Source organism: Hippopotamus amphibius, chromosome 17 (genome assembly GCF_030028045.1).
Source record: "Hippopotamus amphibius kiboko isolate mHipAmp2 chromosome 17, mHipAmp2.hap2, whole genome shotgun sequence".
Classification (NCBI taxonomy): Eukaryota; Metazoa; Chordata; class Mammalia; order Artiodactyla; family Hippopotamidae; genus Hippopotamus; species Hippopotamus amphibius.
In genome coordinates, this window is record NC_080202.1 from 35,501,123 (window position 1) to 35,561,002 (window position 59,880).

Below are 59,880 nucleotides of genomic sequence, written 5' to 3' on the forward strand. Positions count from 1 at the left end.
GTGTCGTTTAGCCGCAGTCTCCTCCTGGCACGGCAGTTCTGAGCAACCTCCTTAAGCCCGGGGAGGATGAGGTCGCTGGTTTGATGGAGGACATGACATCAGTTATTTCTTCATGTCTCTGTTTATTTCCATGCAGCCAGGTGCCAGGCTTGTCGTCAGCTACTCTTTGCAGAGGCTAAACAGCCTCCCTAAATAGAAAGTGTGTTTCCTCCACAGGCTGCCTCATCCCTTTCCAGGGACAGCCACCCTCCCAAAGCCTGGGGCTGCAGCAGTCTGTCTGCATCTGGCTCACCCTCTTCAGGTCTGGCTCCCTCCTCCTAGTCCGTGCTAACTCTTCTGTCTTACCTCCACATACACACCTGGCCCTGGCCCCTGTCATCTGCATTGCCCCGCTCCTTATATCTGGCCATCCCCCACACACACCTGCCTCACTCTCCACATCTGTCTCATTCCCCTTAAAACCTGCCTGCCCCCTTAAACGACACATCACACCACTCCCCTTCTTACTATAAACTTGTTCAGCTAACACACGGTAGGAATCTCACATACTTCTTGGCCCTGAAGTCAGGCCACAGCTGGACACTTCCCAGGATGAACTGACTTCAGCTTCAGGAATGATGCTCAGGCTCTGGTCACCGCCTCCAGGCTCAAATTGCTCTTCCTCCCTTCTGGGGAAGGACACAAGGGAAATGTTTTGGAGGCCATATAGAATAGGAGTTAGGAGCAAGCGGTCTTTAGAGTAAAACATTGGTTTGCATCTCAGCATTGCCCTGTCCTAGGCCATCCCTCTCCTCTTCAGGGTGGGACAGTGCTGGTCTCACAGGGTTGTTGTCACCCTCTGTCTCACCCTGTTTTGCTATTCTTAAAATCCTTATCCCGACTTCTGTGTGGTCTGTCTGCCCCTACTAAAGCATATGGTCCAAGGGAGCAGCAGCCTTGCCTGGCAGATTCAGCAATGTATCCCAGTTCCTGGAGTGGTGTCTGGTACATGTAGGCCATCATAAGAAGATGAGGTTGGGGAAACCTGGAGAAACATCAATGGGTTCATGGTAGCGGCCTTCCAATACCTGTGGGTCAGGGAGAAAGCCTGGTTCCTTCAGGGAAGCAGCTCTCAAAGCACTGTGTAAACCACAGTGATACATTCCTGGAAGGTTTGCAGCACAACTTGTCTATGAATCAGAGCTCCCTCCTGGTGTGGGAGTCTCAGTGCAAAGCCTGAGACCATCTGCCTGGGCTGCTATTAAGGGCATGTCTGAGATGGATGGACATCGAGTTCCGGGGCTCTGGGCCGAGGCTCTCTGCCAAAGGGAAGATTCTTGACCCGAGCCCCCGTCCTTTCTCCGTGTCCTGGTCAGGAGATGGCTGCTTGCTGAGGGCAGTTTCCGGGCCCAGGGAACTGGCTCATCTTGGGGCGTTCTTCCTCTAGATTGTGGGGGTACCTGCAGAATTGCCCATTCCACCAGTGGGCTTTCTGTGGGTTTTCTTTTTACATTCTTGATAGTGTCCTTTGATGCACAAAATTTTTTAATTTTGATGAAATCCAATTTATGTATTTTTTTTGGTTGTTTTAGTTATGTGTCCTAACTTCTTGAAAGTTTACAACAACCATGTGAGGTAGAGCACCCCCATTTTATAGATGAGGAAATTGAGGTAGAGAAAGGTGAAGCACCTTGCCCAAGATTAAGCAGCTAACAGGCAGCAGAGCTGAACACAAGCACGCCTGCTCCAGGACCCCGGGCAGGAATCATTCATTGCTCCTGCACTCAATCTCAATTTAAGGAGTAGCGTCCTTAAATGGTCCTTGGAACTTCAGACCTTGTTCAAGATTAGGATAGCCTATAGCCAGAACATGGAAGCAACCTAAATGCCCATCAACAAACGAATGGGTAAAGAAGATGTGGCATATATATACAATGGAATATTACTCAGCTATAAAAAGCGATGAGATGGAGCTATATGTAATGAGGTGGATAGACCTACAGTCTGTCATACAGAGTGAAGTAAGTCAGAAAGAGAAAGACAAATATTGTATGCTAACTCACATATACGGAATCTAAAAATGGTACTGATGAACTCAGTGACAAGAACAAGGACGCAGATGCAGAGAATGGACTGGAGAACTTGAGGTTTGGGAGGGGGCAGGGGGTGAAGGGGAAGCTGAGACGAAGCGAGAGAGTAGCACAGACATATATATACTACCAACTGTAAAACAGATAGCCAGTGGGAAGTTGCTGTATAACAAAGGGAGTTCAACTCGAGGATGGAAGATGCCTTAGAGGACTGGGACGGGGAGGGTGGGGGGGACTCGAGGGAGGGTGGGGGGGGGAGTCAAGGGAGGGAGGGAATACGGGGATATCTGTTTTTATAAACAGATGATTGAACTTGGTGTACCCCCAAAAAATAATAAATAAATAATAAATAATAAATAAATAAATAATAAATAAAATTAAATTAAAAAAAAAAAGATTAGGATAGCCTGCCTGACAGTTTTCATAGCTCATCTTTTATTGTTCATGCATTAATCTGAAGGCTCAGTGCAAGGAGGCGGGGGGGATACTGGGGGGGGGGGGTTGCATTTCCTTGGCAGCTTCCCCAGTGATATAAATCAGCCTCCGTGAGCCGAGGCCCTGCCTACCTTGTCCCCCATGGGGGCTGCCAAGGCCTCAGACAGGGAATCTGGCCTCTCACTTTGGTCCCAATCAAAATAAGAAAAGTCAGCCAAGAAAATGAGGCCTGTGTGAGTTGGTCAGGTTCAAGGGCAGGGGGAAGCCCCAGGCTGAGTCAGGGACAGCAGGAACGGAGGTCTTGGGGAGGATAAGGAGCAATGGGCACCGGGAGAGACCTCCCCCAGAGGCGGGCGCAAGGGCAAGGCACACTCTGGTGGGAGTGTTTCCCAGGTGTCAGGGTCTGGGAGGCAGACTGGGGCAGCCCCACGTGCATAGGTCGGCCACCTGAGGAATGGGGCCATTCCTGTCTGACCTGCTGGGGGAGGGCAAGGAGCACCGGTCTGAGGAGTCACCTAGTGAGGGACCTTCCTTCTACTGTGGGTGCCACTGCCTGGAGGCTGTCAGTTTGCCCTGTGGCCCACACCCGCCCCTGAAAGGTAGCAAGTTCTACACTGGGCCAGGGAGGAATTTTCCAGAAGCCTAGGGCTACCTACTGACAAGTTTCAGCATCACAAAAAATGACAGGTCTCTCTCTGTCTTGCCAGGAACCAGGAATTCTTGCTTGGAACCTCCTTCCTTAGGGCTAGCACACCCAGGGAACTGTAAATCACAATGAAAACACTAATAGTAATAACTACCACATTTGTCAGATGTGCGTTTTGTGCCAGGAACTGTACTAGGTTCTTTCCAACCATCCATCCATCATCGCCAACCCTATTAAAACCCTGAGCAAGGCATGGTCCCTGCTTTCAGAGGTAAGGATATGGAGACACACAGAGTGAGTGACTTAACTAAGGCCACCAGCTAGTAATGATACTGGCCCCTCACAGAGGCATTGCTGTGGCAGCCCCTCAGGTCATACCCCAGGAGCCTGACTACCACCTAACCCCACCCTCACCCTTGAGGAAGTAGGAAGAAGGGACTGCTGCTCAGGCTGGATGTGAAATGGGGCTTGTGACCCAAGAGGAAGAGGCAGGGCCAACTGGTTTCGACAGACACAGTGGCCAAGGGCTGCTACCTTCTCTCACTCACGACTCAGAGAGCCCAGCACAGGAAGCAGCTCCGACACTGGCTGGTCCAGAGCTTCTGAAATACATCTGAGCATCAGGCTCCCTGGAGAGCGTTTAAAAATACAGATCCCTGGATACAGAGATTTGGACTCTATATAGATCTTAGGGGGCCCAGAATGCGCATTTCATGGAGCCTCTGGTATTTCTGATGCAGAGCCAGGTATGAGAACCTGGGGCTGGTCCAACCCCTCAGTAAACAGGCAAGAAAACCCAGTTTTCCCTCAGTTGAGGTAAGTCCTACGGGCAGGAAGCAGCAGAGTGGAGATTTGGTTCTAGGTGGACACAGCCATCAACATTAGACTGCCTCTCCTGGGAGGAAAAAGACAACTTGAAAGCTGACCATATTTCTGGAGCCTGGAACTGACAGAAAAAGTCACAGGGCAAAAGATGGGCTCAATATATAAATATTTGAAATTTCTAGAAAACTCACTTCCAAAAAAGTAAAAATCTATGAAAAATAAAAAGGATAGACTACGAAGCAATACGTGCAGTGAATAAGACAAAGAGTTAATATAATTATTTATCTATGTAAACAGTTCATTTAACTTGATCAGGAAATCATCAAGGCTAAATAAGCAATTGGCTAAATAAATATGCACAGAACACAACAGTTAGTAAACAGATATTTAATGGAGAATGTTTGATCTGGTTGGTAAACTTTAAAATGTAAATTGAAACAAGTTACCATTAACACATTTACTATTTTTTTTTTGATTTTTTTTTCAATTAATTTATTGTCTGCACTGGGTCTTCATTGCTGCATGCAGGCTTTCTCTAGTTGTGGCAAGTGGACAACTCTTCATTGTGGTGCGCAGGCTTCTCATTGTGGTGGCTTCTCGTTGCGGAGCATGGGCTCTAGGCGCACGGACTTCAGTAGTTGTGGCACATAGGCTCAATAGTTGTGGTTCACAAGCTCTAGAGCACAGGCTCAGTAGTTGTGGTGCATGGGCTTAGTTGCTCCGTGGTATGTGGGATCTTCCCGGACCAGGGCTCGAACCTATGTGCCCTGCATTGACACGTGGATTCTTAAGCACTGTGCCACCAGGGAAGTCCCTAGACTATTTTTTAAACCATATTTTTATAAATGTACATATATATGTAAATTCATAGAAATGGATTGGGGGACTTTCTTGGTGACCTGTGGTTAAGACTGTGCGTTCCCAATACAGAGGGCATGGGTTCCATCCCTGGTCCAGGAACTAAGATCCTGCATGCCACACTGCATGGCCAAAAAAACAAAACAGAAAAGGATTGGGAAGGAGTTGTTTTCTGATTGCCTCGCAATATCTATTCTCACCCTTTATTAACGAAGCCCCTCTATTATGGGGAATGGTGAGGAAGCAGCAACATGCTTATTACCTGGAATGAAGACGTGATGGCTGGAGCTCCAGGGACCATATTAGACCATGTGGAGATCTTAGGGATGGATGCTATGAAATGAGGATACAGAGCCTAGAGCTAGAAGCTTGGGTTCTTCATGACCAATGACCATGGATCCACTATGCTAGCCCTGAAATGCTTTCTCCAGACTTTTATGTGGAATAAAAATAAATTCATTTATTTGTTTAAGCTTATGCTACTTTGATTTTCTGTCACGTGCATCTGAACCTAAACTTAACTGATACACACATCAAACCTATGTGGAAGTGTAAAGGGGACTATGCTATGGTATTGCTTATACTTATTATTATTATTACTTTTTACATTAAGAATGTATTCATGTATTATTGACATAAGCATGTTTTGGAGCCTCAGTGAACTCAGCTTGAGTGTGAGCCCCATCACCTCCTAGCTATGTGACCTGGGGCAGTCAGCTTCTCTGAGCCTGTCTGCTCATCTGTAAACTGGGCATGACAGTAACAGGACTTATCCTATTGGGCTGTTGTGGAGTTTAAATGAATTAATGCAGATTAAATTCTTGGCACCATGCCTGGTGTACAGCTATTACTGTACTACATCATGCTGTCATATAGGCACTGGTGATGGCAGAACCAATTAGAAAAATCCAGGACATGTTGTTGACTAAAAAAAACCAGGTTGCAAAACTGGCACATGAGTATGATCCCTTTTGTGAAAAAGTATTTTTATTTCTACATAGATATGCACATCTATGCATCAAGAGATGTCTGGAGGGATGCTTGACCAAACGTTCTAGTGGTAATTCCTGGAGAGTAGAAGTTTTGCTTTCTTCTATATGGTTGAAAAAGAGCATTATCTTTTTCAGCAGGAAAAATTTTTTAAAAAAGGAAAAGCCCCTTGGAAAACAATAAAACAACTCACACCAAGAATCATTAAAGCATCCATACCTGTTGGCCCAACTATCTCACTCTTGGGAATTGACCTGAGGAAATAATTCAAATGAAGGGAGAAGCTATATCCATAAAAACATGCACTACAGCATGATTTATAATAGAGAAAAACGGGGAACCACTTAAGTGACTTACACTAGGGTAATACTTATTAAATTATTCACTCATTGGAACATTGTGCAGCAATTAAAATGAGAAAGATGATGACCATTTAACAAGATGGAAAAATGCTTATGACTGACTGAGAAGAAAAAGGAGCAGAATGCAAAACTAACTCTGTGTCAGGAGCACAACAGGGCAGAAGTGTTGCGTGCAACTTGGATGAGGACTGGAAGGGAACACAAACAGTTGAATTTCTTGGGGTCAACTGATTGTAGATTTTTTTTTCTTTTTCACTTAGAATTCTGTCTAATGTTTCTATAATGTTCTTTGTATAATTTCAAAAATTGGCTTTAAAAATCCCCTCAGGGAAAGGAAGGGAAAGCAGGAAGAGGAAGAGGCGGGGAGGAGATGTGGATTCTCCCAGAAGCAGGTCTGGATGAGAAGAGTTCAGAGGCAATCTGAACACGCGGGCACAGTCCCAGCCGGGTCTTCTACATGGGTGGCCCCAGAAGCTGTGTCCCCTCTGTTCTCTGACTCGAGAGTGATCAGGTGGACCAAAATAGTTGCCTAAGTTAGGGAGACAGCACGTTAGCTGATAGTAAAGCGAGGGTTAAAAGCGCTCTCCAGGTTGGAGTCATTTGGAAAAACTGATCATGCTTGCTGTGGATGGCCAGCGAGCTGGCAAGGGCATGACCTGCCAGGCCTCCTGCAGGGCGGTTTGGCACTGTGTGTATCCAAACAAAGGACGCATGTCTCCTGAGAACAGCAACCCTAAGGAAATGATCAAGCCAGTGCATAGAAATATTTACGAGACGTTCATCACAGAGCTTATAAAAATAAAAAATTAAACCTCTGTTTCACCAAAAGGGAACTGGTAAACTAAATTCTGGGATGACCATGAAATGTTACACTATGAAGCTACACTAGAAAAATAGGATATAGATACAAATTTGACATGAAAACACGCCCACCACGTCTGAGGTAGAACAAGAAGACTCCAAAGCAAGATGCATATGACCCTCTTTCTGTAAGTCTGTTCACCTAAAGACACTCATTTGCATGTAAGAATGTCTGGTAGGATACACACCAAGATCTAAAAGTAGTTAATCTTTGAATGGTGGGATTACAAATTGGATCAAGCAGTTTAGTCTCAATTATATTGCTGCAGTAACAAACAACCCCAAATCTACTGGTTTACAGCAGCGAGTGTTACCATCCCACTCCCGCTCCTATCTGTGGTGGTCGGCCGCTCCTCTGCCCTGCATCGTCTTCACTCTAGGAGCCAGGTGGACGGAACAGCCTCTGTTTGAACACTTCAGGTCTCTGTGGAGGAGGGAGGAGATGGTGGACCACCCACTGGCTCTTACAATCTGTGCTGCGCAAGTCTCATGGCCCTTCCCAGGTTCAATGAGGCAGGGCTATATAATGGTAAATATTTTGAACAATAAAACAAGTTAGCACATAAGTTATTTCATCCTTGTCTTAGTCCATTTGGGCTGCTGTAACAAAAATACCATAGCCTGGGTTGCTTAAACAACATTTATTTCTCACAGTTCTGAAGGCTGGGAAGTTCAAGATCAAGGTGCCAGGAGATTTGGTGTCTGGTGAGGGCCCAATTCCTGGTTCACAGCCGTCCGTCTTCCCTCTGTGTCCTCACAGGGTAGAAAGGGCCAGGGAGTTCTCTGAGGTCTCTTTCATAAGTGCATTAATCCCATTCATGAGAGCTCCATCCTCATCACCTAACCACCTCCCAAAGCGCCACCTCTGGATACCATCCTCCCCAGGGATGACGTTTCCACATATGAATTCTGGGGGGAACACGAACATTCAGTGTATAGCAAACCTATTACTTAAAGTCCTTTCTTTGCAGAATGCCATTTTTTCCCAGGAAGCGGATGGTCTCATGGAGATGGGACATGTGGGTTCTCCAGGAGGAAAAATACAGACACTGAGGCCAAGCACCAGGCAGAGATGGTGGCTTCAAGCCTGAGGCAGAGGGTCCAGAGAGAGATCAGGATTTTGCCTAATTTAAGAGACAGGCCAGGACATGCTAGATGGCACAGTGGTTAAGAATCTGCCTGCCAACGCAGGGGACATGGGTTCGAGCTCTGCTCTGGGAAGATTCCACATGCCACGGAGCAACTAAGCCCATGAGCCACACTATTGAGCCCGTGTGTCACAACTATTGAAGCCCATGCGCCTAGAGCCCATGCTCCACAACAAGAGAAGCCACTACAATGAGCAGCCCGTGCACTACAATGAAGAATAGCCCCCACTCTCAGCAACTAGAGAAAGCCCGTGTGCAGCAACAAAGACCCAACACTGCCAATAAATAAGTTAAATTAATTAATTAAAAAAAAAGGCCAATCAACCTGATCCACAGTAAGAATAAAACAACATGAGAGAAAGTTCTAGATGTCCAGAAGTGTTATGCCAGGTCTGCTACATACTACTTATATGACTTGAGTCAAGTTGGAGGGCCTCTTCGAATGTCCCCATATGTAAAATGCAAATTAAAATAGCTGTCCTGCTTACTTTACTTAGTTGGAGATGGGGGAGGAGCTGGGTGGAGATGAGGGGGTGGGTGGAGATGGTGCTCAGTTGTCAGCCCTAAGATTGTTAGCACTCTATGTGGGGAAGGTTTGGTCCTTCGAGCTGTAACCACACACTCACACACATAACATTCCCCGAACTCCTCTCATCACCTCATCATCAGAGTAGCTTGTTCACCACTCTAATTTGTGTTTGTGTGCTTTTCAACAGGTCAGGTGAAAAGATGACAGCAGTAGTCTCCATATGGAAGAGGAGAACCCCTTTGAAGGATAAGCCCAGGAAGCACTGGACACAGAGGGAAGGACCTCCCTCCAGCTGTCATGTCTGGAATTAGCCTCATTCCCCTTTTTCCTCCTGATCCCAGCCTCTCAGGATGGAAGGCAGATGACAGGGCTTCTCAAACTGGCCTGATCATTAGAGCCACTTAGGAAACACTTAAAAACTAGATTCCTGGGCTCCACCTTCCAGAGTCTCTGATTCACCTGGTGAGGGTGGGAGGCTGAGTCACAGAAGGTGATCTGTGCCATCCTCCTCTGGCTCCCATCCAGCCCCTCTGCACAGCCCTCGTGCGGTGCCTCAGCAGGGAGGGCCCAGGCATCTCAGGTGGCACGAGCCCTGGCAGCTGGTAGAAACCTGAGTGGGCCCAGGTTATCTGATGGTGCACCTGCTCTGGCCCCGTGCTCACATCTTGAATATCAAGATTGGGGAAGGCTCAAGAGAGGCTCCCAGGCAGCACAGGTCACCCTGCAAGCTGCGCTGGAGCTAAAGGAGATAGTAATGAAAAAGTATTTCCCCTTTCCTGCTCCCAGCCCCTCAAAACCAAATGTACTGCAGGCTGCCACAGCCCATCTACACACCTTTACTGATAACCCTGGAGTTCATCTCTGCACACATCTATCAACATGGTGGGGAGTTCCTCAAGGGTTGGGACAGGTCTTATTCCTCTCTGCGTGCTGCTCAGTGCCTGGCACACTATTAGTGCTTGCTGAATATTTCATGAATGAAGGAGGGAGTAACACTTACCACGTTACCACAGGTCAAAGAAGGACTGATATTCACACCCACCAGACACACGAGACATGCATGTGCTCACCTCTGAGGGGTGGGTGGATCCCCATCCTTAGTTACCCAGCTAGAGGCTGAGCTTAGCATGTCCTGATTTGCAAGGGTACTAAATTACCTTTGGCATCAGGGTACCCTTTGATAAGTTATGGACCCTCTTCACAGGAATATGCCTCCCTCCCCAGCGCCACCCCCACCCTGCACAGAATTTCTAGGTTATGGGTATCAGCCCTTAAAAAAAGGGGAAAGCTCTTTTTTTTTAAATTAACTAATTAATTAATTTATTTATTTATTGGCTGTGTTGGGGCTTCTTTGCTGCATGTGGGCTTTCTCTAGTTGTGCCGAGTGGGGGCTACTCTTCGTTGCAGTGTGCGGGCTTCTCATTGTGGTGGCTTCTCTTGTTGCAGAGCACAGGCTCTAGGCACACAGACTTCAGTAGTTGTGGCATGTAGGCTCAAGAGTTGTGGCTCACCGGCTCTAGAGCTCAGGCTCAGCAGTTGTGGCGCACGGCCTTAGTTGCTCCACGGCATATGGGATCTTCTTGGCCCAGGGACTGAACCTATGCCCCCTGCACTGGCAGGTGGATTCTTAACCACTGTGCCACCAGGGAAGCCCAGAAAGCTCTTCTTTTATGGGTGCATGCCAGTTAATGAACATAGATGGAATGATAAAGTCAGAAATTAACATTCTGCAACCCCCAATCTAATCATTGATTTAGGCAAGGATCAATGATGACTGTGAGGAAGGAATCTCAGCCCTAGACTAAGGCTCAAGCCCCCAAATCAGGATCCCACATACCAGGAAAAAGCCCAAAGGATAGGACTGCAGTCAAGGCGGCCTCCAGATGGGCTTATTAGGTTATTTAAATAAAACCAGGTGACCATTTCTGCAGGTAAAAGGCCATGGGAGAATTACCAGGCCCTGATCTTTCCTGAATTCTCCCCTCCCCTTTCTCTCTTAGCTTCCCCACCTTCACTGTCTCAAGGGAAAGACTGCAGAGGGGAGGGGATGGGGCGGGGGCGGGGGTGGGGGTGGCGGCACTGAAAGATCTGTGAGGCTCCTGACACCCAAACATATCCTGGTTGCAGAAAGAGAAGAGGCAAGGCTGGCTCTGGTCTTTCCCACTGTTCTCAAAGGACAGCAGGCCGCTGTGCTGGACACACATGTCCTGTCCCGTACTGCAGGAGCAGGAAGCCTGAGAGCTCTATTTCTCAGAATCTTCTACCAGCCAGGATTTGTTTAGAGTCTACTGATGAGAGGCACCTACAGAAACCATTACTCCTTCCCTGGCAGTGGTGAGTGCCCTTGATGCCAGTCCCCAGACCAGAAATGTCCTTCCATCTGCCTCACCGTAGCCATTCCCCTGGGGATGCCAGGGCTGGGCAGTGACCAGAGCCAGGACAGCACCTGCCAGTGGAGATGTCTGCAGTGTCAGCCCAGCCCCCAAAGCCTACCTGGCAGTGTCCTGGGATTCAGGAAAATGTGGTTATCCTCCTGGCACAGGGGAAGGAGTTCTCTGCTGCCAGGCCTCTTGGAGCTGAGATAGAAGGGTTGGCAACATAGAGTCCAGCACAGCCAGCCCCTCCCAGGAACACCGAAGACCCCTGGAAAAACAAGAAGCCTGGCTGAGGCTGCCCCCTCTTACCAGTTTCAATCATCACCCTCCACCAGTGCCAAGGCCCTGGCACCCACAGGCTCCTCCTTGTCAGTCTCTCTCATCTCTCTCTGGTCTGTGGATTTGCAGTCAGGGTTCCCTGGGTCCCCAAACCAACCCCCCCAACACACCTGTGATCCAGCAGCAACAGGCCCTGCTCCAGCAGCTCCTGCGCCTCCTTGCCCGCGCCAAACAGGTCCCGCAGGGTCAGCTGGGGCTCAAACTGCTGCCAGTGCTGGGGAGACCAGAAGGGGCAGAGGTGCAGGGACCACAAGTGGGGAGCTGGTGGGGCTACTCTAGGCCACCTGTCTGGGAGTGTGATGAGCAGTGAGGGGTGGGTCCAGTCCAGCAGAGGGATCTCAGAAACTGTCATGCACACCAGGACCAGGCCAATGGACCAGCAGGGAGGTGGGCACCTTCACTCCTATTCCACATTCAGGCTAAACCCAGCTCCCAGCCAAGCCAGGTCTCTCTTTGCTCCTCCCCTCACCCTGTTCTGGTCGGAGTATGGGCAGCCCCAGCCAGGGCTCTATGGCTCTGACTTCTTCCAGGGCAGCTCTGAGCTTGACTGATCTTTATCTACTGCACTTCCTATCTGAGTTTTCAGCTCCGCTTAAGAAACATTTGAAAACTCTTAATCTGGTCTATTCCCTTAGATGGCTGAGAAAGTTGAAATTCAGAAGTGAAAGGATGTGTGCCTAACATTGCAGTAGATGGGGACTAAAGCCCGGATCTCTGCAGCCCTAGCGCAGGGTTCTCACCATTGCCCTATGCTGCCCATTGCTCCTGCCCATCAAGCCTTTGCTTGACCAAGGCCTTACCTCTAGCTGCCAGCCCCAGAGGAATGGGAGTGGGGTGTGTGTGTGTGTGTGTGTGTGTGTGTGTGTGTAGAAGACAGAGTGATACAGAGTGATTCTGCGAGGCCTGGGAGGAGGAAGCAGTGTGCCAGACCCTTGACCTCTTACCTGGTGAGTGATCCCCACGTCTGTGCGTAGCCCCATGGCCAAAACTTCCTCCAGCCTGAAAAAAAACCAATAAGGGATCTTGGAGAGGAGATTTGTGCTTCTCCCATTCTTCAAACCCTATGCTGGGATGTGTGCACAGGGGGTTTATGAGGATCACGCAGTATGGGGTGGGGTCGGGGAAGGGTAAGGCAGGAAACAAAGATGTGCAGGTGGGTGGTTCTTGGGGTACAGGGGAAGCCTGGGTGAAGAGCCCTCAGGTGCTCACAGCTCCAGCTCGCCCAGGGGGATGCGCCTCCGGGTGCCGTGACCAAACAGCATCACCTCCTTCATCCAGTTGTCAGGCTCCAGGGTCTGGATCCGAGCCTCTCGGGTGTGGCCCCCGGCCCCCTGGGGTACAAATCGCCCATGGGCCCCTGGCAACATCAACAACCACCTCCATTTAATAGCAGCTAACACTGTGTGCTTGCCAGATGTTAAATCAGTGGTTCTCAGAGTGTGGCCCCTGGACCAACGGCATCTCATATGCTAGAAATGTAAATTCTCAGACCCTGTCCAATTCCAGAAATTCTAGAATTTGGTTGGGGCCCAGTGGGTTTTAACAAGCAGTCCAGGTAATTCTGATGCACACTAAAGATCAAGAACCACAGTGCAAAGCACTATACCAAGCACCTCAAAAATACACACTTAGCTCTACAAAGTAGGTAGTATTTTTTGCCACACTTTACATATGAGGAAACAGAGGCTTGGAGAGGTTAATAAGTGGCCCAAGAGCACATGACCATGACATTGCTCTCCTGAGTCATACCATCTATGGTTCACAGGGGACTCACCAGGCCCAATGCCAAGGTACTGACCGCACTGCCAGTAAGTCCAATTGTGGGTACTAAGCGCCCCCTGTGGGAAGGGAGGGAATAGTCAGGTAAGAGGCACCTGGTTAGCACGTCCCACCATCTCAGGCCTCGGAAGCACCCTTCTCCCCAAAGGGCCACAACTGCCTGATCACGCCTCAGCCCGCCAATGCCCCACCTTCAGCCACAGGACTTACATTCCGGGCGAAGTTGGAGACCTCATACTGGCGGAAGCCAGCCTCCCGAAGAACTGCCCGTCCCTCCTGGTACATCTCAGCAGCAAGTTCGGGGTCAGGGGCAGGAAGGGCACCCTGCCGCACCTGGGTGAAGAGGGCGGTGCCCCGCTCCAGGGACAGCTGGTAAAGGGACACATGGTCATCACAGTGGCGCAGCAGTTCCCGCAGCTGCCCAAGCCACGGCCCCACCTGCTGTGCCGGCAGCCCCAGCAGCAGGTCCACAGAAACACGCCCCGGGAAGAGGCGCCGGGCCTCCGCCAGCGTCTGCAGAGCATCACTGGCAGAGTGTGCCCTCCCCAGCAGCTGGAGCTCAGTGTCATCTAGGGACTAAAGAGAGAGGGTCGGCTGTAAGCACGCAGGCCAGCTCAGAGGGAGACAGAAACACCTGACTTGACCTTACTGCAGACACAGATACAGGGGAAAACACAGGACATGGCAGGGAGCTGGAAGGTGGATCGTCAAGCCAATAGCAGGGGTACCATTCACTGAAGGGTCACTATGTGCAAAGCATTCCTACACAATGTCTAATTTATCCTTATAACCCTCCAACATTAGCTCCATCTTACAGATGACAAAACTGAGGTTCAGAGATGATAAGTAGTTTGCTCAAAGTCATACAATGGCAAAGTCAGACCTGGAATTTAGAACTGACTCCAAAGCTAACAGTCTTTTTTTATTTTACTTTTTATTTTGAAATATTTCAAATCTATAGAAAAGCTGCAAGAAAAGCTCAACAAACACCTGCATCCAGATTCATCAATTAACATTTTGCCACATTTGTTTTGTCTCTCTCTAAACATACACATGTATTATTATTATGTTGAATCATTTGAGGGTAAGTTACAGACCAGTGCTGGTCTAAAAGAACTATCTGTGATGATGGAAATGTTCTGTATTCTCATTGTCCAATATAGCAGATACTAACCACATGTGGCTATTTAAATTTTAAGTTAATTAAATTGAAATAATCACATTCTAAGTGCTTCCTAGCATGTGGTCAGTCAGTAGCTACTATATTGGTCAGTGCAGATACAGAACATTTTAGTACAATATGGTAGCCATTGGCCACAGGCTAGTGAGCACTTGCAATGTGGTTAATTAAATGTAGAAAACTTAAATATTGTACCACTGTACCCCTACGGACTTAACTGTGTATTTCCTAAGAACAAGCTTACACAACCACAATCTAATTATAGAGTTCGGGAAATATAACATTGATACAATCCCATGAGGTAATACACACTCTTATTCAAAGCTGGCCAACTGTTCCTAATGTCTACTGTAGTAATTTCCTCTCCCCACCCCACCCCAGGATTGTATCAGGGGTCACACATTGCATTCAGCTATCACTGTCTCTTTAGTTTCCTTTAGCTGAGATCCTCATCCTGCCTTTGTCTTTTACAACATTGACATTTTTGAAGAGTACAGGCTAGTTGTTTTTATTTTCTATTTTATTATTTATTTATTATTTATTTATTTATTTTGGCTGTGCCAGGTCTTAGTTGCAGCAATGTGGGATCTTTAGTTGTGGCGCACAGGCTCCTAGTTGCGGCAGGCATGCAGGATCTAGTTCCCTGACCAGGGATCAAACCTGGGCCACCTGCACTGGTTGTGCAGAGCCTTACCCACTGGACCACCAGGGAAGTCCCTAGGCTAGTTGCTTTTAAAAATGTCTCTTAGGGAATTCCCTGGCAGTTCAGTGATTAGGACTCTGTGCTTCCACTGCCAAGGGCCTGGGTTCAATCCCTGGTTGGAGAACTAAGATCCTGAAAGCTGCACAGCACGGCCGAAATGAATAAATAAATAAATAAATAAATAAATAAATAAATAAATAACAAACAAATAAATAAATATATAAATAAAAAGTCTCTTAATAAGTCCTAGAGATCTCCTGTACATCACGATGTTTATAGTTAGCAATATTGTACTGTAAACCAAAAAATTTTTAAGAGAGTAGATTGATCTCATGTTACCTGCTCTTACCATACACAAAGTCTCTTAATTTAGGTGTTCCTGATTCAAGATATGTCAGCATTTGGGGCCAGAATATCTCAGAAATGGTGTGTCCCTTTCAATATGCCCCATTAGGACAAGGCCCTGATCTCAAACTCGACGGTAAGTGGTACATGTATTTGAAGAGGGGAGGCAATACTGCCTATGGAAATATCAGGGGCCAACCTGAGAGGAACCTGTTTCTCTCCCCACTTAAAAACCTTCAATGATTACCACTAGGCAAAACCCCAAACTTCCTAGTATGGTGCTGAAGACTTCTGGGCCCTAGCTTGCAGCCTTTTCCCCAGCCTCTCCAGTCACAAGGAATGGCTCACAGATCCCCCCAAACATGAAAGCTCTTCCAAATCCTGTCTTTTTCTCCCACACCCTCCTCTTCCTCATTCAAACATCACGTCCTTCAGGAAGGTTTCTATGTGAAATGCCCTCAGGCTGTACTCTGAAAGCATTTTGTAGAGACCCCCTTTATAAGCAGACTTTATCATGCTGCAATGATCTGTCTACCTGTCTGCCTGCTCCTGTGTCTCCAATCCTGTAACAAATCTCTTTCAAGCATCTACCATGTGCCAGGTACTGTAGCAGTTGCTTGGAATAATGTGATGAACAAAAAGCATACATGATCCCCGCCTCAAAGGGTTTGTGGTCTACCACAGAAACTGACAAGTAGTTAAAAAAGTGTCACCATACACTTTTCAGTGCCTACAGGGCCCTGGCACCCAGAAAGAACTCAATAAATGTTTGCCCAATGAATGAAAGTGACCAGAGGAGAGACATCCTGGGTCCCCTAGGATGAGGTGGGTGAGCTGGGTTACCTGGAGGCCAATGGACAACCTGTTGACTCCTGCGGCCCCGAATGCTGCCAGCCTGGAGCTTGGGGCTGAAGTGGGGTTGGCCTCCAATGTGACTTCAGAGTCTGCAGGCAGGTGAGTTGCCTGAGCCACTGCCTCCAAGACAGCTGCCACAGTGTGGGGGCTGGCCAGACTGGGGGTACCCCCACCAAAGAACACAGACTTCACTCTAGGGAAAGAGAATGGAGAAGATGAGACGTGTGGGAGCCCTTTGGGATGCCTGCACGTGTCGTATCCACCGGCCACATATTCCCAAGACCCCACCTACAGCCCCCAGTACCCACCGCCGGACCCCGCTGAGCTGCAGCAGCGTCTGAGCCTCGGTCACCAGACAGCGCCTCATAGCAGCCTCGTCCACGCCGCGGGGGATGTACTTGTTGAAGCTGCAGTAACTGCAGCGCTTCTCGCAGTAGGGCCACTGGGGGGCAGGGTGTGTGTGAACAGGACGAGAGTTGACCCCGGGCTGCCCTGGCCACTTCCAGTCGCGCCCATCCCCATCCCGAGATCCGTCAACAGTGGCTACCACATCTAAGCCATGCAACTCCCCAAGGGGATTAGCACACCCACTTCAAATAGGAGGAAACGGAGGCTCAGGAGGGAAATCACTCGGTCAAGGTCAACGAGATGATGCGCACCAGAGACTTCAGGTCTCCGGACCAAGACACCCTCCTGCCAGGGAATGGCTGCCAGACCTGGTCTAGGGGCGCGGAAAGATGGCGCGTGGGCTCGCGGCGCGACAAGCGCCACGTGGGCTCCGGCCCTCCGCGCCTGCGACTCCGCCTCGCTCCCGACTCACGTGGACGTAGAGCGCTGCGTGCTGGCTCCCGGGCGCAGGAGCGCGGGGGCCTCCCTCGTCCTCCGCGAGGCGGCGCCTCGAGGCCATCGTGGCGGCCTTCACCCAGCCGAGGGCGCGGACTCCGGGGAGCGTCATGGCGCCCGCTGTGGCGGGGCGGCCCGGTGCGCGCGGCAGGACCCGAACCCGAGACGCACCCAGGGCAACGCCCCGGGTGTGCGCAGAGCCCGGACGCTGGGCCGCTCGGGCGGAAGGTGGGGGGCTGCGCGGCCGCGCCCTGTGTCTGAGCGCCGCCGGCAGGGTTCGGGGCCGCGGCGCCACCTGCTGGGCACCGGTGTGCTCCCCGCGGCTGCCCCGGCGTCCTGCCCCTGGCGGCGGCAGGGGTTGGCGGAGCCCGCTACCTTTCGGCACCCCGTCGAGGGCAAGCTGCTGGCGTTCAGTGGATTCCTTCACGCTTTATGTGCCTAGCTCAGCGTTGGGCGCTGGGGACATCCAGATGCATAAAGACCAGGGCGCGGTACAGGCACATGACACAGGAGGGAAACCAGCACGAGGCAACAGGCAACCGATTTTAATGCAGCACCTGCTGGATACCAGGCCGGTGTGCTCCGTGGTGCGAAGCGGGTCTGTTACAAGGGATGTGGAATCAGTGCGGCAGGACAGGGCACTTGGACTAAATGTTGCAAGAGCAGAAAATGCCAGGGGGATTGGGCTTGGCCAGGAGAGTAGGCTGTTGTCTCCTATGTCAGGCAGCCCCGGGCACCTGCTGTGAGAAGAGTCAGAGATGGTGTCTGTGGGACAGACAGGGTTCAGGTGAAGGGCTGGACGGGCAGGCACCTGAAGAACTGTCCCAGGAAGTGGAAGGATCATAGGCTTTGAAGTCAGGAGGCGGGGTTCCCTAATTCCAGCTGTCTGACCTTGGGCAAGACACCGAACTTCCTGAGTTTCGGTTTCATGGTTTGTGAAATGGAGCTAATGCCTACTTGATTGTGTCCTGGGGAATACTTCAACAGGAATTGTGTATGGTTGCACCTGTATGCACATAGTGCCTGGCACTCAGAGTACTCTACATTTATGTTCATTTTCTAAAAAGTAAAGAGGAGGCTGCTGCTGGCTGGGGGCAGACACACTGGGAGTTAAGGTTTGCAAGCAGAAGGAACTTTTCTGTCTCTGTGAACTGGAAATCGACGCACTCAGCTGTTTTTATTTCTAGGGTCAGACTACAGCCTGCTTTATACTGCTTTATCTGCTCTATCTGCCCATCGAGGAAGCCCCAGTTTCACTGATTAAGAAAAAAGTCAAAATTGGGTTGGTTGGGAGGGATGCGGGAGTAGGGGGATATAGGATGACAGCTGAAGGGTACGGAGATTCTTTTTAAAAGGTGATGAACATTTTTTAAATTGACTTTGGTGACGGGTGCACATATCTGTGAATATATTAAAAACCAATGAATGTAACACTTTAAATGGGTGAATCAGGTGGTATGTGAACTATAACTCAATAAAGCTGTTTTGTTTTTTAAGAATACTTCTTGCTACAGTAATCTGGCAACAGTGTGAAAAAGAAATGAGTATAGCCCTAACAAAAACTGTGTTGGTATCTCAAAGGGATGGAGCAAGGATTAAATGAAGTAGATAATGCACGCCAAAGTGCTTAGCACCATCGTTGACAAGGAATAGGAGTTCTGAAAGTGCTTTGGTCTCTTCCCTTCTCCATCCCGTAGCAGCTGCCAAGAGAAACGCCAGCAAGAGACCAGCCAAAGTAAACAGAGAAGCTCTTTATGCCAAATCACAAAGCTGACTAGGGGAATGTGGGGGAAGGGCAGGGAGGAAGGATCCTACCCCCCCGCCTTTATTCACAGGTTTAGATGTTGTTCCATCTGCTCTCGAAGTTTGAATTTCTGGATCTAGAGGAGAGAGAAAGGAGTGAGAACCAGGCATGGGCCTCTGCCAGCTAGGGTGACCAAGCCCAGCTGGTTTGCCTAGGACTGAGGAGTTTCTCAGGCTACAACCAGGAAAGTTTGGGGCAAACCAGAATGAGCCGACTGGTTGGTTACCCTACTGCCAGCCTCTCGACAGAATCCAGCCTATCACTCAGGGAGGCATAGGCAGGCCCCAGGCTCCACTGCCCCTCCCTGGTCCCTTACACACCTTTCCTGAGACGGTGAGGGGGTAGTTTGTGACAAACACGACGTATCGGGGAATCTTGAAGTGGGAGATCTGCAGACCAGAGGGAGATAAAGCATGAGGCTGGGCAGGGTCCCATGGTTGGGTGTAGGGGACAGTGGGCTGACAGGCTGGCAGCCAGAGGGTGTTGGAGAACCGAGCAACATCACGATGCCTGGGTGGGTTGAGGGTCCCACCTTCCCTTTGCAGAAAGCCTTGATCTCCTCTGCTGTGGTCTTCTCTCCTTTCTTGAGCCGAATGCAGGCACAGATTTCCTCCCCCATCCGGTCATCCTTCACTCCCACCACCTTCCAGAGACAGAGATAGATATCAGACATCCCCATCCTGTGTCCCCTGCTCTTGGGGTCTCACCTGGGCTCACCTAGGCTGGGTGCCTCACCTGCACTTCCTGCACCTGTGGGTGTGTGTGAAAGAAGTCCTCGAGCTCAGCGGGGTAGATATTCTCACCCCCACGGATGATCATATCCTTGGAGCGGCCCACGATCTTGCAGAACCCCCACTCGTCCATCATGGCAATGTCTCTGCAAGGAAAACACAGGAGCTGCCTCTCACCTCTGCCTCACCTGACTGGCTCACTCACTCATTCGGCAAACATTTACCTAGCACTGAGTATGCGTCTTGCGCTATTCTAGACTCTGGGGCACACAGCATGAACGAGACATTACTTGGATTGTATAGTCCAATGTAGGAGGCAGACAAAACCAAGTAAACTCATACCTATGGCATATTTTCTCTCTCTCTCTCTAAACATACCTATACATATGCTTTTCATGGCTGGATTCTTCTTACCATTCAGGTTTCAGCTCAAACGTTTCCACCTTAGAGAAGCCTTCTCTGATCACCCAATAAAGAGACGCTCCCCTTCCCACCACAGCCACTCTCTCTCCCGTGACCCTATTTTATTTTCTTTGTGGTGCTTGTGAATGTCTGAAATGATCTGGTCTGTATCTGTCTCTCTCCACCAAACATGCCGGAAGTAAGAGCAGGACCCTTCCCATTGTGCCTTCCACTGGACCCCCAGTGTCTAGAATAGTGCTGGCACGTGGCAGGTACATAATGAGAACTTGTTGAATTAAATGAATGACTCAATATTGGCTCAGGTTTTGCAGACACTACCCCAGGTGCTCTCATCTGTACTGCATTTGGTCCTTTTGGGAGCCCTGTTTGGAGACTATGATCATCCCCATTTTATACATTTTGGAAACTACGTCTCTGAGACGTAAAGGGGCCATCTTGACACACATGTTCTCCCTGCTATAGTTCAGTGTTCCCAGCTCAGCCTGAGGACCCCCAGCCTCCCCTCAGCAGCCCAAATCTCCGCCCTGCCCTGCCTTCTCACCCTGTCCGGTACCACTTGTCCTGTCCAATTGCTTCCTCGGTCTTCTGGGGCTCACCCCAGTACCCCAGCATGACGCAATACCCTCGGATGCACAGCTCTCCAGGTGTGTTCAGCTCTGCCAGTGTCCCCGTCTCCACATTCACGATCTGGGCCTAGGACCAGGAAACTTCAGGCTGGGTCCTCCCACCCTCTCACTTCAGGATGGGGGGCCCTCAGGAATGGGGGGAGCTTTGCCTTCCTTCCCCATAGTAATGAAGCCCCCTGGCTCTGCCCATCCCCAGGGGAGGGAGACAAAGGCTGGAGTAGATCCATCACCAGCCCAACATCTGAGCTGGGCATGAAAGAACAGTTCAGGCCCAGGCCAGGAGGTGCTGAGGAAACAGTAGACAGGAGCTGCTCAGAGAAGGCGGCCTGCTGGGGTGGGGGGAACTCAAGAATTATAAACTGTGCAGAAGAAAAGGAAATCTCCTCTTACTTCCCATTAAGCAGTAAATAAAGACGCCAAAGAGGGTGGCACAGTAGGGCCATGTGAACAGGAGAGGTGGCAGACAGGCAGAATCTGAAAGCCTAGTTGAGAAATAAGCCACAGCCAACGTGCAAGGAAAGCTCAGCCTGTGTGCCTCACGTCTGCATCTGTGAAATGGGGAGAACGACACTTGCCCCGTCTGCCTCACAGGTGGGCATCCCAGTGAGTGGCAGTGAGACTGACAGACACATGGGAGGGTGCTGATGTCACTGAACACTCACTTTGGGAGGAGGGCGGTTGACCCCAGGGGAAGCACACCGGCAGTGACCCCAAAGGGGCAAGGGCACAAGGCGGGAGGGGAAACTAGGTACTGGCTGGCACAAAGCATCAGTGTTAAAAAAAAAAAAAAAAAAGCATCAGTGTTAGAGGCTGGGAATTTGAGAGTGAAAGGTGCGTTGGATCAGCCTTCAAGGTGCAAGGGACCCCCAGAGGGAGAAGCTGCTTGGGAAACTGTTTACGCCAAGCAAAAAGAACTCTGCTGAAATGGGGGTGGGGAGGAGGGCAAGGCTATGGGAGAGAAAGAGCTGTGTAGGAAAAATCTCTGTGCTCTGGCTCCTCTTTGAGGCTGTTGTGGCTGCCCCAAAACAGACAGTGGGCTTGGCAAAAACACACCTCAGACAGGAAGGGAGGCTGCGGAGAAGTTCAACTGGCGGCTGGTCACTGTTCCAGCTCTTCCCTGCTCAGGCCTCAGCCCACAGAGAAAGCCCCAGGCCAGGCCCAGGAAGACCTTGCTGCTGGGGCGCTCTCAGCATCCTGAGGGAGCTGTTTGGATCTCTAATTGAAAGCAATAAACGTCCCAGGGGGTGTCTCCCAGGCAAGTGGTGCGAGGTGGGGTCTGAGGCCCACCTCTGTGTGAGGCATGACTCTGCCCACACTTTCCGCTTTCTGCTCCACAGTGTCCTCGGTGAAGTGCATGAAGGTCACGGGACTGTTCTCTGTGGTTCCATAAGCCACCTAGAGAGTCCAGAAAGGGTGTTTGGACCGGAGCCCAGGGACTGCAGAAGGATGGGAACGTTGCCCTGAGGGAAGGAATGGGGTGGGGGTGGGCGGGAGTGGAAAGCTGTTGAATGGTGGGAAAAGAGGCGTATTTGGTAGAGGTCAGGGGTCAGAGGCAGAGGCACTGGATACAGTGCAGACTGGCTCAACTAGCAGGGGCCCCAGGTCTGAAATAAAATTGAGAGCAAGGAAGCTATTCTCTTCCAGCCAGGCTCTCAGCCTCTGTGCTTTCCTGGTGCAGCCACATGCTTTAGCGTGTGGCTCCCGGCATTACCAATGTCCCAGGCTTCTCCACCCCATCCCCCAGCTGTTTTAGCACCCCCACCTGATGTCAGGCCACAACATCCTCTGCTGCTCCCTTCCAAGCTGAAGGGCCCACAGATTTGATGAGAAAGCCAGCTTGCCTTGGCCCAGCTGGGAGCTACACAGACACATCCCACCCACCCGCCCCTGACCTGCCCCACCCATCCGAAACCCGGGACAAGTGCCTAACCTTGGGGTAGGTGCCCCCCAAGTTCTGGAGAGTTTCCTGTAAGTTTATTTTCCTCAAAATAAAAACACAGCCAAAGCAAGGATTTAAAAAGCCAGCGGCACACACCCCACCCCCACCCCCCTTTCTAGTGGTTGGAACATCCTGAGCAACAGAAAACCAGCAGCCAGCCTCGGAGGAACATCACCAGGCAGTGGTCTGGGCCAACGATGACCCCCACCCAGAGGCGCCGGGGGAAAGGGGCTTAGGAGAGGGCAGGCCTCCACACCTGAGTGCTGGGTGAAGGAAGAGGGGCTGGCTACCCTCTGTTCTAGGTTCCTTCCAGCCAGCAAAGACACCAGAACTTTGTTCATCCTTCAACCCCACCCTACCCCCAATTTCCTCTGTGTTAGTGGGCATGACTCAGGCATAGCTGGGGTCTGGCGAGACCTGGGGTCTGACTCCTCCCCTCACCCCCCAACACAGACAAGAACCCCTACCAGTTAGCCCAGAGCTCGTACTGGGGCCAGAGCTATACTCTGCCTGCCCATCCTCCCTTTCCACAAAAATCTGGACACTGTGGCTGGCAAGTGGACACACACAGACCTGGTAGGCTGGGGCAGGGCTGCCCACAGGACTTACGGTTGGGACGCTCAAGCTGTCCACGGCTGGTCCCTTGTAGCCAGGACCCAGGCCCCTCACCCACCCTCACAGTCCTGGGGCCACTGCGCAGGTGTGGCTTCTGCCAAGTACACCTTGGCGCCACTCTGGCCACCACGCTGGGCGAAACCCCCCAAGGGGTCCTGACCGCGGGCGGTGGGGATGAGGAGATGGGAGCATTTTAGGGAGATTAAGGAGCGGGGAACATGGTGTGACTGTGCCTGTGGTCTTCAGGTGTTTGCCAAGCCCTGCGGATCACTCCCCTCGCCCCCAGTTCCCACCTTTCTGGTTACCTTTAGTCATGGCAAAGGGGCACTGGGGATGCAGGGGGCAGAAACTCAAGCCTGGGGCTGGGAGCGAGGGGGCAGAGGCCAGTAGAGGGCGGGGAGGAGCTCCCACCTCCTGAGGGCTGGCTGCGGGTGCAGCTGGAAGGGGAGCCCGACGCCAGAGCGGCTCTCACGCCCGGCCGGCGCAGTACAAGAGGCCCATTAAAGCGCCACCGGCAGGCGACCGCGGCGAGACTCGCGGCCCGCTGTCCGGCCCCGCTTCCTCCCTCGCTGGGTCCAGGGCACGCGGCCGAGCACGTATGGGGGGAGGCCTGGAGGCTCAGACTTGAGCAAACAAATAAGTTCAGGGACCGCCTCCCTCTCTTCGGTGTAAACTCAGGGCCCTGGACACACCCATACCCGCCGACCCCCCGGGGTTGGGGGGGGAAGGAGGTGGGGTGGGGAGGCAGCAGGATCCGAGGGCAGGGAGTTAGGGGACCGTGCTGGGGGCAGAACGGTACCCAGGGTGCGAGGGCCCCTCCCCTTGAGGGCGGAGGCGCAGCTCCGGGCGGGAGGGAGTTAACCCCGTGGCCTCGCGGCTCCACGTAGGAGCTGGCTCAGGCTGCCGGCTGCCGGCTGCGGTCAGGGCTACCGTATAAATAGGGCGGGAGACCGAGCGCCGAGAGCTTGCCGCTGCCCCCAGCCCCGGCCCCAGGCGTCCCGGCCATGGCCCGCCCGATGCTCTTGCTCAGCCTCGGCCTCCTGGCCGGCCTGCTGCCGGCGCTGGCCGCCTGCCCCCAGAACTGCCACTGCCACGGTGACCTGCAGCACGTCATCTGCGACAAGGTGGGGCTGCAGAAGATCCCCAAGGTGTCAGAGAAGACCAAGCTGCTCAACCTACAGCGCAACACCTTCCCAGTGCTGGCTGCCAACTCGTTTCGGGCCATGCCTAACCTCGTGTCGCTGCACCTGCAGCACTGCCAGATCCGCGAGGTGGCCGCTGGCGCCTTCCGCGGCCTCAAGCAGCTCATCTACCTGTACCTGTCCCACAACGACATCCGCGTGCTGCGCGCGGGGGCCTTCGACGACCTGAGCGAGCTCACCTACCTCTACCTGGACCACAACAAGGTGACTGAGCTGCCCCGGGGGCTGCTCTCCCCGCTGGTCAACCTCTTCATCCTGCAGCTCAACAACAACAAGATCCGAGAGCTGCGCTCGGGCGCCTTCCAGGGTGCCAAGGACCTGCGCTGGCTCTACCTGTCGGAGAACTCACTCAGTTCCCTGCAGCCCGGCGCTCTGGACGACGTGGAGAACCTCGCCAAGTTCTACCTGGACAGGAACCAGCTGTCCAGCTACCCCTCAGCTGCTCTGAGCAAGCTGCGGGTGGTGGAGGAGCTGAAGCTGTCCCACAATCCCCTGAAAAGCATTCCCGACGGTGCCTTCCAGTCTTTCGGCAGATACCTGGAGACCCTCTGGCTGGACAACACCAACCTGGAGAAGGTGAGCTCCTGGCTGCAGGGCCCTGCCCGGGCTCCTTCTTCGCGGCCAGGAGGCCCAGGGAAGCAGGGCCACAGATGGGCTCCATCCCCTCTCCCCTAAAATTACCTCCTCCTGTGGCTATCTCCAAGTGAGGAGCTCTGCCACCTCGGCCCTCACCTTGTCATATTCTCACCCCAGATCCTGCCCTGCTGCCCCTGGCCCTAGCCTCAGCCACTGCCCTCCTAGGAGTCCTACTTATAGACAGAGCTGGGACAGCCCTGGCCCCACCAGGGGCCCCCAGAAGGCATGTCCAGGGCTCCCAAACCCCTGCTGTGCGCAGCAGCCACCTCTTCCCGTTGGGCCTTCCACCCCTCCTCTGCTGTTTTTTTCCTGTCTCCAGTAAACCTACCACCCCATAAAGGGAGGTTTGTTTATTGAGGAGCCTTCCAGAGGAGCTGGGCAAATCAGGCCCACAAAGAGACCCTGTTCCTGGTGGGGAGTGTGCAAGTGTGCTAAGGTGGGGTGGGGGGCTGGGGAGTGAGGAGGGAGCCCATACCTGAGAAAGACCTCCTCCATGCCTCCCAGAGGCCCTGGTGGATCCCCCACCCCCACCCCCAGTCCACACACATACATTCCACTGCATTCTCAGGTCCATTTCAGCTGAGTGGGGACCATGGACCGGGGGCCTGCCCCAGGTTGTAGGCATGGCACCCGTGGGGTCCATGAAGGGGCAGAGGCAAGAACTACTCACCATTGTCAACCTTTGGCGCAAAGACCCTAGGCGTCTCCTCATAGGAAAGACTGGCCATGCCTCACTGTGGCCCAGACCACGCACTGCCCTTTGCCCACCCTGGTCACCAGACCCATTTCTTGGCTGCATTCTTGCTCAGTCCTTCCTCCCCGGTGATGGCTAGTGCCTGGCCAGGTGGGGCTGCCTTGAGTTGGGGTGGAATCCCTCCTTGGGACTAGAAAATCGCTCTGGTGTAGGGGCTTCAGCCAGGAGGTTTAGGCAGGGGACCAGGGCAAGGTTGGGGAGATGGTCATCAGAGCAGTCTGATTACCAGGGAACTTCACACCCCTCCCTGGGCCACAGGCACGGAGATGAGGGCAGAATCATACCTGGATGGCAACCAGCCTTCATCTGGGTGGCCAGAGCCTGCCTGAGCCTGTCCTTCTTCAGCCCCAGCCATTCCCCAGCTGAAGGTGGAGTCCTCTGTGGCCCACCATTGCCAGCGTGGCCTTTCAGTGGGAAGTAGAGCAGGGCAGCAGGGGCTCATTTGGGGCAGGAACTGTGACGTCCAGGCCAAGATGTGGGCACCAAGAGAATGTTTCCTCTGGAGCCAGCCAACCTGGCTCAAGACTCCACCGAGGTGGCTCCACAAATAGCGTCTGGCAGGCAGTAAGGGAGCAGTGAGGACAGAGCTGGGGGACATCCCAGGACCCTGGGGGCTGTGGGGAGCCTGGGCCCACTGCCCATCCCACCAAACACTGACCAGCTTCACTGTGTGCCAGCTTGGGCCACTGGGGCCAAACTCTGGCCACCTTCCCAGTCCCAGTGTTTGTGCAGGAAGCACGGTGCCGGGGAAGAGGAGCTGGACATGATCCTGCAGCTACTGTTGACTCCCTAGTGCCACCCTGGGCAAGGAACTTACCCCCCTCCCCCGATTTACATATTGGAAATAACACTACCTATCTCAAAAGGTAGCTGTACGGATTAGATCATCTGAGACAACTTTGTCATCCTGTGAAACTCCTCAAGGTGCCACTGCTTATGTCCAGGGAGGGACCCTACTCCTCTAGGGCCACAGAGCTGGGAGAGGCTGGACCCTGGAGCTGGGGTGCTCACCCGTGCCCACCTCCCTCCCTAGTTCTCTGATGGTGCCTTCCTGGGTGTGACCACGCTGAAACATGTCCATCTGGAGAACAACCGCCTGAACCAGCTGCCCTCCAACTTCCCCTTTGACAGCCTGGAGACCCTCACCCTCACCAACAACCCCTGGAAGTGCACCTGCCAGCTCCGGGGCCTTCGGAGGTGAGAGGATCCCCGTGGTACCCCCAGGACATGCTCATATGATGGAGTGAAGACACACTGGCCCTGCACTAAGACATCCTGGGCATGTGTCCTGGATCTGCTACCTAATAGGTGTGGAACCCTGGGCATTTCCCCATTCATATGAAGATGACAGCTCCACACTCCTCTAAGGCCAAGTCAACCTGGCCCCCTGGCTCACTGTCCCTTTCTCCAGTACTCTTACATCTCTTCCCCAACCCCAGCAACTCTCTGTCTCTCCAGGTGGCTGGAAGCCAAGACCTCCCGCCCTGATGCCACTTGCGCGTCACCCGCCAAGTTCAGGGGCCAGCACATCCGTGACACGGACGCCTTCCGCGGCTGCAAGTTCCCCACTAAGAGGTCCAAGAAAGCCGGCCGCCATTAAACAGGTGGGGCCCAGTGATAGGTCCCCCACTCCCTCTCTGGAGATTCTGGAAGTGAGGAGGGTGTCCCAGGTTACTTCCCCACCGTGAAAGGGCACGCAGACCCTCCATTTTTGCAGGGAGAGGAGGGGCGGACTGGGGCTCCCCCTCTAAGGGGGAAAATGATACTATCCAGGACCCCGACCATTCTCTGCAAACATCGTCTAGGTTGCTGGCGTCCTGACACCAGTCCTTGCCTCACTGCAGGTCTTGACCCAGCCAGTCCTGGTGACTGGTCTCTGCCTTCTGCCGGAGAAACTACTGATCCTCCCGCCTCTGACCCCCACCTTCTCCCCGCAACCTTTGCTGATGCACAGAGCTGTCCACACTTAGACGTGTCCTGGCAAGGGACTCGGGCCCTGCAGCACGAACCCAGCTCCACCTGACAGTGAGAGCTCCATCCTGCCTGGCCCTGTGGCCATGGCTCCTCTCAGAGAAGCTGTTGCTGAGACCCCCAAGTCCTTTAGAACCAGAACAGGGTGGCCATCAGGATGGCCACCCTTCCAGAATCCTCCTCTCTGCTCCCCTTTCCCTGCCATTTGGAAACAGACATCAGATCCTTGCCCCACCCCTTGCTTCCAGGAAGGGTCTTAAGCCCCTACCCACACCTCTGCCAGCCCCTGCCTGCCAGGACACTCTAGCAGGACACTGGTGCTTTGCCACACATCCTCCCATGCTGCATTTCTTCCCCAGATTTCTATAAATATACGTTTATGTGTGTATAATATTTACTCCCCTGTCACCTATCTCTGTGACTTGAGAGCTGCTCATGAGGTCAGACTGCATTGTCTCACATCTGCTTTCTGGAATGAGGGCCAGCCAAAGGGTTTCCCTTGGAGACTCAGGCTGGGCTCCCCCCCACTCCCAGCAATGTGTTCCGCCCAGCCCCAGCCTGCCCTCCACCCCAGCCCCTGCCTCCACTCACCACCAGTTCCTTCATGTTCAGCTTGTGGATGATGGCTCGAATCAGTTCTGGGGGTGCAGGGGACCCAGCAATCAAACCTGAATCAGAGAGAGGGCTAACACAGCTCCCACCTTCTCCAGGGCAAGCGGACCCCCCCTTCACCTATGGCCCTTTTTAGGAAACAACATTCCCTTCTCTCCCCAACCCGGGACCTGTTTCTAGACCAGGCAGTTGGCCTCGGGCTGGTGTCTGTGGATACTGGGGATGTGCCTCCCACCACCCATGGTCTATAGCGGCCTTCTTGCCCCCTAAATGAAAGACTGGGCACATATGAAGCTCACTGGGCCAATCTTGGCCTGGCCACCCTTGGCCCCATCCCACCTCCACACATAGCCGAGATGTCATAACTGGAGAAGTCTGGTTGGTTCAGAATGTCCACGAACATTGTGGGCGTTCCATACAGGAAGGAGCCTCTGTATAAGGGAGGTGCATCTCAAAATCAGGCTTGGAAGTAGAAGGGAACTTACTCTTCTCACCCACCCCACCCTGACCCTACAGCAAGGGCCAAGGCTGCAACTGTAGGGAACAGGCAGGAGAAGCTCCTTCGAGGGAGGAACTGGTCCTTTCCTGGGGGGTCCCCCACTACCCCATCTCCATTTCTCCTGGTTGGAGGGAGGAAACATCTTGGAAAGGGATCAGGGCCCAGAAGTGAGGAACAGGAGGGTCCTATTGGCCCACAGATAGCTGTCCACTGAGGCCCACCTCTCTCTGCTGATGGCCTCCAGCGCCTTCTTGCCATCAAAGACCGGAGAGGACAGGATGAGGGTGACCCCGTACATCAAGCTCATCATCGTGCCCCCCACGGAACCCAGGCAGTGGTACAGGGGGTTGGGCAGGACAACCCGCGTCTCCTCTGGTGGCTGGAGATGGAAGCAGGAGGTTGGGTCTACTGAGCGGCCAGGAGCCCCAGAAGCCAGTGCCTCTAGCCAGCAGGGGAGCCCAGCAAGCCCCCCTGGAAGGGTGCCATGAAGCCCGTTCTGGGCCAGCACCCCCTCACCTTCTGGTGCAGCCTCAGGCGCTCTCCTATCATGTGGGAGTTGTTGACAATGTTGTGGTGGGAGAGTGTGGCCCCCTTGGGGCTGCCGGTTGTCCCCTGACAAGATAAGCAGGTGATGGCTTGGCCTCTTTCGTGCCATCTCCTTCCCGCCCTGGGCCACTGCACGGAAAAGCACTGGACTAGGCGTCAGGGGCCCGAGGCTGCTGCCCCAGGTTCATCCACTCACTGCAGATTCGCAAAGGTCTGCCACGCGCCTGCACAGGGCCACGTGTTAGGGTCCAGAAGTGTGGCGGATGAGGTCTGTCCTTACGTCTCTCATGAGATGGCTCAGAGAACTCTGTGGCTCACCAGCAGATGCCCTCTCTGGGCCTGTTTCCCCATCTACTAAATAAGGGGCTCTGACCTGTGGTGGCTCAGTGCATCTGCCCCTGTGCTGGGCACAAGAGGGCCGGGGAGGTGGGCGTGCGACAAGGACACCAGTGGGGGATGCTTTCCAGGGCGGAGGGGACAGAGGGGCAGCCCCAGGAGAAAAGTGTTCGCTCTCCTGATCTCCTCTGCTGCCTCCTCATTCTCAGGGAAGGGTGACGTGGTGGGCAAGGGTTAGTGTGCCAGCCTGGACTCGGGGCCTAGAGACCTCTGCCCTACCGAGGTGAACTGGATGTTGATGGGGTCGTGGCAGGACAGGAACTGCTGGGTGTGCCGGAGCTGGGCCAGGTTCTGCTCTTGACTGCCAGCTGCCACCACCTCATCCAGGAGCAGCGTCCCTGGCAGAGGGGCGTCCACCGAGATGACTGTGGTCAGGTCTGGGAGCCTGGAGGTAGGGAGTGTGGGGAGAGTCAGGGGCTGAGGGAGGGCCCGCAGAGATGGGTAAGGGCTGAGGGGCCAGGATGCTGCGTGATGCACCCCTCTCAACCTGGGACACCCCCACCTCTGACTCTTCAAGGCCCCTGGCTGGGCCTTCTCCACCTCTGGACAGATCTGCTTCAGGATGTTGTAGTAATGCTGGGTCTTGAATTGCTTGGGGAACACAAGGGCTTTGCAGCCCACCTGCAGAAGGGGAGCCCCCCCCCCACGGTCAGCAGGAAGCCCCAGCCTGGGGATGTGGTGGAGTTGCTCTCTGCTGCACACACCACCACCATGACACACAATGCACCACCCCCAACACAAACACTAGCCTGTCCGACCAACCACTCCTACTTCCCACCCACCTCCTGAGGAAAGACAGATTCTGGGTGTCATTCACTTGTGCATGCCCCCCCTACCCCTGTCAGCCCTGCATGACAACTGGAAGCCCCCTGTGCCAGGCATCAGCTGGCTTCCCACCCCCCAACCCCAAGGAATGGGCCTACCTTCTTGAGGGCATACTCCAGCTCCATAGCCTGGTAGGCTGGGTTCACAGACACCTGGTGGAGACAGTGAGGGTACATGACATGCCCTGGACAGACTCTGTCCCTCTCGCTGCCCCTCCACCCTCAGCAGCAGCACCCTGTACCTTCAGGCTTCCTTGGTGGGCTTCAGGAGAAAGTACTAGCTGGTCTGAAACCAGCCAGGCACTGGTGTGATTCTGGGGCCAAGGGTCCAGGGGGCTCCCCCTGAATAATGCCCCACCCCCATATACCCAGCTGTGCCAGGCAAGCCCCTTCTCACCAGAATGATGCCTGCCTGGGCTGTGGCCAGCTGCATGAGTACCCATGCATAGGAGTTGGGTCCCCACATGCCCAGACGGTCACCCTTGCAGAGGCCGATACTCAGGAGCCCAGATGCAGCTTTGTCCACCTGGTGTAAACAGACAGGGCACAGAGGGGTAAGATGCAGGTGAGCAGAAAGGGGTCCATGACTCCCCGTTTAACCTTTGGCCCAGGAGTTCACATTAGAACCACCTGGGAACAAGAGACAGACAGATACCCAGGCCTCAGTAGATCTGGAGGGGGCTTGGGAACATGCATAGTTAACCAGTGTCCGGGGAACGACTGATGCAGGAGGCACCTGGGCCACCTCTGCCTCAGCCCTGCCCTCCTCTCCTGACAACCCTTGGGGCTCTCAGGCAACCCCAGCACCCTGCCCCACAGCCAGGCACCGCCCTTGCCACTCCACCCAGCCAGGGCAGCTGGGTGTCAGCACCTGCCCACTTTGAGGGTTCAAAGTCAGGACCCACCTCCTCCTTGAGCTGGGCAAAGGTCAACCTGATATTTTCGTGGTGGACAACCAAGGCCTCTTGGTCTGGGAACCTCTGTGCTGTGGCATCCAGGCACTGCCCCACGGTCTCGTTAATAAGGCTCATTCTGTTGTGGCCCTGGACGTAGCTGAGGCCTCCGATGGGCAGGGGGGCGGTGTGATCCATCTCTCTGGAACTGTGGGGAGAGGGGGCTGTGGGCTCACTGCACCATACCAGGCCTCCCTGGCAGCAAGGGGTGGCACACCCCCTGGGAGGAGGCTGCTCACAGTGCGTGTGGGAGGCTCCAGAAACTGTCTGATCTGCCCCCATCCCCAGGGACCAACCCCATTTAACTTAGGAGCTGCTTCTCCCTTGGGAGATCAAAACCTGGAGGCTGACCTCCTGTCCTTAATTAGAGAGAAGGTTCTTTTCCCCAACCTAATCCCTAGTTTCCACTCAGTGCCAGGGGCCTGGAGCCTTGGTGCCCAGACTCTGGAAAGGGAAACTAAGGTCAATCATGCTGATTTGACTAAGCAGAGAGGCAGCCTGGGAAGGCTAGGAATGGCCTCATCCTAGACACCCGCTTCCACCTGGTAAAAAGGCCCCTAGGTATTTGTCAAAACCCACAGAATAGTCTTAACACAAGGACTAAACTTTAATGTAAGCTATGGACTATAGTCAGTAATAACGTACCTTACTAATAAGGAAAAAAATATCAAATTGTACACTTTAAGTATATGCAGTTTATTGTATGTCAATTGTACCTTAATAAAAGTTCTTAAAGAAAAAAAAAAATAATGTACCATACTAGTTCACTAATTGTAACAAATGTACCACACTAACGCAGGTGGTAATATCAGGGAAACTGTGCCAGGAATGGAGTGGGGGCTGGGTATTAGCAACTCTATGCGTGATCTGCTCAGTTATTCTGTAACTCTAAAACTGTCTCGGGACTTCCCTGGTGGTGCAGTGGTTAAGACTCCGTGCTCCCAATGCAGGGGGCCCGGCTTTGATCCCTGGTCAGGGAACTAGATCCCACATGCATGCTGCAGCTAAGAGTTTGCATGCCACAACTAAGGAGCTGGTGAGCTGCAACTAAGGAGCCCTCCGGCTGCAACTAAGACCCGGCACAAACAAATAAATTAATTAATTAAAGAAATCCACATTAAAAAAAACTGTCTATTAATTATTAAAACTATCTAAAGTCTATTGATTATTTACAAACAAAGACAAAACCAGGTCCCCGGCTGTCCAAGTAACACAGGCCTAGGCCTTTTTTGCCTGTTTGGCTGTCCTGGGTGACAGCTGCTGGGTTCCCAGCCAGGCGCAGGTGAGAGTGTGACAGCTCTCAGACCCTGTTCTCATCAGAGAGGGCATGCTCCAGGATCCAGGCCTTCCAGGCCTCCTCCAGGCCACCACTCAGTGGTGTGGGCCCTGGGGGCCTTTCAGCTGCTGAGCTGGAAATACCAAGCCTAGCTTTCACTGATTGGCCCCTTATGGCTTATGGGGGAGAATTCTAGGAAGAACAAGGTATGCAGGGCAGAGAGGAGCAAAACTGGTTTTCCCTGCAAATGGGAGAGGAAACCTCATATCCCAGGAGGGTGGGTCCCAGTGTTGGCTGATGGGGAGGCTGTCCTGACTTCAACGAGGATGAGCCACACATGAGGAAGTGAACGCGCACTGGGCTGGAGTTGCGAGCCTGGGGTCTCATCCCAGGTGTGCCACTGGCTGGGTGGGTGGCTGTCACAGACACCTGTGGTGTCCCTTGACATGTCTCCTCGGTGCATCTCTGGTTTCAGCTGCTGGGACAGTTCCTTGTGGTTCTGTCTGCTCAGGGATTCCCTCAAGCCTCCCACTCTGTAGCTGGACACTTCCGGGAGGCATCAAGTCCCGGGGGTAAGACCCTGGCTGCCTGCCCACACCCCGTATTGACGTCTCTTCCTGTTTCCTCTCCGCACTCCCTCACTCCTACTTCCTAGGATCACAAATAAGCCACCTGCACCCAAGTGCTTGTTCTGGAGAGAGTCCTGTGAGATACCTGTGTCTCCTCCTCTCTAGGCCTCAGCTTCCCCACCTACAGAGTTTGAGGACTTGGATCAGTGGTTATACTCAAGGAGATGCTATCTAGATTACCTACCTCGGCTATCTTCTCAAAGGGTTGCAGCAGGTGGTTCCCTCAGGCGTGCTGAGACAGAAAACAGCCAGGAGTCACAGGGCTCTGAAGCCCTGCCAGCCCCCACACCCTACCACTCAGGTTGACAAACCTAAAGAACTACGGAGGTAGTTCCCCGTGGTCACCAGGATACCCCTGAAGAGAGACTGTGTATCCAAATCCTTCCCTCACAGACATACTGTGGAGGGCATCCATTTTTGCCCACTGGGAAAAAGATACGCTCTTTTCTTTGGGTTTGTCAAAGTGATAGTTGCAAGAGCAAGCATATGAAGAAAACCTGCTTAAGAAGAAAGCCAACACAGGGGAAAGTGGAAGAGATGGAAAGGGACAGGGAGACAAAGACAGAAACAGAGACAGGAAGACCCAGGGACAGACTTAATCCTGAGATTGTCAAACACCTAGCCCCAGTCGCATGCTAAGTCTACCTACCTCTGGACTTTTCACTGTCAATAGTCAATAAATTCCCTTTCAATTTAAGCCCCTTTTTTTGGGGGGGGGGGGGGAGGGAAGCTGAACTCCATCTAGGACAACATGGATGAACCTAAAGGACATTATGCTTAAGGGAAATAAGCCAGACACAGAAAGACAAATACTGCACAATCTCACTTACACACGTAATCTAAAATTACAAACAAATTTAAGCAACAGAGTTGGGTTTCTGTTACTTACAACCGGTGAATCCTAACTATATACATTTTTTGCACTCAGTGGCTTACCACTGCCCTTGAAGGCCTGGCAGGCTACCTCCCAACAGCCCAGCATGTGGATTGGAAGGCAGAGAAATACAGATTTCAGCCCGTTAAATGGTCTTGTCATCAACAAAGCATTAAAAGTGGGGAGCAGGGGGATCTGCCTCACAACAGGGACCCTCTTATTCTCAAAATGACCCAGTGTCTTATTTGGCTTGGAATTGCATTCACCATGGTTTTCAGTGCTCTCTTGGAGTGTCTAGCTGGCAAATCAACAGGTCGATTTATGTGCCTCCCCGCCGCCCCCATCCCACCAATGCAGTTCAATTGTCCCGTGTATTATCTCCTTTATCGTCACGGCAGCTCTGATAGGTGGTATGAGAGAGACCCCCAGTAGCCCCTTCTCCCTGAACAATATACCCTGAGATGTTTACTTGACCATGGCCATGTGGAATAGAGAGCACATTTCCAAGCTTCCCCAGCAGGTGGTTTAACGAAAAAAGTTCTGGCCGATGGGATTTTAGGAGAGGGGGTGGGTGTGTGTGTGTGTGTGTGTGTGTGTGTGTGTGTGTGTGTGTGTGTGTGTGTGTGTGTGTGTGTGTGTGTGTGTGTGTGTGTGTGTGTGTGTGTGTGTGTGTGTGTGTGTGTGTGTGTTCGCACAGCAGCTTCTGAAAAGAGCCCTTAAAGGGAAGCACATCTCTTTTTCTTTCCCACTGGCTGGAATGCTGCCCAGGACAGTTCTCTTGAACCACATGGTGAGCTTGGGCACCACAGAACAATACAACAGAAGGGCCTGAAGCCTAACAGCAGGCTGTACCATGCTGGGCACAGACTGGCCATCTCCTAGAAGAAGAAACTCCCATCTCCTAAAACCACAGTGAGAGGGGGTTTCTCTGATACACAATAAGCTAATTCTAAAAAATACAGGTGGGAATTATGAACTCTTATTGTACAGGTAAGGAAACTGAAATGCAAAGAGGCCAAGTGGGCTGCCTGGCTGGTAAACAGCTGACTCTGAAGTGGAGAGTCCAGTACCACTGCCCCAGCATTACAGCCTTGCCTGCCCAGTCCCGGAAGAAAGGATAGGGTGGGTGATTCTCTTCTTTAAGCTCTGGATTTAGTCCCTATCTGATCACCAGAGACTGTCTAATCTAAATTTGATTTTTGCAGAATTGTTTACTAATTGAACCCAAGAAACTGGGACTGGGTAGGGCAGGGTTGAGGTGGGAAAAGGTTGCTCCTTCAAAGGACTGAAGAGTTCTAGAAACTCATATCAATATAATTTGCTCATAAACTTAAGAACCACCCACCATTTCAAAAGCCCAAGCGCAAACACCACTAATTCTACTTCTCTCCTTCTTCAAACACACACAAACACCTTGGGCAAGAAGGGTGGCCACTTCTTTTTCTATTCTGAAACACGCCACTTAAACCTAAAAAAGACAATAAAGAGATGTGGTTTTACAAAAAGTTATTTATTTGTTTGTGGAAAGTTTGAGTTGAACTAGGACCTTGAGGAGTCCCAGCTGCTCCCAACTCAAACAATTAGAGTAAGTCTTTAGCTACATGGACTGGGTTGGTAAAACGCCAGGTGGGAGCTGGGAGGGAACTGGAGACAAAGCACAGCCCCACCTAAAGGTGTCCACAGAGAATGGGCATGTGAGAATTCAGGCCCAGATCTGCTGCCAGATCTGATTTCATAAGAGAAGTCAGGAAACAAGGGTTTTTTTTAAAATAATTCTTTTGACCTTTCATCTTTGGCAACTAATGTGTTCACTGTTTTATCCTCAGTGCTTCACAGGGCCTGAAATGTAAGAAGTGCTCAAATGAATGACCAAATGAATGAATTATAAATAATGCACATAACCCAATTAAAAACAAGCAAAGGATTGAATACACATTTTTCCAAAGAAAAATGAATGATATATGAATGGCCAACAAGCACATGAAATGCAAATTAAAACCCAATGAAATACCACTTCACACCCACTAGGAAGGTTATAAACAAAAAGCAAAATAATAAGTGTTGGTGAGCATATAGAGAAACTGGAACTCTTATGCATTGCTGATGGGAATGTCAAATGGTGCAGCTGCTGTGGAAAACAGTTTGGTGGTTCTCCAAGAGTTAAACACAGAGTTAACATTTGGCCTGGCGATTCTACTCCTAGGCATATACCCAAAAGAAGTGAAAACAAGTGTTCAAAGATTTGTACACAAATGTTCATAGCAGTACTATCCACAACAGCCAAAAGGTGAAAACAACCTAAATATCCAGTAACGGATAAATGAATAAATAAAATGGGGAATATCTCTACAATGGAATATTATTTGACCATAAAAAGGAATGAAGTACTGATACATGCTACAACATGGATGAACCCTGAAAATACTGTGGTAAGTGAAAGAAGTTAGACACAGAGAATCACATATGGTATAATTCCATTTATGCAAAGTGTTGAGGTTAGGCAAATCTGTAGAGAAAGAAAGTAGAGTAAGTGGTTGCTTAGGGCAGAAGGGATGGGAGGGTAGAGAGGTGATAGCTAAGGGTATGGGTTGCACATATCCATGAACATACTAAAAATGATTGAAATGTACACTTTTAACAATTATGCACAAAATTCTATTCCTAGGTATACGGCCAACAGAAATCATACCTGTGCTCACCAAAAGACAGGATATTTGCATTATCTCCAATATGGAAACTACCCAAATACTCATCAACAGTAGAATAGATAAACAGTGATTTATTATTTGCAGTATTATATAGCAATGAGAGCAAGTGAACTATGACTACACCCAACAATATGAATGAATCTGGGACTTCCATGATGGCGCAGTGGTTAAGAATCTGCCTGCCAATGCAGGGGACACAGGTTCAAGCCCTGTGCCACATGCTGTGGCACAACTAAACCCATGCACTGCAACTACTGAGCCTGCACTCTAGAGCCTGCAAACCACAACTACTGAGCCCATGCGCCGCAACTACTGAAGCCCGTGCCTAGAGCCCATGCTCCACAACAAGAGAAGCTCCTGCAATGAGAAGCCCATGTACCACGACGAAGAGTAGACGTTACTAGCCACAACTAGAGAAAGCCCATGGGCAGCAATGAAAACCCAACTCAACCAGTAAGTAAATAAATAAATAAATAAATTTTAAAAAAACCAACAAAAAACCACAATATGAATGAATCTCATTAAAAAGTGTTAAATGAAAGAAGCCAGAGAGGAAAAGTTATATACTGTCTGATGCCATTTATATGTACAAAACAGACAAAACCAATATATGCTGTAGAAATCAAGACTGCAGCCAACCGGGTGCCAGTTCTATGGGTGTGTTCAGTTTATCAAAAATTCATCAAGTGAGCACATAAAATATATGCACTTTCCTGAATCTATGTTATACTTCAACACAAAGTTAAAAAGAAGACCCTTTTAGGGCTTAAGCTAGTGTTGATAGAAACACAGTTCATAAACTAATTTAGCAACAGACTGTGGCATCTATTTACCATCCTGTCGAAAAATAAAAGCAGCATGTATCTCTTCTGTGGGAAATACATGCATACATTAATAAATAATGCTGGGCAAGCCAAGCAAACACATCTGTTTGTGATCTCAGAAATTACTCAAGAAAAGAAATAAACTCAATTTTGAAGGTAGGAGAATTTTCCTTTCGGAGAGTTCCAGTAGATGAGAAAGCAGTTTTGTGCCCTCTGTGCAGTTCCTGATACCTCATGACTGCTGGCCCAGCCAAACTCTTTCCTACATGGATGCACTCTCCCCACATTCAGGAGCACAGAGCAACTCAGGACACATTGCTTACATTGCTTACTGTTTAGAATATGGCTTATTGGAGGCAAGGCTTTGGCCTTGCTCCAGCGGGAAACTAGGACCCACCTGATAGCTATCTACTTGACAATGTAATTTCCAGGAGTGTCTGTAGAGACGTTTAATGACAAGTCAGGATTGTGATGATGCTGATTTATGAAAAAGATGGGCACGCTCAGTGGGGAAGGGCAGAGGTGGATAAATCTTCTGCAGGGTAGTGAACTGAAGGAAGAGAGAGAACAGTGAGCATCTCCCCTGTAATGCTGTCTTATAGGTTTTCCCAGGCATATCATCGCAAGTGCTCTTATCCCTGTCTTACAAATGAGGAAAACTGAGAGAAAAGTTAAGCAACTTGTCCAAGATGCCACCATAAAAGTTGGTAAAAACAGCCTCATCACTGGATAACAAACAGCTTTCCATGAAAACAGACAAGTGACACTGACACATGAAACACAAAAATAACCAAATTTGCCATAAACTTACGGAGGAAGGAAGACAAGTGGCCAGTAAGCATAGGAAAAGATGCCCATGTCACAAATCAAAGCAAAATAACCACGAGAGATCAGCAAAGATGGAAAATATCGATCATATGATGTCTACAACTTATTTTCAAATGGTGACCAAAAAATAAGTGTGTGCGTGTGTGTGTTTTATAAAATGGTATCTATAAAAACGATTATTCGTTTTTATGGATGAAGTAAGAGGTTCATTTTCTTAAGTTTCCCAATCTAGTGGGTGGCAACCCTGGGCCCCTTTCTGCATGTACTGCTCTTTACACTGCAGCCCATCCACAGCCTCCTCTGGGGGGGTCACACAAGGGCTGGAGCAGCAAACCTGAAGCTGATGGTGCCACAGGCCCATGAAGCACCATACTCACTTGGCTCTCACCTCCCAGGCCCTCGAGCACACACTGGCCCTTTTCCATGATTTATTTGTGGTATCTGATTCATCTTCTTTGCTGCCTCGGATCCCATGGTTCCAGCTCACCTCTCCTAGCACCAAGCGCAATGGCTCTGCTCTCTAACTGCACAGTGCCCTGGTTACAGCCACCTGGAAAGCCTTGTGCCCCAGTGTCGGCCCTGCTCAGAGCAGCCTAGCCTTCCAGCAGGACCTGGACAGAAAACATGGGCTGGCTGGCTCAGGGAACTCCTGTGAGTAGCTGTAGCATTCTGTGACATTCCAGGGATGGCAACTAAAGTCAGGGCTAGGGGCAGTGTGGGCTCCGAGGATCACAGGTCCTGTCGGGGTCAGGCAGAGATCACAGGCAGAGCTGGATCCTGAAGGAGCCATGGGAGGCAGGGACGATCCTATCACCTGAGCACACAGGTCTGAGAATCTACTTCGGGGAGAAGCTGTTTGTTTTGCTTCCTGTTGCATATTATCTGCTGGGCGGAGGTTCTTGGAACCTGGGCCAGGGGCTTGCAGGTAGACCCTGCCCCTGTCAGAGGCTGGAATTACCCCAGGTCTTGGGCAAGGCCTCAATCCTTTCAGAAGCCACAAGAGAGGAATGTGACTAGATGTGAGGGGCCCTTGGAAATGCAGGAACAGCCCCCACACTGAGGCCGACCACTGCTCCCCTGGGCAAAGTGCCACACTAGCCACCAGCAAGAAAGCTTTAGAAAGGAAATCGAAAGCAATAGTCTGCTTTTATTCCAAGTCACGGACTGGCCTCTGCCCCTCCCCCCACAGACATTTGATGCTAGGCTGGTCCCTGGGCTCTAAGAAAAAGATAAATCATCAACAAAGCAACTGTCTGGTTTTACAAATTTCATTTTATATATGAGAGAGGAGGGAGTAGTATTTAGTCTGTATTAAAGGGAAAAAAAGCCCCACAAATCAATAAGGACAAGTAATCTAACACAATAAACGAGCAAAGAATATGAGTACTCACAGAAGATGTTTCAAAAGACACCCAATTTCACTGGTAATCAGGGAAATGTAAATCAACCCACAATAAGATACCCTTTAGCCCCCACCAGAGTGGCAAACACTTCATTCTTCAGCAATCCTAAGTATGTGCAAGGTTGTGGGGAAACAGCAACTCTTGGTTGCTACTGGTGGTCATAGCAGCACAGCCTCTCCAGGGCAATTTCTAGAAAAGCTGAAAATGTCAACCCTTTAACACAGCAATTGCACTGCTGGAGACCTAGTCATATGATGGATTTCTACACAGAAGGTAAAAAGAATAATCTAGACCCACAGCTGTCAGTATAGTTTTCAAAAACATACTGTTGGGTGAAAAAAGAAGGGCACAGTGATATAATTTTTGCTAAAATTATAAAAGCATAAGTATTGTTTATGGATACAAAAAAAGAAAAAACCTAAGAGTACTTATTACTTGCTTGACGTGATTCTAAACGCTTTACAAATTATATGATATTCTGTTCATGGATTCAGAGACATGTTAAAAGCAAAAAACGTGCTCTGACACGACATACATTAAATTTACGACAGTGGTTCTCTGGTAAGGGATGGGTTGGAGGAGACTTACAAAAGGGACATCAACTTGATCCATAACATTTTGTTTCTTTTATTTATCGTTTTCTGTAACAAGTATGGCTATATTTTAATTTGGAGTGGTAGGTACACAGGTGCTTGTTGTTTGATCATGTGACTGTATTAAAAACATTTTCTTCCATATGAAATTTTTAAGAAGAAAAATACGAGTAGCTTGATGATCTCCTAAGAAGGGTACTTCAATGTTCAAAAGATGGAACAACCTCCTGGCATGGACAGACTGGCCCACTGGCCCTGTCATGTGAAGGGCCAGAACAAGAATAACTTTTATGCAATTAGGAAGGGCCCCAGGCTGCCCATGAAGTTCACATGCTGTCCTATTGGGTAAGCCTCAATTCTAGTTAACATACTCTTGTGTGAGACACAGTTCCAGCTAAATGTGCCAATGCATTTTCTAGCTCATGGCAGATGAGAGGCAGGCTCTCCTTTTCAGTCTCTCTTGCACATCACCCCAAGATTTATTATTCAACTTAGCAGCTACATACTGCTCACTGATCCATGTACCATGAAGCTACCTTCTTGCAGGGGTGGGGGGACTTCTTTCCCTAATTTGCAGAAAGACACTAGGCTGGGGGTAGAGATGGCAGACCCATGGGCTGCAGGGGACAGCCCTATTTAACCTGTAATAGCTGTTTTATCTTGAAATAGTTATAATTTTTATGTACCCACAAAGATGAGTGACACATTTATACCAGTTACAACATACAACTAGCGTTCAAGAAAATGAAGGTGCTGTTGTGACAAATAAAATCCAAAGAACACTAGTGAATGGTCATTTTCTTAATTGATGGCCATTTTAATGTACAGTGGCCACCAAGAGCACAAGAATGACTATGATGTTAAAAGGTCCACAGCAAAAAATAGGAATTTTGACCAGACTTAGGGGAAAAACAAACAAACAAAAAACAAACCTTAAAATAGATCACAGACTACATGTAAAACATTAAAACTAAAAAACATTTAGAGAAAACATTTAGAAAAAAACATGGAAGAAAATCTTCAGGATCTAGGGCTAGGCAAAAAGTTTTGAAACTTGACACTATAAGCACAATCTATAAAATTAATAAACTGACCTCATCAAAATTAAAACTTTTTGCCCTGTGAAAGACTCTTCAAGAGGATGAAAAGATGAGCTACAGAGTGGGAGAAAATATTGGCAAACCACATATCTGACAAAGGACTAGTATCCAGAATGCATAAAGAACTCTGAAAACTCAACAGCTAAAAAAATTCAACTAGAAAATGAGCAAAAGACATAAATAAATATGTCATCAAAGAGGATATACAGGTGACAAATCAGCACATGAAAAATTATTCAACATAATTAGCTATTAGGAAATGCATATTAAAACCACAATAAGATATCACTGTACACATATTAAGTGGCAAAAATTAAAAATAGTGACAGTACCAAATGCTGGCGAGGATGCTGATCAGTCATACATTGTTAGTGAGAATGCAGAATGGTGTGGTCATCCGGGGAAACAGGCAGTTTCTGTACACACTAAACATGCAAGCACCATATGAGCCAGCAATTGCACTGCTGGATAATTATCCCAAAGAAATACATATAGCTGGTCCTCTGGATCCACAGGTTCCATACGCAGATGTGGAACAGTAGGTATGGAGGGCTGACTGCACTACAGCCATGTTGTATAAAGGACCTGATCATCACAGATTTGGGTATTGGCTGGGGTCCTGGAACAAATCTCCTGAGGATACCTAGGAGGACTATAAACAATTATGTTCCCAGAGAAATGAAGATTTATGTTCACATAAAAACCTGTGCATGAATGGTTACAGCAGCCATATTTGAAAAAACTGGAAACAACCCAAATGTCCTTCAATGGGTGAACTTTAAACCAACAGTGCATCCATATCAAGAAATACCACTTAACAATAAAAAGAAAGGAATGACTGATACACAAACAACATGAAGGAATTTCCAGAAAATTACTCTGAGTGCAAAAAAAAACAGTCCCAAAAGACTGCATACTGTATGACTCCATTTACATAACATCTTGAAATTACAAAATCCTATCAATGGAGAACAAGCGGACTGCCAGAGGTTCTGGAGGGGTGGAGGTGGGAGAGAAGTAGGTGTGGCTATAAAAGAGAAACTTGAAACAGGTGGTGACACGTATGGAGGTGAATATCCTCGCTGTGATACTGTGCTACAGTTTGGCAAGATGTTACCATTGGGGGAAACTACATGGGATCTGTTTGCCTATTTCTTACAACTGCGTGTGAATGTACAATTATCTCAAAATAAAAAGTTTAATCAAAAAACAGTTCTTAGATGATATAATATTGGGGACCACAAGATGTAACTGGGCTGCCCAGTTCAATGGGCCTAGAAGCCACACTGTCTCCACCACTCTCTGCTGGGAGAGCCCCCTGACACATTTGTTAGACCTATTCTGAGCCCCCCACTTCTCAGCTTGTCTTTATGCGGCCACACCCAAGAGGTGAAATGGTAGGCATAGGAGATCATGTCTTTTTCCTCATGGTTATCAAGGAAAGCGAAACTGTTTAATGTATAACACACATGTGGACAAAAAAAAAAAAGAAGTTTTTTTGGTCAAGATTAACAGGTCACTCCTCCCAAAAGCAATCCTTGGTTTTTGAGCAAAAGAAGCTAGACACAAGAGTATATACTCTAAGATTCAAGAATAAACAAAATTAATCTACGTAGATTAGAAATCAGAATAGTGATAGTCTCTGGTTGGGGAAGGGAACTGACTGGAAAGGGGCAATTTCTAGGGAAATTTCTAGAGCTGTGCTATCTATATGGTAGCCTAGTCACATGTGGCTGTGGAACACTTGAAACATGGCTAGTCTGAGTTGAAGTGTTCTGTAAGTGTTAAATACACACCAGATTTGGAAGGCTTTATGAAATAAGGAATATAAAATACCTCCTTAGCAATTTTTAAAAGATTGATTACAGGCTGAAATAATATGTTGGCTACAGTAAGTTAAAGAAAATATATCATTAAACTGACTGCCTATTTCTTATTACTTTTTTAATATGGCTACTAGAAAACACAAAATTCCACATGGGGCTAACATTATATTTCTCCTGAACAGCACTGTTTCAGAGCAATGGACACGTTCTGTATCTTGGGGTGCTGAGTAATGGGTGTATACATTTGTTAACATTCACCAAACTGCACACTTAAGACATGCGCATTTTATTGTCTGTAATTATCCCATAAAGCCCCATGATCTTTCCACCACCCAACGTAACCTTCCTGAAGGAGTCCACAGCTTACAAAGGACACAGACTGCAAAGAACCCCAGAGTGGTAAGAGCTACAATAAAGATTTTGAGCCAGGCATTCTGTATTGATGAAAGCGTCTACTTTTAGCTTGAATAAAACTGATGGTACACATGTATTTGTGTATATACAGAGAGAGTAAACAGGAAATTATTATTTGAGTCCATAAACTCAAGAAGACAGAGGGCATTTCTGAAAGCCTGAAATACTTGGGGTCAGGAGACATCCATGCTGCAGATTTTCCCTCGGGCCACTGTTCAGACCTCCTGGGGAAAGCACACAGGAGTCAGGGGTGAAGGCTGATGCACAACACTTGGCCTTGATGGCACCACTAAGGTACATACAAGGTTCAGATCTTAGCTTTCTAGGGTCAAAACCCTCAATGTTTTCTGTTCACTCACAGAAGACTGGAGAAAACCAGAGAGCCCAGAGGTCAGGAAGAGTTCATAAAGGTTTAAGCACAAGTAAGATTTCATAAAGTATGAAGGCTTCATACTTTAACCACAGCCCTCTTGGGGGCTCAAAGCCCAGCCTCCTTAGGAAACACAGAATGCCCACAGAAATGCTGCAGAGTGCTTCCTGTCCAGGTGGCCTATTTTACAAAGAAACCAAGGTCCAGAGAGGTTGAGAGACTTGTTTAAAGCCATACTGAACTAGAAGTGGTAGGGCTGGCCTTGCTTTCCTTTCACCTAACTCCCAAACTGAGAAATACAGCATGCCAATGAGATTCACAGAACATGATTCCTAAGTTAGAAAAACAGCTTGTTTATTTCTGAAGGGAGAGGAACCTGGCAGAATTACTGGTACCCATCATTTATCAGGACACTCCCCTAGCAAGGCCCCTTTAAGAGATGAAATTATATCCTGTACTTTGGTTTGTTCAACATATGATCAGGAAAAAAAGAAAAAAAAGCAGCCCTTTATCCCAACACTCAGCATAAGCATGGATGGGTCTGTCAACACATCCAGAGCAGCCTCAGCTTGGTTTAAGCAGTCGCCTCTGCCAGAACTGTCTTCCTCCTACTCTCCGGACAAGGCTCTAAACTGTGGGTCCTGGGATCATTGTAGGAATGTGGAAAGCCATTGTTACATAAGTACTACCTGTGTCACAGCTCATCAGTGCAATGGGTTGAAGATCTCCTTAGAGCCAGGCTGTGGGTTAAGAATTTTCTTATGTGACCTCATTTAACTCTCACAACAACACTATTTACACACAACAAAAATCTCAAGTTCAACGTAGTCCCCAAACTACCAGCTAGAAAGTGGTTCTTTGAACTCAGATCTGTCTGGCTCCAAAGTCTCTGTCTGTAGATTGAACACATAAATAACGTGGGGGATGTCAGGAGGGCTTCACACCCAGGGTTCAAAAGAGTTCAAGCACAACCAAGAGTTTACATCAATACAAGTATACAGGCTTTATCCTTCAAACCACAGCCCTATCATTGCAGGGATCAGGCTCAAATTCCAGCCTCTTCAGGAAGTCTTACCTAATACCATTCCCACCTATCAGATTCTTCCCTGCTTTAACACCCTCCTTGGTACAGCATCCTTACTGCCTTGAATCAGTGGGTCTATGGTCCTCCACTGCAGAGCCCTTTTAGGCAAAGAAGTCACTGGAAACAAGTTCATTCACCTTTGTAGCCCCCACTGCAGAGGGTGCAAGGCAGGAGAGGTAACTAAAACCAATGTGTACCACTCACTGATTACAATGTCCAAACTTATAGCTTATTTTCTATTATTACATCTAGACTGGAGTGATGAGTAGGGATGTTATTAGCAAATCCCTTGTTAATGATCTTTGGCAGGTTATGGGAAGAGCCTATTCCTCTATTGTGATTTCTACCCCAAACACTTCCCAGCTTAATATAATCCCCTCATATAGGGACATCATTTTATAGTTTTCAATACTGGTCCCACCTGATTATAGCCATCCCCCTGGAGGGTGGTCCATGAAGCCCAGTCATGCCCCTGCCCCAACCACCAGCACTGAGTCACTGAAGCCCCCTCTGAGGGTCACACCTGATTCTGAGAGGCTTGAGCCACAGCTCTCTCTGTCTTTCCCAGCTCTGAGTGCTCCCAACACTCCGGATGCAGCTGCCTCGCACGCAGCCACAGGCCAGCATTAAATGTTTGAAGGAAGCCTGCTTATCACAGGTTCATCAGGGATCAGCACTGGATTCTGCTCTCCAAGGCTGCCTGAAGCTCCAAACTAGACCATCTGCCTTCCCTGGGGAAGGGGGTGTTTGTGGACTAGGGGAAGGGGTTGATGGCTCCGAAGGTCTGGAGAGCAATGGACAGCTTCTTTCCTTCTGGGGAAAAAGAATCTGGACAGTCCTAACTTTGCTGGATAGGGGACCACCCAGAAGATCCAGGGGCTAGGCTTGGGTCTGGACAGAGGCCGACATCTTGGCAACTGGCCGGGAGAGAGAACCAGGTGCAAGAAAGAGGCCACAGAAGAGGGAATCCTCTCCTACCTCCAAATCACTTGAAATTCCTACCAGAACCCACTTGGAGGTTCTCAGAGACCAACACTGCCCCAAAGAAAAGGCCGAGGAGAGCAAGCCTTTGTCAACCCAGCAAGTAGGTAGCATTAATGACAAACTCCACACAGGGTCCAAGGTTAGGTAATATACTCAAGGTCACACAGCAAGCACGTAGAGGAGCCAGGGCTATAACCCAAAGCAGTCTGGCTTCAAAGTTCTTGCTTTTTTTCAACAGGCAAAACTGGGGATCTGATAAGCAACAGGCATGGGTGTTTGTCAGCAAGAAAGCAGGCTGTATGTGACCAGGTCAGAAAGAGCAGAGGACAGAAGTCCAGGAGCCTTTGGCACCATGACACCTAGAACACTTGAGTAGTGGTCATCTTGACTTGTCTTCCCCCTCACTAGACAAGTTCTCGGAGGACTGGGTTCTCTGGCTTTCATAACTACAGCCCCCACCCCACGCTTGACATGACGTACGTCCTCAGGGATACCTGTTGAATGCTTGAGACTCTTGAGGATTTCTTAAGGGCAAAATAGGAGCAAAATCAGGTCAAACCACCATAGTCAGTAGGTAAGGCCTCAAGCACAAAGAAGTGGCCGGAATGGGAGGGAATTAGGCCAAATGCTCAGGAAATCTTTGTCTGGACACGTGGATCGCCTCCTGACAGAGTCAGAATTTCTCTGAGGTCTGGTGCCCCTACCCTGTGATTGTAGGCCTGTAGCAGGTAAGAGACCTGCTTTGTTTACACATAAAAAAGTCAAAGGTCAGGAGCAATACCATGTGACCACAGGTAGCCTGATTTAGCATCATGAAACGTATACACTTCGGAGGGTAACTAAGGAAAGCCCTCACAGTCTAAGGAGCACCCAGGAGTCGATAGCAGAGCTTAGCTAGGGAGGCTCCGGGAGGTAGTGAGTGGCCGGAGCCAGAGGAGGACCATTTTCTTTATCAGAATCCCATCTGCTGACCTGCCCTGAGCCATTGGGTTTTCCCAGAAAAATTAGGCCTAGCGATCTGAAAGCACTGTATGCTTTCTATCTTTAGAAACCAGCGAGTTCAACAGGTTGTGATCTTGGAGTTCTAGCCAAAGAGGAGGAGTTGGCATCTCCCTCCAACTTCCCTCATTTTTTTTTTTTCAACCAAGCAGTTCTCTCAGACAAGAACCCTCTTCCGGCTTCTGGTCCCTTATCCATGCCCAGGCCTACACTCCTGCTGGTATCCAAAACCATGTCCGAAGCCCAGACTTCGTACCGTGTCCTCACCCCAGGCCTCGCTGGGTGGCAGGGCAGGCAGGCTCAGTGGTGCCCAGGTCTCCCCCTGCTGGGTGCTGAAGATAAAAGCCGCCCCTGATAACATCAGCGGGGGTCCTGCTCTGCTTCATCAACACACTTTCACATCTGTAATCTTCAGGGAGGTAGCATTACTTACTGTGTTGCTGTGGAGGCAGCAAAGCCACTGGAAACCCACATCCTCCACCTGCCAGCCCCCAACCCACCCTCTGCATTGAGGACAGAACAGGCCTAGTAGGCAGCAAGGAGCCAAGCGGTGTTTGGCAGCAGCTGATGAGGAGAGGGACACTGCTGAGTTTAGTGGCCTGGGGTGGACACCACCAGGTGGAAGAGCCCCAAATGTACCCCTGCAAGGGGTCCAGCACAGAGGCAGTGTCCTGAGGCCGAGCACAGGCCTTGCCCCCGCCCCTCCCCCCCGGGACAGGCTGCTAAAGGCCCCCACTTTCGGCCACCAGAGTGCCCGCGAACAGACGAACCTAAAGTCCCAGACGAGAACCCAGAGTCCGTGCAGGGTCCCTGCTAGCTACCAGCCGCAGCCACAGTCTGCGTGGGCCAGGCCAGCATTTCCTGGTGCCTGGGTGCCAGGTGCGGGGTACCTGCTCCCCGCGTGTGCCACCCGGAGGTGGGGCAGCCGTGGGCCTCCCAGCCCGAGCGCTGTCGGCCCCCAGCAAGGCTCTGCAGGACCCCCAGGACCCCTTCCGGGGGACCGGCCCGCCCCTCTCCTCCCGGGCCGCATACCTGAGGGGACGGACGCCCCACAACCTCGCTTCCTGCCAAACCCGGGAGGGGCCGACCCGGGCCCCCAGCACCCCGGGGCTCCGGGCGCACAGCCTCCCGACGCGCAGCATCCCGACGCAGACGGCCATGGCTCGCGACGCCCGCGTCCCGGCCCGAGGAAACTTTTAAAGCGCGCTGAGGCGGGGCGAGCGCAGAGCGGGCTGGGAGGCGGGAGGGTCGCCTCTGCCTATGGGTCGCGGAGAAGTCGGTGCCGGCCGGGCGGGGCGGGGCGAGGCGAGGCGAGGCGAGGCGAGGCGAGGCTTGGAGGAAGCGCCAGCCCGCGGGCCACCTTCCCCCGGGCCTGCCGCCCTCCCCCTCCCCCCCTCAAAAAATTGCCCTGGTTTCCTCTGGATCCGACCTCCTCGGCCGCAGCCCGAGGCAGTTCTCCCATCGCAACCACAAGGGGCCTGGTTTTGGGGGCGCAAAAGCTTGTTGATTTCGTAGAGGGTTAGCCAGCGGCGCGGCGAGGCCAGAAGCCGCCATCCCCGGAGGCGTGTTGGCGCGCGGGTCACGTGCAGCCCCCCCGGGTTGCGGGCCAGAGGCCAGGGGAGCCGCGTGAAGCGCCCCCAGCCAGGCCAGCTGGAGCAGAGACCCACGGGGGAGGGGAGGCAGCTGGGACAAAGCGTGCCGCGGCTGCGTACTGGCTGAGGACAGACATCAGCTTCAGAAGGGACCTCATGTCCCAAGCGTCAGTCTCCCATACCTCCCCCGGACTTCTGCCTTGACCTGCAGTGCACCCTAACGTGGCCTCAGGCGTTGGAACCTGTCTCCCCCTCCCCGTCCCCCAAGGCACAATTCCTGAGGCTGTCCAGAGGTGTGAATGGAAAGTAAACCTCTCTCCCTCCAGGCCCTCTCTGTGGTTCCCTGAGGCCTAAGTGTGCTCGCAGAATGGAGAGAAGGTGACTGCCCACCTCTGGACCTGGCTAGGAAGAGAGGCACTGGACACCAGCGTGGTACATGTGCCAGGTCCACCATGTCTCCGTGTAGCCTTGACCCTTCTTCCAGAGGAGGAGGGGGAGAGCTATAGGGGAAGGCCCTGGCAGGGTGGCCTCCCCTCTCCTGACTCAGAGGCAGTGATTTACACTGGGCCAGGAAGAATGGGTGATGCAGGGTGGGGCTTGGCCTGAGAGGATCTTGGCCTGTATCTGGGAACTTTGGCTTAATTGAGGTTGTGAGAGGGAGACTGTGCCGCTCCTCTTCAGGATCCTGAGAGGGACCTCAGATCCCTCTGAAACCCTGGCTCCTGGGGAGGGACCCCATTCTTCAATTGTGTGGGGACGGTGTAGGAAAGAAGATAGAGGAGCACAGATCATAAGGAGCTGGCTTTCAATGGCATGCCTTCCTAGTAGACTCACAGACTCTGATAGCCCAGGTCAGGGCATGTGGGGTGCTAGGGAGTATCCCAAGTCTGGGTACCAAGTCCTGCTTGGCAGACTCTGCTGCTAGCTTGCTGGGTGACCCTGGGTAAGTTATTTTTCCTCCCTGGGCCTATGAGTTGAGGAGTGGATACTTATCTTGCAGGCACTTGTGCTTTCCTTGCTAGTTCGAGGGTCCTGAGTGGAAGGGTGGGATGAGTTTCTCCCTGAACTTTGCTCCAGCCTCGGCTTTCCGCACACGGGGCTTTCTCAGCTTCCCAGACATAGATGTTGTGGAGTCACAGCCACCAGTTTCAAAATATCTCCCCCATGCCAGGCTCTTCATGCCAGGCTCTTCAAGAACATTATCTCTGCCCTCACAATCAGCTTGCAAGGAACAAGCATGGCTTGGAACGTGTCTCTGTTTTTATGGATAAAGAAATTGAGACCCAAAGAGGTTCAGCTACTTGCCCAAGGTCAAGGTGAGCACGGTCAACACAGGCCAAGGCTCTGTCCATACTCAGTTTGTGGCTTTGGGGAAGTCACGGGGCCTTTCCAGTCTCAGTCATTTTCAAAATGGGAGTAATACCAGCCTCACACAGAGGGCTGGGGTAATCACTGAGTACAGTGCCACAGAACTGATACTCAACCAGTTTTCAGTGATGGTTAGTTTCTTTTTGCATCCTCTTCTTCCTCCTGTGTCTATACTCTGAGACCTTCCTCTGCATTAGGTATTGCAAACCTCTTTTTTTTTTTCTTTTTCTTCTTTTAGGAGGAAGAATTACTTTTTATCTCTGCAAAGCCTTGAGAGCTATGGTAGACACTGGTTCCGAAGAAGGTGAGGAGGGCTGGGGGGAAAGAAAAATGGAAATGCCTGATGTGAGAGTCCCTGAGTCTGGGTAGCAGATCATGGTGGCCAGAATTCTTGGGTCACTTTGAAGGAGTAGGGAGCTGGGCACATTGGCCATCCATGCCCTCCAACTTTCCTCCCTCTTCCTTCAACCAACTCAGTTCCTCATAGCTCCCCAAGGGGCTCTCTGTCTGATCCAAGCACAGCTGCTTCTGCTGCACATGACTTGCATGATTTATGACCTTCGAGATTTTGCTCATGCCATTGGCTACCCTGAGGAAGCCCTTAGGCCTTCCCCTTTGCCAGTTGCCTTCCCTTGCTGTGCTTCAAAACTGGTCTCATACTGTAAACATCATTAATTGATTTTTTTAAAAAAATTCTTAGCATCAACCTATGAAAAAGTCCAGAAGATTTAACTGAAGTTAGGGAACAGAATGTAAATGCTGCAAACCTTGGAAGTCACATTTGACAGTAGTTGAGAGGTAAGGAACAGGAGATGGGAGTGGAGGCAGATATTCTTACTTTACAAATTGAGGTGTCAAGAGATCATAAGGAGTATGTCACTTAACGTTACAAAGCAACCAGTGTATGTACAAAAAAAACCCAATAAAACTATATTAGAAGGACTTGAGGAGGAAAGATGGGGGTGCAAATCCTTACCTGTTAAACAGAAAATCAAGAAATGACTGAATAAGTATACTGTTTAGAGGTAAATAACAGAAGATAAAACCGAAACAGTTAAAATAATTCAAATGGTTCCCTTTGGGCTTTTTTTTTTTTGGCAGTTCTATAACTTTATTGGACAATCATCAGTCAGTTCTCTTCCACATTAACTGTCTAGATTTTTGAAAGTGGTGACAGGTAGATAGGTAACCAACATATAGAGCTTGTTTGGTGAATCTTCACCTTCATTATGTTTTCTGGACAACCGCACACAGATACATTATGGGACATTCCTTATTCCTTTGGCCAAGACAGCTTTGTTGAGCCTGGTGTCAATGTGTACATCTGGAGTGCCCATCTCCTTCATGGCAAATTTCCAGATTTCTCTGAGTGCCTGAGGGGCACACTTCTTGAAACCCACTCCATGAATGTGCTTGTGAATGTTGATAGCATATTCTCTGGTCACCACCTTGTTGATGGCAGACCGGCCCTCCTTCTTCTCACCACCCTTTCTTGCAGGAGCCACCCTGCTGGGCCGGGGTCGGAAAGGATTCCCTTTGGACTTGAATAGACATTTCTCCAAAGAAGATATATGAATGGCCAACAGGCACGTGAAAAGGTGTTCACCATCACTGGGCATTAGGGAAATACAAATCAAAATCACAATGAGTTACTACCTCACACCCATTAGGATGGCTACTATCAAAAAAACAGAACAACAAGTGTTGGCGAAGATGTAGGGAAATTGGAACGCTTGTGCATTGCTGGTGGGAATGTAAAACGGTGCAGTGGCTATGGAAAACAGTATGGCAGTTCCTCAAAAAATTAAGAACAATTACCACGTGATCCAACAATTCCACTTCTTGGTATGCACCCAAAAGAATTGAAAGTAGGGACTTGAGCAGACATTTGTACATCAATGTTCATTGCAGCATTATCCACAATAGCTAAAAGGCAGAAACAACCCAAATGTCCGTGGATGGATGGATGGATAGATAAACAAAATGTGGTGTATACAACAGAATATTATTCAGCCTTAAGAAGGAAGGAAATTCTGACTCACGCTACCAGGGTCATCTTTGTAGCAACATTTAAGGTATGCTGAGTATGATAAGGACAAATACTGTATGATTTCACTTATATGAGGAATCTACAGTAGTCAAATTCATAGAGACAGGAAGTAGAATGATGGTTGCTGGGAGCTGCAGGGAGGAATAGAGACTTATTGTTGTAGGTACAGGATTTTAGTTTGGGAAGATGGAAAAGTTCTGGAGATGGGTGGTGGTGATGGTTACAAACAATGTGAATGTACCACTACTCTTTGTTAAAAAGTCTTTTTCTTGTTTTATCTTCCTGATAGTGTACATATTTTCTCTTAATAATTTTTTTTTATTAATAGCCCAATGAGGCATCCTGACTAGAGCCGTTGATCATTTACAGAGACTGGCATATTTCATGAGTTTTTCAGTGAGTGCCAAAGGGTTATATAGGCCTGCAGTCAGCCTCAGAGTCAGGTCTGGAAAGAATCCAGCTCTGCTGTTTTTCCTCTCAGTGACCTTGAGTGAAGTTCTTTTCTCTGGTGGAATTTTTCAAAGCTCTCTGTTGTAAATGACTGCTTCCAAGTAGTGTATGAAAAATGTCTCTTTCAAAGAAATTTCTTTACCGTAACTCTGAGGAGGGAGTTGTCTAATAAGAGATGCAGTAGTTGTGAAGGAAAGGTGGGAAAAAAGGAGATACTGCTGGCAGCCACATAAAGAAGAAAGAGGAGGATGAGGAAGGGAGTTTTCATCTTGAAAGAAGAGATGACAGTGACTTGATACATGGTGTTTATACTCTGCCAATCAGATCCAGTAGCCAATACCAAAAACAAACAACAACAACCAAAAAACAAGGCTGATAAAAATTGTTCTAAAATGGTGTTTCTGAAATTCAAACTGAAAGTGAAAATGAGGAACTGATTCTGAACTGCTGTGTAAAGTAAAATTATTTTGATCACAGCTCATAATTGACGGCAGACACAGGTAGTCGTGATCTTAAACAATCAGTATTTTCTTGCTGACAACTCAAAATTGAAAAAAAACTGAAGAAACTGCAATCCCAGCAGCTGCCAAAAGCTGTGAAAGCCTTGCTTTCATAAAGAGTGTAGGACAAAAATCTTTCTTTAGATGATGTAATTTTAAACTTTTCTTGGGTCAAAGTCAAGAGCTAAAGTCATCTGTCAAGCCTTGAATAAGACAGAATTGTCAGATCAAATCTAATTTATCTTCTTTTTTTTTATTGGAATATAATTGCTTTACACTCTTGTACCAGTTTTTGAGGTACACCAAAGTCAATCAGCTGTATTTATACACATATCCCCATTTTCCCTCCCTCCCTTGACTCCCCGTAATTTATCTTCTTTTACTTAATCATTGGTTCAGTAGACATTCACTGAGTATCCACTAGCTACCAGGCACAAGGCTGGACTCTCAGGCTGCAGAGATGAATAAGGCAGATGTCTGCCCTCAGGGAACACACTGTCTAGTAGAGAACACCAACCCTGAGACTGATGGTGGCACGTGGCATGGCCAGTGCCATAGAAGAAGGGGGCAGGGGACAGGCACCTACCCTAGGTGTGTCACCGAGGGTCTCTTAGAAGCCTGAGCTGAATGAGTAGTGTATTAGTTTCCTAACACTGCTGGAACAAATTTCGCAAATTTAATGGTGTCAAACAACAGAAATTTATTCTCTTACAGTTCTGGAGGCTAGAAGTCTGAAGTGAGCCTTATGGGACTGAAATCAAGGTGCTGGCAGGGCTAATTCTTTCCAGAGGCTCCAGGGAGAATTGTTCCTTGTGTCTTCCAGCTTCTGGTGGCTCCAGGTATCACTCTTATCTCTGCCTCCTGTGTCACATTGCCTCCTCCTCTTCTATGTCCAATCTCCCTCTGCCTTTCTTATAAGGACACTTGTGATTACATTTAGGGCCCACATGGATAATCCTAAATAATCTCTCCATCACAAGATCTTTAATTTGATTACATTTGAAAAGTCCCTTTTGTCATATAAGGTAACATATTCACAGGTTCCAGGGATTAGGACATGGATTACTTTGGGAGCCATTATGTAGCCCACCCCAGATAGGATTGGAAGGGGAAACTGTGGATGGCCAATAGGATGCTTATGGGGGAGAGTATATAAATGGGAGTATGGAGAAAGTATACATGAAGGCAAGGAGCACATATTCTGGAAGTTGCTAGTATTGTTATAGGAGTGCTTTTTTGGGAGTAGTGGGAGGCAAGGCAGGGCCTTATGAGAGAGGCAGGCAGAGTGTATAATGATTATGGATTTTATTTCCAGCATGCCCATAGCTAACATGTGGTGTGGTAGGTACTCAATATATTTTGGGTGATTTGAGTCAAATGAATGACTCAAACAAGTTATATTCTTAGAAGGCCTACTATATATTTGTTGGAGGTATAAAATGGAAAAAGAATCTCCATTTGGTGGTATTCAAACCCTATGACCAAGAAGTGGGGCCTTTCAAGGCCTAGGCGGTATGTCAAGATGCTTTCCAGTGCTGGTACTGTTGCCGTAGACTCCGTCTAGGGAGTGGATTCGCGATCTCCGAAGGAAAAGAATTTCTCCTGGGGATCAATAACAAGCCGTCGCTCAGGTTTAAGCCACAGAATTACAGTTTATTAAGAGGAGAGTACAACAGCTTCTGGCATAGACACCAGAAGGGGGGGGAGAGACCCGAGAAGGGGTCTTACATGAGTGGGTTTTATACCTTCAGAGCAGAGTTAATTATAGCAGCAACATTTACCTCGTTTACCGTTTCCTTAGGAATTTACAATCATTGATAATTATCAGAATAAAGGCTTTTGTTACTCAATGATCCATTCCATTTCAATTAATCGTTGTCCCAGTTCCCTTGCTGTAGTCACAAGACAGAGTCCTTAGGGTTTAGAAAGATTGGTCACAGTCAACCATGTTTTTCCAATTCTACCACACTTCCACCTGCCAAGTCATCCCCTGGAACTCTCAATACTATGATCTAAGCTAATCCATCTTGCCACTCTGCCACTCTCAGTGTACAGGCCCTGTCTTCCCTGATGGTCTCACCATGGCAGTTCCAGGCATCAGACACAGACAGAATCAGCAGAGAAGCATAGCAGCCTTTGATGAGCAAGGAAAGCCTTTCTCTTGAGCTCCCCAGCAGACTTCTGGAGTTCAATCATTGTTATTCCTGCCAACAATTCTAATGCAAAGGGCATGGGGTAGCCAAAGGGCATCAGTGGAAAGAACTCACTTTTGATCAGGGTGATCAGCCAAGTATTTCTGGAGGAGATGGCATCGAGACTGGGCCTTGAAGGATGAAAAGGATGCTGACAGTGGAGAGGGAGGAAAGGGCAGCCTAAGCCGAATGGCATGAGCGAAGGGGAGGAGGTGGAAATATACAAGAGTTGACTGGTTTTACAGGAATTATTTTTTTTAAGTGCCTTTTAGGCACTGAGAACTTTGCATATTTTCCCCATTTAATCCTTATTTAAAAATATAGCTTCCGGGCTTCCTAGCTGGCACAGTGGTTAAGAATCCGCCTGCCAATGCAGAGGTCACGGGTTCGATCCCAGCTCCAGGAAGATCCCACATGCCGCGGAGCAACTAAGCCCGTGTGCCAAAAAAAAAAAAAAAAAAATATAGCTTCCTCTATAGATGGAAATTTATAACTGAGGAAATCCAGGATTGAAGAGATTAGGTGCTGTGTCCAAAGTTGGCAGAACCAGGACTTGATCTCAAGTTTGTCTCCAATCTCTAACCTATGGTGATTTTATTCATTCATTCATTGTTTATTTATTTATATTAAACTTTTCTACATTATAATTTATTACAAAATTATAATACATGCACCTTGTAACAGATGTTCAAGGTAAGCAATGTTAAAAGTGTGGATAGGGCTTCTCTGGTGGCACAGTGGTTAAGAATCCACCTGCCAATGCAGGGGACACGGGTTCCCTGGGCCGGGAAGATTCCACATGCCGCTGAGCAACTAAGCCCATGCACCACAACTACTGAGCCCATGTGCCGCAACTACTGAAGCCCATGTACCTAGAGTCAGTGCTCCACAACAAGAGAAGCCACCACGAGCAACCTGCACGCTGCAATGAAGAGTAGCCCCTGCTTGCAACTAGAGAAAGCCAACGCACAGTAACGTAGACCCAACGCAGCCAAAAATAAATAAATAATAAAATAAATCTTAAAAAAAAAAGCGTGGGTATTCTATACCCACATTTCTCAGGCTCTTACACACATATAGACATATGTAAATATTTCTTCACCTCTTCCTTTATATATTTTTTCCAAAAAATGATATCATGCTGGACAATTAATGAAATCTGAATAAGGTCCATAGATTGATAATAGTATTGATCAGTATTAACTTGTTGATTTGTATAACTATCCTGTGGATATATAAGAGTTTTACTTGTACTTGGGAGAGACACACTGATGCCTTTACGGATAAAAGGATATCATGTCTGCAAAATACTCAGTTCAGAAATATGTACAGTGTATATTTATATAGTAAAATGTTAACAGTTGAGAAGTTTGGGTGAAGGGTACCCAGGAATTCTTCCTTCTATCCTTGCAACTTTTCTAGTAAGTCTGAAATAAGGTCAAAATTTTAAATTTTTAAAAAATGAGATCATGCCATGCATCTTAGTGACTTGCATTTTTTGCTTGAACATATATAACGAACATTTTTTTTTTCCAGGTCAACACATGTAGTTTTATGCATTCTCTTTAATGGCTGCATAATGTTCAACAGTAATGTTCCACTGTTACAAATATTCTAATTTGTTCAACTAATCTTTTCATGGATTTGACTTTAAATACAATGTTAATTATATATTAAGGACTCCTGTACATTTGTATCTGTTTCCAGACTCTCTATGTTGTTCCACTGATACCTGCCCATGACAATGCTATACTGTTTTGAGTTTTCTTATAAAATCAAGTATCTGGTTGAACGGGACCCTCATGGCTATTTTTCAATTTCGTGAAGTTTTCTTGGCAATTCTCATACACTTACCCTCCCATAAAAATTAGATTTTTTCCATCGTATAGGCATTTTAAGATCACTTTTACTTAGTTCTAAAAACAAAACAAAAATCTTTTTGGGATTTCTAATTGCAATTGCTTTAAATTTGAAGTTTGCTTTGGGACAGACTCATTTATAGGAACATGGTGTATTGCTCTACATGTAGAAGCATTTAAAGCAAATCTATGTAAATAAGTAAACTATATAAACAGAGATCATGTGCCTTAAAAAGTACTTTGGGGCCTTTTTCAAGGGCTCTCTGAGTCTGCCTTTTTTTTCAGTCCACCTCTGGCTGTGGGTCGAAGCATGAAAGGGGCCAGCTGCCCTCAGAAAGGCTGACGCTGTTGCATGGTGCCATTCAACTCTTTCCCACAAGTGTCTTTCTGTGGGTCCTTGACACACTTTCCCATTTTATTATCCCCATTCGACAGAAGGAGAAACAGAAGCTTGGAGAGCTTGATCGACTTGCCAGGATTGCACTGGACCTAGCAGTGGCAGCGCTGGCCTGATGCCCAAAGTTTTTCCAGGAAGCTTCGGTCTCATGTCCTGGTCAATCTTTGGCTTCTCAAGGGCTGTGCTACCTGTGTTCTCTTTGGCAGCTGGCTCAAACAACCTCAATATCCTGACACAATGTGGCACTTTGTTTGAGGAGCTGCAGCGCAGGGCCAGTCTATTGTTCCCAAGGAAAAAGCTGCCAACAGATGACAGGCTTCACTTTCTCATTAAGTTGTGGGTTTCCAGCCTTAGAGAGTGAAAAAATCTTTCTCAAAGTGAAGAGCTGCTGTCAGTTCCTCACTCTGCTGCCCTGCTTCCCTGGGCTGCATCTCTGCCTGTCTGAATCTGACCATTCTTCAAAGCCCAACTTAAATGCCACTTCCTCCATGGAGCCTTTTCTGTTTTTTTACTTCCTCCCAGGCTCTTCCTCCCTGACATGCTGGGTTTGACCCACCTTCCTCCAGATACACTTACTTGCTGTGACTGTCCTTAAAGAGTTAAATAGTTGACCTCTCTGAGCCTTAATTACTTCCTTTCTAAAACAAATAATATCTGCCTTTTATATCTAGCTGTTATGCATTAAAATAAATAATATATGTAAGTCACAGTCCTAGGCACAGAGAATGCTCTTACATATGTTAGCCTGATGTTATCACACTCAAATGTACATCCACACAGCCCTGCACATTGACACACAGATTTTATCTGTATGTGTTAGGGCTCTTGTTCTTTCTACCGTCTATAATAATTATTTGTTCCTGGGGTGGGGGTAGGGAAATAGGGTGTAGTGAAAAGAAACAGGATGGAGGTCAAGTTACTTCTCCTCCCTGAGTTTCTTCCTTCATAAAAGAGAGATAACAATAAAATGTGCTTCATAGTCTCTTCATGTATCAATACATTATCAAAATAAGAATGGATGCTCAAGGCTTTAGAGATTGCCAAGTGCTAACGTATTGTTACTCAGTTGCTCTTGTCTATTTCCCAGAAGCCTAGAGGAAAGCACCTTGCTGGGGATTGGGAGGGGTGTGCACAATGATTTGTTAAATGAGTAGGCCATTGCATTGACTTCTTTTGGTCTTCATAGTTTCCCTCTGAGAGAAGTTTTAATATCCCCATTTCAAAGATAAGCAAACTGAGGTTTGGAATGGGTAAAGTGCCTCACTCATTCATTCATTCAACAGACCCCTGAATGAGCAACTACCCTGCATCAGATTCTGGGGATACAAAAATGAAATCCCTGCCATCACAACCCAGAGTGGAGGAAAGAGACATAGTGGCAAGTATAACACAGGTGGATTATGAGTGATAACTAGTGTTTATTAGGTACTTACTAAGTGCCAGACACTACCGTAAGCTCTTCCTGTGTTTTACTGCTTCAATCCTCCCCAAACTCTATCAGCCAGGTACCATTATTATGCATGTTTCTCATGTATCCATAGATGAAGCATGGTGATTGCTTAAGGATTCATAAACCTCAGGGAAGTTTTCCTAAAGGACTAGGAATCAGCTAGGTGGAGAAGGTGGGTGGGGAAGACGGAGCCATTTCAGGAGAGGGAAAGGTGTGGAGGCTGCCTACTGGGAGCCTCCACAGAATCCCAGGCAGGGGCTGGTCAGGAGGCTGCAGGCGCATACAGGACCCAGTGGAGAAAGGAGAGTGGTCCATAACCTACAGGTAGCTATTTGAAGGGTTTTAAGCAGAGGAGAGATTTGGCTGGATTTTCAGAAAGATCATCTGGGCAGCTGGGTGGAGGTGGATGGAAGGGAGAGAGACTCAAGTATAGTAAT

The 59,880-nt window shown here is 49.3% G+C and overlaps 3 protein-coding genes and 1 pseudogene across 12 annotated transcripts; 1 reads left to right on the forward strand and 3 right to left on the reverse strand.

The window, feature by feature from the left end:
* Positions 1 to 802: 802 nt before the first annotated feature.
* RSAD1 (radical S-adenosyl methionine domain containing 1) lies at positions 803 to 18,730 on the reverse strand. 9 transcript variants are annotated; one of them, XM_057714345.1, is made up of 11 exons: positions 17,120 to 18,730; positions 16,608 to 16,741; positions 16,288 to 16,492; positions 13,655 to 13,792; positions 13,427 to 13,585; positions 13,212 to 13,275; positions 12,647 to 12,794; positions 12,382 to 12,436; positions 11,548 to 11,651; positions 11,217 to 11,366; positions 7,598 to 7,799 (listed from the first exon to the last, which is right to left on the reverse strand). In XM_057714345.1, exons 1-10 carry the CDS (start codon positions 17,252 to 17,254, stop codon positions 11,249 to 11,251), a joined length of 1,260 nt encoding a protein of 419 aa, XP_057570328.1. In that variant the 5' UTR covers positions 17,255 to 18,730; the 3' UTR covers positions 7,598 to 7,799; positions 11,217 to 11,248. The 9 variants fall into 9 exon arrangements, with proteins under 9 accessions (XP_057570327.1, XP_057570328.1, XP_057570329.1 ...); XM_057714344.1 differs by lacking the exon at positions 7,598 to 7,799 and adding an exon at positions 803 to 1,024 and having other exon boundaries at positions 13,427 to 13,792; XM_057714346.1 differs by lacking the exon at positions 13,655 to 13,792.
* Positions 18,731 to 18,878: 148 nt separating this feature from the next.
* On the reverse strand, positions 18,879 to 48,927 carry ACSF2 (acyl-CoA synthetase family member 2). Of its 2 annotated transcripts, XM_057714336.1 has the most exons (17): positions 48,618 to 48,745; positions 33,763 to 33,810; positions 31,626 to 31,821; positions 31,118 to 31,246; positions 30,820 to 30,873; positions 30,399 to 30,517; positions 30,116 to 30,281; positions 29,471 to 29,566; positions 29,176 to 29,333; positions 28,795 to 28,886; positions 28,435 to 28,511; positions 22,014 to 22,121; positions 20,642 to 20,793; positions 19,682 to 19,823; positions 19,479 to 19,589; positions 19,267 to 19,335; positions 18,879 to 19,022 (listed from the first exon to the last, which is right to left on the reverse strand). In XM_057714336.1, exons 3-17 carry the CDS (start codon positions 31,809 to 31,811, stop codon positions 18,972 to 18,974), a joined length of 1,710 nt encoding a protein of 569 aa, XP_057570319.1. In that variant the 5' UTR covers positions 31,812 to 31,821; positions 33,763 to 33,810; positions 48,618 to 48,745; the 3' UTR covers positions 18,879 to 18,971. The 2 variants fall into 2 exon arrangements, with proteins under 2 accessions (XP_057570319.1, XP_057570318.1); XM_057714335.1 differs by lacking the exon at positions 33,763 to 33,810 and having other exon boundaries at positions 48,618 to 48,927.
* CHAD (chondroadherin) lies at positions 24,251 to 28,236 on the forward strand. Its single transcript, XM_057714347.1, has 4 exons — positions 24,251 to 25,058; positions 26,906 to 27,069; positions 27,331 to 27,476; positions 27,717 to 28,236. The coding sequence occupies exons 1-3, from the start codon at positions 24,285 to 24,287 to the stop codon at positions 27,470 to 27,472; spliced, it is 1,080 nt and encodes a 359-aa protein (XP_057570330.1). The 5' UTR covers positions 24,251 to 24,284; the 3' UTR covers positions 27,473 to 27,476; positions 27,717 to 28,236.
* Positions 48,928 to 51,674: 2,747 nt separating the features above from the next.
* On the reverse strand, positions 51,675 to 52,601 carry LOC130839567 (60S ribosomal protein L31-like; annotated as a pseudogene).
* Positions 52,602 to 59,880: the final 7,279 nt, after the last annotated feature.

Excerpts from the sequence above, each read along its gene's own strand:
- RSAD1 (XM_057714344.1), bottom strand. The coding sequence starts at position 17,254 with ATGACGCTCCCCGGAGTCCGCGCCCTCGGCTGGGTGAAGGCCGCCACG. Across the intron at positions 12,437-12,646 it reads CCCCTGGGCGAGCTGGAGCT|GCTGGAGGAAGTTTTGGCCA; the intron begins GTGAGCACCTGA and ends GTTTTTTTTCAG. Across the intron at positions 11,652-12,381 it reads ACGTGGGGATCACTCACCAG|CACTGGCAGCAGTTTGAGCC; the intron begins GTAAGAGGTCAA and ends TGGTCTCCCCAG.
- CHAD (XM_057714347.1), top strand. The coding sequence starts at position 24,285 with ATGGCCCGCCCGATGCTCTTGCTCAGCCTCGGCCTCCTGGCCGGCCTG. Across the intron at positions 25,059-26,905 it reads ACAACACCAACCTGGAGAAG|TTCTCTGATGGTGCCTTCCT; the intron begins GTGAGCTCCTGG and ends CTCCCTCCCTAG. Across the intron at positions 27,070-27,330 it reads CAGCTCCGGGGCCTTCGGAG|GTGGCTGGAAGCCAAGACCT; the intron begins GTGAGAGGATCC and ends CTGTCTCTCCAG.
- ACSF2 (XM_057714335.1), bottom strand. The coding sequence starts at position 48,745 with ATGGCCGTCTGCGTCGGGATGCTGCGCGTCGGGAGGCTGTGCGCCCGG. Across the intron at positions 29,567-30,115 it reads TCAACATCCAGTTCACCTCG|GGGACAACCGGCAGCCCCAA; the intron begins GTAGGGCAGAGG and ends TTATCTTGTCAG. Across the intron at positions 29,334-29,470 it reads GCCTGAGGCTGCACCAGAAG|CCACCAGAGGAGACGCGGGT; the intron begins GTGAGGGGGTGC and ends TTCCATCTCCAG.